This window comes from Paramacrobiotus metropolitanus, unplaced genomic scaffold (genome assembly GCF_019649055.1).
Source record: "Paramacrobiotus metropolitanus isolate TYO unplaced genomic scaffold, Prichtersi_v1.0 Parri_scaffold0000009, whole genome shotgun sequence".
NCBI classification, from domain to species: domain Eukaryota; kingdom Metazoa; phylum Tardigrada; class Eutardigrada; order Parachela; family Macrobiotidae; genus Paramacrobiotus; species Paramacrobiotus metropolitanus.
Genome location: NW_026570229.1, coordinates 1,207,819 through 1,279,907, shown reverse-complemented (window position 1 = coordinate 1,279,907; position 72,089 = coordinate 1,207,819). Strand labels below are relative to the sequence as shown.

Here is a 72,089-nt window from a genome sequence, read left to right as displayed (position 1 = left end):
GAATGTTACTGGTAATGGTAGTGGTAGTGGTAGTGTTACTGGTAGTGGTACAATATAGTGGTACTGGTACTGGTACTGGTAGTAAAAATGGTACTGTTACTGGTAATGGTACTGGTTGTGTTAGTGGTATCACGTAATGGTACTGGTACTGGTAATGGTAGTTATTGCCGATTGTGTTACCGGCAGTCGGCACAACACGACACCTTAACGGATGCTGAACCGCAAGGCTGGTACACAATAACTTTAAAAACGAGTTATTAATAACGAGCGAAATATTACTTCAAGGCAATATCCGGTTTACCTAGAAGTATAACAGCAGAAAAAGTGCAGTGGCGTCAATCACACGAGTGCTTCGATTGCTTCCGCTCTGATGCTGCACACTGTCATAAAAATTACAAATTTTATCCGGCATTTATCCGACGTAACGTCGTGATTTAACAAGTATAAACGCATAAGTGGTCATTTGAGTACTGTTGTATATCGAAATAATAATATTGAAGTACGGCACAACTACAGTAGAAGTAAACATACATGTGGAAGTCGCTAATAATCGTAATATCCATCTGGCATCTGCCTTCAGGACATGACTTCGCATTGGTTTTAACAGTTTCGCTTGATTTCAGTCATTAATTATATTCTCAGTACTTTATGATATGGCCTCTGCATGAGTATTCCAAGGTTTGACGAGGGTTCGACGAACGAATTTTTGATCATGATTTTGTGTCGGATTTTTCCAACTGGGTTCGTTTTTGCCCCCAATCCAGCTGGGTTTCGCAACGAAAGGGGGTGTGGAGGCCGCTGTCCATGCCGCACGCAGTTTTATCGAAAATGCTGCAATTCTGGACAAGCCACAAGTTTTCCTTAAACTAGATGTCATGAACGCCTTCAATTCCCTTGACCGAAACTACATACTTAAATCTGCCGAAGAGTTCATGCCGGAGTACTACACGTTTGTGTGGCAGTGCTACGGTGAACCATCAATACTGTTACACGGCAAGTACAGTGTATCTTCACAGGCGGGCATCCAGCAAGGAGACCCTCTAGGCCCGCTACTGTACTGCCTTGCAACTATTGGACCTCACAAACGCCTGAAGTCGAAGCTGAAAGAGTGTTTTCTTGACGATGATGCGCTCGGCGGAGACCCTGAAGATGTCTCTGACGATCTCTGCTCACTGCAGGTGGCGCTACGAGTGCGCGGGCTAACGCTTAATATAGCAAAATGCGAGCTCATGGTTATCGGAGGCTCCGAGGAAGAACGCCAAACTGTGTACGACGCGTTTCTTCATGCGTACCCAGACCTGCTTTGTCCCCAGCTGAAGGGTCTCCATTACCTCGGTGCGCCAATCCATGATGATGCGGTTGCAGGAGCACTTATCGGTGCTACAGAGGTAATCGCCCGAATGACCGAGCGGCTAAATCTAATACCGGCCCACCAGGCTCTGTACTTGTTAAGATGCAGCATGGGCACAGTAAAGCTGATCTATAAACTGCGCGCCAGCCGATGCTACCAACAGAAAGCCCTGTTAAAACCATTTGACGATATCATTTGCCAAAGCTTGACTAGCATTACCAATGTCAGCATTACTGAAGACATATGGATGCAGGCATCTATTCCGATAAAAGAAGGCGGTCTCGGAATTCGAAGCGTCGAAAAGCTTGCCCTTCCGGCCTTTCTGGCCTCTGCTTATTCGGTGGTTCCATTAACATCGTAAATTATCGAGTTCCAACCACAGATCTACTATCGTGATGCTGCTGCAGAATGGCAAGAAGTAACCCAACAAGACCTCCCACACCATGACGCGCGACCGGTCCAGAAGTTATGGGACAATCCTATTGTCCAAAACACCGTTGAACGATTACGAACGGCAGCTGGGAACGACATCTCCGAACAGGCAAGATTGAACGGTGTTAGCACGAAAGAAAACGGGGCATGGTCGGGTGCACTTCCGGCTGCCTCCCTTGGCAACCTCCTTACAGACTCAGCTGTACGAATCGCCGTTGGTTTACGGCTTGGAGCACCGATCATTATCCCATACCGCTGTGTATGCGGTGAGTGGGCGGATGCCCGCGGCTACCACGGCTTAAGCTGCAAAAAAAACCGCGGACGAATCCCTACGCATAAACGCCTGAACGCCATTGTGAAGCGCAGCCTCGCATCTACCGGCTTTGAAAGCGAGCTAAGCCACAAGGTATCTTCCCTACAGACAGCAAGCGCCCAGACGGCGTTACCTTGACACCATGGAAGAGAGGACGGATGTTGGCATGGGACGCAACGTGCGTCAATACAACGGCCATATCGCGCATCGTCGCGACATCCGCACGAGCGGGAGCAGCAGCAGCACAGGCCGAGCAGAGCAAGATCGAGAAATATCGCGATATCGGCCAGGACTACCTATTCCGTGCTCTGGGCTTTGAGACGCTCGTACCGCCCGGACCGGAAGCTGTCCGAACAATAACGGAATTCGGACAGAAAATACGTCAGGAAACCGGCGAAAAACGAGCCACGGAATATCTTCGCCAACGGATCAGTATCGAAATACAGCGAGGAAATGCGGCATCGATCATGGGGCGGCGCCGATGGGAGCGAATTCAGACCAAATTTTCTCTGTGATTAGGCCGCCGCTGTCGATTGATGTTTAATGAGTGATAGTCTACTTTGTCTGTGTATTGAATGTACGTAATCAGTACAAAGCTAACACACATGAGTTATTATATTCAACCTGATGTGAAAAATTGCACTAAAAGTGCGCCCAGTGGTCATCTAATCAAAATGCTGAATAATTCTTAAGTGGTCATCTCATCAAAATGCCAGACCATAGATAAGTATTATAAGACCATAACAATTTCCTAAGCAAATGCGAGGTGCGTTAAAAAAATTAATAACCACTCTATTCGCAGCGGCACCTCATAGGTCAGTTAGAAAGCGACTGCAGTGCTTTTGCGTTCAAGAGACAACAGGGGTTACAGGCCTGATAACAGTTATTTAAATGCAGTAGCATTAAATGCAATAATAACAACAAAAATTCCGTACATTGGATACGACGACCCATTCCTATTTCCATTGCTTCCACAGCGCCTCTTCGTGTGCCGGCTGCAGCTTGTTCTTAGTAGCCGCAGAAGTGCATTTTTTCGCCGAAGAAAATTCCGCTACTTCCACGCGTCTTGACACTTGTTCGAGACAGCTGGAAACAGCGTGAACATACACATTTCCAGGTTTTCCCTTCTCACTTCCAGACAATGGATATGGGTGACGACCGACTGTTACAAACACTAGATCATTTGGCGGTAATGGTATATCATCAGCCTTTTTGAACTTTCGTGTGCAGCCACAACATTTCGCGGTATTTTTATTACAGTCCTGAAGTAGCCACAGTTCGTATTCTCCTGGATTAGGTTTTCGAACCGCAACCCTGTACCACTTTCCGTTGTTGTCGGAAAGTAAATCGCTTGAATATTCCAACGCATTCGTATTATTCAAAAAAATCCCATTCTTCTGAATTTTAAACGGAATTCGGCTGAGTGCACTCCCGGGAATCTCGTTTTGGCTAGCTTTGAAAATAAAATAAGCGACCTCCGCAGTACTGATGGCTTCAGCAAATCCTGCCTTCACAACCGAATAGCCATCGATTTCTGTCACTTCATCTTCCTGGATGACCACCTCCTGATCCTCCTGATCTTTAAAAACGACACAAACGGCTTATTATGCTTTATTTCGGTGCCACGTCTGCTTTTGTACTTAGGCAGCGATACTAATTTTATTTAGTTCGGTTTAACACAGTGCCGACAGAGTATTACCCATCATTACAAACAAAAACTTCAGCTACATTATTTACGTACTTGTTGTCGGCATTGGATGAATTTTGTGTTGTCACTGTAATATTATGCGCGGAATCTGTAACGGTATCGTCCAGATCTTCCAGCAAGCCATTCTCTTCGGAGTCCTGGAAACAGTCTTCATCCTCAGACAAAACATCAGGTAGTCTGTCCCCGTCCATGTCTTGAAATAGTTATACGATGTAATGGCGAACTAATCAGCTGTGGTGGCTGTGAATGAGCAGCTCCAAAAATCCCAACAATTTAGGTTTAACTGAACTGCGATGAATTCCTAGTGCTTATAATTTGTAATGTCATATTGTCATCGGGCAAACAATTTTTTATTTTCCGGATGCTTTTGCGGATACACTGTATTTGCCCCTTTGCGTGATAATTACATTTCGCTGAAGCTGACCTACAGTTCATTATTGATTCTGTTCATGTCAGGTAACAATAGTGGCACATTAAAACATAAGAACTGCACCAAAACATTAAAAACTGCTTAAAATTGTAATTTTGTAAAAGGTCAACGCGTGTCATGCGGCAGCGATGGTATATGAAGTTTTTCTCCAAAATTTAACAACATATCCTAAAAAATTTTATTTTTCACATTACCATAACAGTACCAGTACCATTACGTGATGCCACTAACACAACCAGGACCACTACCAGTAACAGTACCATTTTTACTACCAGTACCAGTACCAGTACCATTATAATGTACCACTACCAGTAACACTACCAGTACCAGTAACATTCATTAGTATTACCCCTACGTCGCGGCTCACGATGTTTTATGGCTCTAAGGGTAGCATTGACTGTTTTGGTGTTACTTTTGGATGTTAATTTGAAGCTGCAGTAATGTGATTGCCATTTTAGTGGCAACTGTTCTTTGTTTGAAAAACAGGTGTATCTACACGTTTGCTGTAAGTTTAAACCAATCTATTTTTTAAAGTACTCTAATGCTAGATCCAGCTGTGATCTAAGGACAGAGACCTAAACGGGATAGATCCTGTGGAGTGAGCAATGCGATCTGGATTGCGAACTAAGCGAAAACACTAGACGTCGCACCGCTAATTGCTGACTTTAATAATATTGAAAATTCCGACAACCGAAAATCAATACTGATCGGCGCAGCTCGATCGTAAAGCGTAGAGCCAATTCAACAGTGTGCGGCACGTGCTATGCCGCGCCCACTAACAAAACACAAGCCAATCAGAAGCGAGACACAACACAGACACGAAATCCAAAGGCGTAGCGCCTAGCGCCACGGGCGTGAACGCTAGTGAGGCCTCGTCTCACAGTACGGTGGAAGTTACGGCGCTTCATGCTTTGGCTTGAATGGATCATAAAATAAAATAACGGCGGAGTAAAGTGCATAATGCCGTAGCCGTGCCGACTTAATTTCGTTCCGCTGATAGCGGCACGAAAATTCAACTGCAGAGCAGCAAGATGGTGTCGTGGAAATATTTAAGTAGAAATTTAATGGCTTCGGCTTTCTCGTTCCGTCTCCTGATCACCTATGCACAACCGGTGTCACCTACATCGCCCGGGCCACATCGCTTAGCGATGTGGCCGAGCCGCCTCCAGCACCGATTCGCCATGTCCTAAAAGCTTGGGACACTCTGGTCTGCCCGGCTGCGCACAGAAGAGTGTCCGGTTTACGGGTTTTATCGGAAAAATTATCCCATCATGAAGCGATGTCAACCTCGGAGTCTGGTGCGTGACTGCATGCCCCTCAAACTGCTTGTCTAACAACATGTCGGAGCATACCACATTCCAGAGCAGTGTTAGCTTTCCGACCCGCCGGCCTCATCATGACACCATTCCGGTGACTTTGGAACTGACGAACTAGGCAGACAACGGTTTCAGTATAACGCTCAGCTGGACTCCAGTACTTATTATACTATATCTCTATATTTACTCAAACAAATCTTCTTTTTCTTATATGGTCGATTCGTACCTGCACATTTTAACGACTTTTTTTGGCGATTATCGCGTTTGAATGGATGACAGTTTTACTGCAGTGCCAGTTCAGATTTTCAGTTATTAAGACCTCATTAGGCTTGTTACGACTGTCGCCCATTAAGATCTTAGTGTGCTGTTAAGGAACTTACAAAGGCTGTTTGTTTTGTTTTATAATATTTTTGAATCGGTTTCCTCAAACCTAAAAGGTCGGCAAACATTTTTCTTGAAAAGGTGCAATATCGTGACTTGATAACATGCAGGGCAAAATCGTTTTCTGATGGATACTATTCAATCATACAGGTGCACGTACTTACATGGTGTTATAATTACGTTTTGATAAATCAAACTCAAAGAAGCCGCGTTCGAGACGCGATTGTTGCTTTGATCTATTGAAACGAGTAATAACAGGATTAGTTTTATCGTTGCTGCTTGGAAGTTAAAGAGACCGCAGTTTTATCACAAGGCAATAAAACTGGAGATTGCGGGAAAAAGAGAACAGAATGGGTTCAAGACAAAACGCGGGAAACATGTTCGGTCCAGTTAAGAATTACGGAGCACAGTAAAGCCGTAATAAGTTAGGTCTTTTTATTTCCCCGATATGCAGGTAATCACTACTAAATTAAAGTGCACACAGGCGGCATGTAACTGCCGATTAGTAGTCAAATAAACGGCATTACCTGTGGCCACTATTTTCGGCAAAGTTTTTGATTTCATCCAAAGTTAGAATATTCTTTTGGGAATGGAGCGCACCGCAGATCGTAACCTCCAAGCGCCCGTCGATTCTCTTAGCGAACAGGATCAAAAAGAAATCGAGGAAGCATGCCGCTCAGTCGCCCTTTGAATGAGCCCAGTGATCGTGGGAAAAGTGTTCCTTTAAATATCGCAGTCCTCGGTCAGAGTGGAGCTGGAAAATCTGCCTATATTAACAATTGTCGTAATATTACCGCTGAGGACGAAAGCGGTGCACCCGTTGGAATTACGGAAATCACACCAACTATAACAAGCTACCCCCACCCTAAAATTTGTTCGCTCATCTACTGGGAAGTACCGGGCGTCAATACACCAAACTTTCCACGAGAAACCTATCTGGATAAGATCAATTTCAGCCACTACGATTTCTTTTTGATACTCCTATGCGGACGTATTTCAACTGAAATACGTCCGCATAGGAGTATCAAAACTGAACTGAAAATCTGTGGTTAAACAAGGAAATCGAAAGACGTGGCAAAAAGCTTTTCTTTGTTCAAACAAAAAGCGACTCTCTTTTGCGCGACTGGCGGAGATTGCACCCTCAAGAATGCAAGGGCAAGATGGGCAACGAGATTCTTCAGGGCATCAGAAGCGATATGATTGACAACTGCAATCTAGAGCCAGCGCAGAGAGACAATATCTTTCTGATTGACAGTTATGAACAGGACAAATACGATTTCTGGAAACTGCAAGGACAGCTTCTCAGTGCTCTGCCGGACTTTAAAAAAGAAGTATTTCTGACCTCTCTCGGTTCCGTGGGTTTTGCTCGACTTTTGACTGAGAAAAATGACTACTGGAAAAGTGTTCCTCTCAATATCGCCGTTATCGGTCAGAGCGGTGCTGGTAAATCTAGCTTCATTAACTGTAGCCGTAACGTAACCGCCGAGGAAGAAGGAGGCGCGGCCGTAGGGATCACAGAGACCACAGCCACCATACAATCGTACCCTCATCCCGACAACAAACTGTTGCTGTACTGGGATCTACCGGGCGTTGGCACACCAAGCTTCCCACGAGACACTTATCTTGAAAAGATCAATTTCACCCGCTATAATTTCTATTTGATACTATCCAGCACCCGCTTTTCAGAGAGCGACCTTTGGTTAGCCGAGCAAGCTAGGAAGCAGGGCAAGAAATTCTTTTTCGTTCGTACAAAAATTCACACTGCTGTGTGGAACCAGCGCCGGTGCTATCCTAAAAGATCAGAGAGCAAGTCCGATGACGAAATTCTGGAGCAAGTCAGAAGCGACATTATTACACAGCTTGGGTCAGAGCAAATTGAACAGGAGAATATTTTCCTAATACAATTACGAACCGCTCAAGTATGATTTTTCCAAACTGCAACAAAGGCTTCTGAACGCTCTGTCTGATTTAAAACGGGAAATGTTCCTGCATTCCCTAGCCCCCCTGGTTATGCTCCGGAAAAAGATCATCCATGAAAATGTGGACTACCTGAGGAGCCAGTTGTGGAAGGTCTCCCTGTCTTCGGGTGTATCTGGTCTGATTCATTTACCTGGTGAGTGTTAGTTAATTACTGTATATTTTTAGCTGCAAAAGGACTGTATGATATGGTCAGAAAAATCTTTAGTTTGTGCTAGTGGCACTACGGCCACTGCAGATCACGTCGAAGCACTAGAGTAGGGCCACCATATAGCACACTTACTTTAAACTTTATACAGTCAATGCTTACATTATAAGATGTTGCAGACCTTTCTGCCAAAGCTGAGCAATTAAGGATTTCCAAACAATGCACTTTCTATATGCACCAACTGGAACTGGATGCCGCAACACTGGCAGCAACAGCTGCTACTCTTGGAATTGGGGTTAAGCTGTTGGAGAAAGAAGTCGCGGCGCATATTCCAGACTTGTCTTTATCAGGCAACGAGTATAAGTTTTCGCCCGTGCAAGACCCGGCCAATCAAAGACCTCAAGGGGTTCTTGCAACGTTTCGACAGGTGGTGTCGATCACGCCATTATTAGGATCACTTCTGGCTGCGCCGTGTTCCTATGTTGTTACGCAGCAAACTCTTCATAAAATCTTGACAAGCATGGAAACTGCTGCAAATGCAGTCATTGATCTTTGCGTGAGCATCGCGTACCGTTAGGCAATAACCTGCCATGACACTCGCAAAGACTGGAAACTTTAAAACTTCAAACCCGACTGTTAAAAGAACTACTCTAGTGATACCAAATTGCTTTTCGGAGATGTTTTTTGGAACTTAAGAACCGGCCATGCGTCGTTGCATTTATTTGCTTTCGTACACTGCAATTATGGTTGACTCTTTTTCTCTAAAAAATCTCAATTAAAAATCTTTGTTGCTACTTTTTACTGCAAGTGAATTATGAGAGACCAACCCGACATGACAGTTTATAAGCACAAAAACTGCACTTCATTTGGAAAGAAAGCGGTTATTCAAATCGCAACATGTCCATTATTTTGAGCCACTGGCAAGCGCGATTTCCGTAGAGCAAAATATCAAAACAACGCCGACAAGATCCAACAGGGTTGGCGCTACGAGTGTGCTCACTGACAGAAACCGGGATAGCCGGAAACAGGATCAAGGCACGAACCACTACAACAGTGATCGTTAAAAAGACTGCGGCTGCCAACGCGCCGGCGCTCAGTGCCGCTGGCGACCGTCCCGGAGGTGAAGGTATGGACCCATCCGTTGCTGTCGATGTAGACGTTCTCGCCTCGTCCTCCGTGCGCAGTATTGACAACGGACCCGTCAGCGGAAATGTACGTGCTGACCTGTCCCGCAGCAGCCGCAGCGCCGCCTGCCTGACCAGCGATCACCGATGTCCAGGACTGAGCCGACATAAGAGCACATGTAGCCGGCAGGAAGGTTGACAGGTTGACGGTTGACGTTCAATGAAGGTCACCAACCTTTCTGCCATAGCGCATCAACCTTTCCCTAAAGGTCATCAACCTTTCTGCCAGAGCGCATCAACCTTTCTTTAAAGGTCATCAACCTTTCTGCCAGAGCTCATCAACCTTTCTCTAAAGGTCATCAACCTTTCTGCCAAAGATCATCAACCTTTCTGCTGAAGGTCCTACGTCCCGTAAACTGTAAAGGAAGTCGTGCACGTGTTTCGCTGAACACTTAGCTTGTTCTGGCCTAATTGTTATTGTATTTCGTTATAAAAAAATTATTTCGGTTTTTCGTTTCGGTAAATTGATACTTTGTTTGCCTAAATGCAAAATGCATGTAAGGACTATCATGCAGGCTTTTTCACTGCGTACATGGCGCACCAGGATATGGACGGGTTGTGGTTTGATATTTGCAACTTGCAGGAAGGCAGGTTGGAGGATGGTGGATGTACAATGAAATCACAGGCTGGCAGAACGGTGTACGAGACGGCTCATCCACGAATCTGCCGCAACGCGCCCACATTTCTGCCAAATCATTGTCGGCTCCACTGATACAACAAAGACGCCATTATGAGCATTGAGATCCATTGAGAGATCAATACATGCCGCCACTGCTCGGCAGAAAGGTGGCCGCAGGTACGAGTCTGTGTCTCGTATGTCTTTCGTCTGCCTATCGCTCTACCTGTGTAAATACAGTTTATATGCCATCTTAGTCGTCATCCATATCATAATTGAATTTTTTATTTCCGGAATTTAAAATTGACGTTAACCACTTAGATGTGCGAGAAGCGAATTATTTAGGCTTTCCAATCAGCTATTCAGCTAACTAATTGGCTTCTCGCACATCTCAATGATTAAGGTCACTTTGAATTACGGAAATAAAAAACTCAACTGGGATATGGAAAGACGACTAAAATGGCATATACACTGTACAGGCAGCTCGAAAAGACATATCTGCGCCATCTTTCTGCCTGAGAAGTGGCGGCATGCGCCGCAATCACAATGGGCATGAATGCACACAGTGGCCTCGTTGTTAGGTCAGTCAAAGGCAGAGTTGATTCGGCAGAAAGATGTACGCGTTCGGGCAGGTTAGTGGATGGGATTTCATTGTAAGCCCACCATTCTCCAATCTGCCGTGCTGCCGGTTGCGGACGTTCAAGGAGGGTCATCAACCTTTCTGAAAGGTCATCAACCTTTCTGTGAAGGTCATCAACCTTTCTGCCGGCGGTGTCTATTGATCTTATTGTGCAACACAATTATTTCACTTTTCGGTTAAGAGGTAATATTATGTCGACTGTGTTCGTAGTTTGTACTTTGCGTCTGCATGTTTGATCATAGGCAAGTGGTTTAACTAATAAGGGAATTCGGATAGTGAAAACTGTGACAGACAATGCTTACATTGCGCAAAAGTTTGATGTGATGAATGAGCGCCGACACCGGTTCGGCAGAAAGGTGGATGCGTCGATAATTATGCACTTGTCATATTATTTTTTTCGTGCCAGTTTTGCTCATTGTAAGTCACTGTTGTCGTCAGTTCAGGGCGGCTTCAGTGAATCGCTTCGCTTGCTTATTCAACATCCAGGCCAAGCGTTTAAAAAAACCATTAATTAATTTGCTTTTCAACGAGCTAGAGGAACGATGAGCAAAAGGAGCTACAATGGGTGCATTGGCGTCGTTGTTAGGAGTATTGGATACCGTCGGGAGATTCATGGATAACCTCTGGCAGAAAGATGGATGCCCATTCCAGTAAGATGGATGCCCTCTGGCAGAAAACTGGATGTTCTCTCTAGTAAGGCAGATGGCCTCTGGCAGAAAGTAAACAGCCTTTCCAAAAACGTGAATAATCCTCGGCAGAAATGTGGATTACCACTGGTGGGTCACTTCGGCAGAAAGGTTGATAACCTTTAGAGAAAGGTTGATGAGCTCTGGCAGAAAGGTTGATGACCTTTAGAGTGTCAGAGACCGCTCACTCGAGGCGGTAGACACCTCTTGTGGCTTTGCTCTGTCGCCCGCCCGCACATGGCTACTCCATTCGTGCCGCGCTATTACGCTGCTTACTCAGCGTATACTTTGTCTACGCTGACCAATCAGCGCATTTCTCTGCACTCTTGGGGGTGGAGCCCTGCGCCTACGGGCGATTCCATGCTTTGCAGCATCAGCTGTTGCATACCCGCAGCACGCGGAATCATTAATCACGATTCCTCACCAGCGCACTGCAGGCACTTTTTCCAGCTTTTCCCGCATTGGGTTTTCTGTTGGTTTTTGTGTTGTTGTTGTTGCTTTATTGTACCAATAAAGGCGATATTTGCCCCATTTTCCATCTGCCTCTGTGTCATATCTGACATGGTAGCAGACTCGTTCGGTTTTCTTTCCGACGAGGCCTCTGATCCCCAGTGAAGGCATCGGTCGAACTACGCTGATCGCCTATAAGTAGGCCAGCCATCCCGCGACCACATCTCCTGCATCATACAGGTTTCATTGGAAACCTGCTGCGCGACGGATTACATACGGGTCGGCGCCTAAAAGTAGGTCCCCCGCAGCTTTGGCTCCCGGCGCAAAAACTGCGTTCGGTACGTCCCAGTTGTCCAACTAAGCGCCCTACCGGGTTGCGTTGATACGGGTCAGCGCCTAAAAGTAGGTCTCCCGCAGCTTTGGCTCCCGGCGCAAAAACTGCGCTCGGTACGGTCCTGTTACTCCATTACGCCCTATCGGGTGCGCTGCGGCCCTCACGGTAGAAGAGGGTGAAGTGGAACGACGGAGCAGCAGTTTGGACGAGAAAACCTCGGTAAGACCAGACTGTGACGCTTAGGTTTTTCGTAGAACTTTCGAAAATTTCGGGGTTCCCGCGTAGAACTATACTTTAAAAATCCATAACTTTTGATCCTTTCATCCGATTTGCGTAAAACTAGCATTTTCGGATTCCTCGTGAAATTCTGCACTAGAATCGTGTAGTGTTACTCTCGAGAAATTTTTTCCTAATTTTTGACGAATTATCGGCGAAAAACAACCGCCATTTTGTCCAGCCGGAAAATTTTGCGAAAAGTCGCGTGACGTCAGCGTGGTGATTTTCCATAAAATTTCGGCCAATCAGAACGCGTGGGAAACTTCCCCGTGTTATAACAGCCGTAGTGAATCATACTTTTTTGCATTTTTTGCTCACGGCACGCTACTCGTGACGTAGAGCTTTTTGCAAGACCACTTTGTAACTGACGTCACACTGGTCAGTAGCGTAACATAGGGCCATAGGGAGCTAACGCTGATCCTAAGCTCTAGCACACCTGACCAGCACCAACCAGCGACAGCCAACCCACCGTTCCGGTCCGGACCAAGACCAAAGAAACTTTTTAAGTCCCAATACCATGGGCCAAATTGAAAGCGCCTTGGCCAAGGTGATGCCATACACCAGCCATGAGCAACTCCAACGGAGATTGCTCAGTCCAATGGACGGGCGCCAGCCAAATGAATACAAAAAGAAACTGGGGAAGAACTACGCCACACGCGACCCACCGGGAACATACGGTTTCCGCAGGGCCAAACAGAGCGGTTCTGAACCAGACGAGCCAAACTCGGCCGGCTCAACGAGTTCGGTCGAGGCCAAAGCCAGGCGGGACAAACAAATCCTGCCGGCTGACCTGGAAACCAGTGACGAAAGTCTGGACGCCACCCGGGACGACACATTCCAGGAGGCATCCGACGAACTGTCCGGGGCCAACCAGCCTCTGGACAGCCAACCTGGCGCCGATAGGACGGCCCAGGCCAACAGTGTCCCTCGGGACTTGGCGCACCAACCGGCCATACCTGGTCCGGGCCAAGTCCAACCTGCGGCGCCAACGGCAGCCACAGGTGAGGACAAGACACGCACCGACGGACCAGAGCCAAACAACTTGGCCCGGTCCAACCTTGATTTCCAGGATCTGATAACAAGTCCAACCCTACCGGGAGCGGACCAGATCCAACCCGCGGCACCAACGGTGGCCAAAGGTGGACGCAAGGCAAAGGGCCAAGCCATAAAGGCTGGTCCAAAGGCACATGACCAGGGCCAACAGCCCGTGAGTCAGTCGCCCATCATGTTTGAAGTTGATGGCTCAACCCCTGCAACGCCATCGCCAACCAATGACGTCATCGGCGCGTCTGGCCCGTCCAAACCGGACGGAGAGCCAATCGTGGACCTGGCCCAACTTAACAGGGCCACAGCCAGGATGGACCTTAACCAGCCCTCCTGGGACACAAGCCGCGCCAACGTCAGCCCGCCGAAGCTGATCCAGGCAACCCGGCCCGACGAAATCGACGAAGTCGACCAACTTCGGACCACAGTAAGGGACCTGACCAAACAGCTGGCGGACATTGCAGAAGCTTCCCTGCTATCCGAACGTTGGATGCAGGACGAGATCTGCAGGCACAAAAACTTTGCGGTCCAATCGGACGCAGAGGCCAAACGCGTCTCGGCCATACTGGCTCAGACCCAACTTGAGCTAACCCAACTCAAGTTGTCACCATGTCCCAATGCTGAGCGAGACCAGCTCAACAGGACAATCCACAGCCTAGAAACGGCTGTGGCGGGCCTTGAAGCCCTGCTCACCTCTACGAGGACTGAGCTGGCCAAAGCCAAAATGACTTGGCTGCGGCCCGGACCACCATTGACGACACCGACTCTGAGGCGGACCGCCTACAGAGAGAAAACGAGCGTCTCACCGAAGACATGGCCAACCTGCAGGACGAAATCAACCGCCTGCGGAACGGCTACAATCTTCTTTATGAGAGCCACCAGAATCTCATGAAGACTATCCAACAAGGAGGACTGATGAGCCAAACGGTTCAGCAGAAGGAGGCACAGAACGTGCAACTCCAGCAACAGATCGTTGCCCTCCAGAGCCAGCTCAACACCGAAGCAACTATTCGGGTCCAACTTGAGCAAAATAGCGCCATTGGACATCAAAACTTTGTCCAATTGGAGCAGGCCTTCAACCAAGCCAAACAGGTGATCCAGGGCCAACATGACCGGATCATCACCTTGGAGGCCAATAACGCCGGCCTGGTCAAAGACTACCAGGCGGCCACACAACGCATAACCGAAATGAACGAGGAACTGGAAAGGCTAAGCACGGAAAACGCCTGCTTAGACGCGGAGAAATCACACCTCGTAGACATCAACTCCGAGTTGTCCGCTGAACCACCGTCCTACCATACCTTTCCGGACTCGGATACACAACGCCGACAAGAAAAAGTCGACGAGGCTCTGCGGCAAGGCCAACGCTTCTACCGCGAGCCAGTGTATCATCACCAAAATTACCAAGTCAACATGGCTGTGGAAGCACCATTGGTTGGAGATCCGCCAAAGGGGCCAACCATACCTACGCCTCCCAGCCCGGTGGACCGCGGAACATCAACGGCGACAGTAACACTGCCGCCACCACCAGTCCCGGTCACCACAACTGCCACTATTGGTCCAACGACAATAGTGACGCCCGCAACGCAGACTCATCCGTCTACGTCAAGCGGGCTAGGCTTTGACCCGAGCCAGGCAACACCCAGCCACAGTTATTTCGGATCAAAGCCATCGTACCCGTCCTTGTACCCGTCAATATTCCCGAACATGGACTTCAACTTCAGTCCACAACCGGCCACAAGCCAGGCTCACATTAGCAGCATGGATCCAACCAGGACCAGCCAGCCGAGCCTTATGTTCGGGCCATCGGCTACACAAGGACAGACGGGAGGCCAAAGTGGTACACCAATGGTGCAACCACCACTAGTAGGCCAATCAAGCCTATTTGGCCCTCCTATCTCGGCGGCAGCCCTAACGGGCCAAGCTCAGCCACAGATGGGCCAAACCACGCCCACGGGCCAAAACGTGCCCCAACCACCAGGCATACCGCCAACAGCGGCCATGCCACCAGGACCAGCTGCCCAACCAGGCCAGGGCCAAAATGCGCCCATGCTGGTCCAGCTCCCGAATGGAGCATACGCATGGATGGCGTCCAACGGAACTATCCAAGTCGCACCGGGCCAACCAATGTGGGCCCAACCACAACAGGTGCCGCTGATACCACAGCAGCCAACACCTGCCCCATCACCACCGGCCAGTCCAGCTCTCTCAACCAGAGAGCAAATAAAGGAAATGGCCCAAGAGATGGGAAAAGCCAACGCGAGAGCTCAAGTCCGCACCGAGTTGCCAAAATTCGATGGCAACAAAACAATGGTGAAAGGATGGCTTGCACAGGTCCGACGGATCTGTAAGCAGTCGTCTGATCTGAACAAACCAGATCCGGACTTTATGAGCCGCATTTACATGGCCCTATCGGACCCTGTAAAAGAATGGTACACTGGCCAAGCCAATCGCGAAGACGAGGACGGCTGGCCAGTAGAAGAGTGGCTCCAAAAATTTGCCACTCGATATGGCGATGATAATCAGCAGGCCACTGCCATGGGAGAAATTACCCACCGGTATTACCAGCACCTGACCGAAACCCCTGAGCAGTACTATGATGCCATGCTAACTCTCCAGACGCGCGCTGGCTTGGACGACACAATGACCCTCCACTTCCTGAGGGAGAACGTCAAAGAGCCAGAACTGCGCCGCGCTCTGGACATCCGGATACCGAAGTCACCGGCAGAATTCCGGGACTACGTCCGGCAATACACAATGGGAAAGCCGGAGTACGAAGGGAAGGCGGGCCGCGGATACCCAACCATTCGAACGGCCATACAAACGCCACAAGCCCAAGTCGTACCGCAACAACCGGCACTTTATCCCCCGCAGGCTACACAAGCCCAAATAGAGGCAACATACGCCGCCATCGCGGCCTTGAACCTAGCCTCCCCACAACGTGGGTCTACACCGCCCAACGGCGGTAGTGGCGGCTATGGCCAGGCCCGGAACCAGGGCAACTATAGCTACGGCCAGGGCAATAGCGGCGGGGGACCAAAGGGCAAGTTTTCCAAGGGCAATAACGCCAGCTTTAACGGAAACCAAAGCGGCAACAGCCCTGGGGGACAAAACCGAAGCCCAGGAGGCCAGAGCGGCCAACGCCAGACTCTGAGCCCCGAAGAGGCCCGCAGACAAGAAGACATGTATATCGACAGAGTCGAGCGCATGTTCGAACGATGGGCCAAAGACGGGATAATCACCTGCAACCACTGCCTGTGGGGAAACCACCCAACCGAGGGCTGTGGCTACGCAAACAGGCCATATGGCGAAAATCCAAACCGGAAATGGTATTTGGATTGGCGAAATCGCTATCAAAAAGGCTACCCTACTGGGTCAGCCAATCCTAACCGCCTCGGCTTAGTGCCACCCAAACAACCCAGACCACCACGTGGTAGTGGGGGACCGGCAGCCGAAGGCAATCCACCGGCTCAGGAAGTGGGTCAGGTGGTGGCAACCGGCAGAACGGTCCAAAACAGGGATACCAGACGCCAGCCAACGAAAGGGCAGCGCTACCACCCATACCGGACCAGCTGGTGAAGCCAAATGGCAATGGCGGCGGCGGCCCTAGCCAGCCCAACCGCGGGAAACGCCTAAGGTCGGGGAGTATCGGCAACTCACCCGACCTAAGACCGGAACCGAAACCGCCGGACATAACCCATAATCCGTACTTAACTAATCCCTACATGGATCCCAAATTAACCCCTATGGCTCAACAGCCCACCAGTGGATCCAGGCTCAGCGGCAAACCAGCGCTTGAGCCACCTGGCTCTAAAAGTGATGCCAGGCCGACAGTCGTCCAGCTGGCGACCAAGTCGATTTTCGGAGCCTCAACTAACCCTAAGGCCAACCGATCACCAAAACTCGGAGCCTCAACCAACCCAAAGGCCAACCGAATACGTGGCAAAGCGAGACGTCGCACCACGAACATGACGTATCCACAATCGGCGTCAGACACATCCTCCGACAGCGCAACGGAAGGATGGTCCGTACAAGATACGGACAGCGAGGTCGGATCCCTAAAAGATTGGACAACCGAACCTCTTGAGGCGTTAAGTCCCCGTACCTGCTGGCCCCAGATCGGTGGACAACCCCTCGGCACCACACCAACGGTGCGAACCATAAACAACTCACGGACCTTCCTTAATACCAAAAGCATGTTTTCCACCCTACGGGTTGCGGAAACACCACCACAGGAAGAGTCTGTCCAGAAGGAGCCTCCATCACCACAGTACGCTCCTGACGATCCAGGACCAGTGTCGCTAATCCCCATTGTACCGGTGATGCGGGAAGTGACAGTTGGCCTTGACGAAAATCGCAAACCGAAGACCGTCAGAGCATGGACACACAAAGTCCAAATTGGACCAGTCCACACGCTCGCCATGCTGGACACTGGAGCGGAGACATCCCTCATCAGCCAGCAATTCTGCACCGCCAATGGCATCAAAACGGAGCCATTAGGACGGAACACCAAAATCCTTGGTGTTGGCGGACAAACCGCCTTCGTGGTCTCCCACTGCTGCACCGTACCGGTGACACTGCAGGGATACAAGAGCCACCACACGTTCTTCGTCCAACCGACGTTAACGGACGTGCACGTACTACTTGGATGTGACTATCTCCACTCCAAGTTCACCTTCATTCTTAAGCCAAACGAAGAAATCGTTTGGGACGCGGTAAAGTCTATCCCGATACCAGAGGCACCGGGACCCGATGATGAAGTGAGAGTTAATCGGCTTGATCACCCGAAAGGTTCTCCTTCTACCTGCTGGGAATGCCTGGATACCATTGAAAGCCTCATATGGGAGCTGCGCGTCCATAACGCAATCGAGCGTTATATGACTCAATTCCGTGCAGGCATACTCAAGCCAAATCACGGGATAGTAAAGACTATCCCGATACCAGAGGCACCAGGCCAACGGCCGGTGCCTGACAGGGAAATTAAGGAGAACCTGGTCCAGCGCTATAAAACTTGGTTCACAGGAGTAAGAAATTTCCTGGAATACCGCGTTAACCAACTCCTTGCTCTAGAAGAGAGCTGGCTTGAAGAAAAAGGCGAACCACTAACGTGGCCGCAAATTGCCGAACAATACGGACCATTCGCCCAAGAATTGGACGATTTGGTTCAAGAAGGAGCATTATGGGAGGACGAACGTCTAGCCCTAGTGTGGGAATACAGGGAGTACCACATGGAAATGCCGAAAGCCCTTCAAAAGATGTGCACGGATCTCTTCGATGACATCATAAAACTTCGAAGACAAGTGGCCCAACACCCTGGCTTAACCGTCAGCATATGGCCAAAGTACGACCTGAGCCTGACTAACGTTAGGACCATACCGGAACCATTGCCGGAAGCTGCACCGCATATAGCGACAAAGGTGCGCTTCAATGATGGCCCACACCCAGAACAGGGAGGCCATCGAAGGGACACCAGCCAGAACGAGCAGGACCCTTCATCAGAGGAAGTCCAATTGACTTGTCCTCTATGTGGAGACGGCGTTGAAGCAGTAATACGGGCCATACAAACCCGTTCGACTCAACGTTGGGCAAAGGCCGACCAGCCTCGCCACTCCCTAACGGGAGCCGTCCAACCACTTTGGCGGAACTGGACGAACCTGAGAAACAGGAAATCGCAACCGGGACGCCAGAGATCCAACCAAAGGATCTCATAACAGAACCGGTACCAACGGTGACCGGCGGGCCGCCAGCCTCTAACGAGGATAAAGGCGAGCCAAAACAAGTGCAGGACGACAAACCCGAGTCTACCGATTCGGACGTCCAAAGCTCAAGCGACTCACCGGACACGGACTCCGATAACCAATCATCGGAGGAGTCGAGTGATGACGAAGAGGACACAGAAATTCTTCAACTCCGAGCCGAAGCACCGGTAATCCGCAAACTGCGGACCGAACGTCCAACCGACGTTTTAAAGGAGGAGAAAGAAGTCGTTTTCGTTCATCAGCGGTACACCTTACCAGCTTACTCAACCTGCTGGATTAAGGTCCGGTCCTATCGGACTATGGACCCGGGACGGCCAATCCACTTTAAATCGCTGAGACGACCACACCGCTTGGTCATACCGATCGAAGCGGAGGTCCAAACTCGAAACAGCGAACATGCGTGGATCCAGGTCCAAAACAAGTCCCGACGCGACCAAATCCTCCGCAAAGGTGCAAAAGTTGGCCATATGTACTATAGCGACATATATGAGCCAGACATCAAGGAGGACGGCGTAGATTGGTCAATTCCCAACGCCGACGCCTTACCATGGCCAAAAGCGGCGGGGAACAATCCAAATCGGTACCGCACCATTAACGACCATGCTATGGTCCGGGCAACTGTAAAAGTGGAACTCCCACCGGAGTCCATTACCCCGGTCCAAGTCAGCATTGATTATCCTGTCGATCCGAGACAGAAACTTATGTACCTCGGAAGCCAAGACACCAAACGGAGTCTGGCCATGCTCGACGGACCAGTCCAGCATAATGGCAACAGTTTCACCATATTGGTGTCAAACTACTCCAAAGAGCCCCATATACTCCGGAAAGGAGTTAACATGGGCCAAGTGGAGCCATACGAGGAAATCTCGGATGAAGATTATGCCAAGATCAATTCCCTCCAAACCGGAGAGGAAGATCCTGAAGTGGAACGCGAAATCCGCGCTCACATCGCTAATGCACACTTCGGCGATCACCTGACCGAAGAGCAGACCGCTCTACTCCGTCAGGACTTATGGGAACTCCGGGCCATATTCCCGACGTCCAAAAAGCCTTACGGCGACGTTAAAGGAGTGACCCACGTCATAGAAGTTGGCGACGCTGCACCGATTAAAATGAACCCAACCCGAACGAGTTGGAAGGGACGAGAGTTCATCAACAAGCACGTCCAAGAAATGTTGGACCAAGGCGTGATTGAACCGTCCATGGCAGCGTGGAGTTTCCCAGTGGTCCTCGCCTCGAAGAAAAACGGCGACGGGACCATGGGCACCCGGTTCTGCATAAATTACATAAAGCTGAACTCGGTGACCAAAAAGAACAACTACCCATTGCCCAATCCAGACGAACTTCTGGATCAATGTGCAGGCAACGCCTATTACGGCAAGGTAGATTGTCAGTCCGGATTCTGGCAAATCCCCATGGATCCAGCGTCGATGGACTACACTACCTTCGTGACTCCCAGAAGGGATGTTCCGGTTCAAACGAATGCCGTTTGGCGTCTGCAACGGGCCAGCCACATTCCAAATGACAATGGACAAGATTATGGCGCCAGCACGCAAACAAGGCGGCGTCTTCGCATACATCGACGACGTGATATTCTTCGGCAAGACATTCGAGGAATTCAGGAAGGCGTTCAGAAACACGCTCCTCTGCCTCAGAGACGCCGGATTCACAATAAAACCGTCGAAATGCGAATTTGGAATGGAAAAACTCCAATTCCTTGGACACATCCTCAGCAAGGACGGTGTCCATACCGATCCCGAGAAGGTAGCGGCCATCGCCGAGAAACTACCGCCCAAGACCGAGCGTCAACTTCGCTCGTTCCTTGGACTCGCTAACTACTACCGGAAGTTCATTCTGGGCTACGCCCAGAAGACTTCCCAAGATGTATGAACTCCTGCGGAAGGAAAGTTCAGTGAAAAACGACTGGACCGACGCCCACACCGCTGAGTTCAACGAAATCAAAAAGGCCCTAACGGAAGCCCCAATATTGGCCAAATTCGATGCGACCAAACAGACCACCATCGAATGTGATGCAAGTGGCGCTGGCATCGGAGCCATACTCAGCCAGGACTCGAGGCCAATTGCCTACGCAAGCCGCGTCCTACATGGAGCTGAGAAGAACTACGGCGTAACCGAATGGGAATGCTTAGCCGTAGTGTGGGCCGTCCAAAAATTCAAACACTACATCGACCATGGACCATTTACCGTAAGGACGGACCACAGAGCCCTAACCAATCTGCTCAGATGCGAGTCTAACCGGCCCGGCATCAATCCTCGTCTTACTCGATGGGCCCTCGCCTTACAGGGAAGGGACATCACCATTGAGTACAAGCCAGGCACATTCTGTGACAACGCTGACGCATTGTCCAGATGGCCACTCGAACGGGACGACGACAAAGGTCCACATGAAGAGTTGGACCAAGTCCCAAACTTCGAGGATTACAAGGACGAGATCCCAGCACGCATCATAAAGGTGCGCAGGCTGCAAGTCACGGACGAGGACCCCGCAACCGAATGGGATAAGCCTCTCCTTCCCGATTGCAACGCAATTACAGATTGGGATCAATTCAGCACGGCGGACATACGGGTCATCAATGTACCGGCGCCCGCACTGGGAGAGCCAGAGCCCGAAGTCCCACCGTGTCCAGAAAAAGTCACGGACCGCACCGCGCAAGAACTGCGACGGGTGCAACACCGTGATCCAACTCTGGCCAAGAAAATCTATGAGTTGGAACATCAAAGCGAACTGGACAAGAGGTCCAAGCTACCTGAACATTACCAGATGGACAAAGGTGTGCTCTACCGACTCACCGACATCAATGCGAAACTCGAAAGGAGGTTCGTTGTCCCTCTGTTCATGCGGAAAAACATTATCCAGTCCCTCCATGACGGAAAAACAGGGAACCATTTTGGATACCGCAAGACCATTGAAGCAGCCAAACTCCGGTACTACTGGGACCGCATGAGCTGCGACATACACGACTACATCGACCGATGTCAGACGTGCATTTTCGGCAAAGTACCGCGGCGAGCTACCTACGGTATGCTGCAGCCGACTGAAGCTGTTGCGCCATGGTACCGCGTCTTCGCCGACTTCAAAGGACCTCTACCGGTAACACAAACAAAGAAATACCGGTACATTGCTGTGGTGGTCGATCAAATGACGAAGTTCACCATAGCTCGGCCGACCAAGACAAACTCGGCCAAGGAATTTGAGAAGTTCTTTGTCGAAGAAGTCGTACTAAAGTACGGCATGCCACATACAATGCACTCCGACCGGGGCACGCATTTCACGGCAAAATCTTTCGCCAAAGTGGCGAAAATCTTCGGCATTGAGCAGACCTTCGGATCCGCTTATCATCCGGAGGGCCAAGGCCAAGTCGAACGCCAGATGCAAACCATCTGGGACGGAATCCGAAACTTTGGCGGCGCCGGCGACGAACATCGTTGGCACCGGGCCCTACCGTACGTGATCTCGGGCATGAACCGTGCCGTCCACGCAACCACTGGATTCTCGCCATACCACATGCTGTTTGGACGAGAAATGACGATACCGCAAGACGTCCTCGCTGGGACCAACGTCCCAGAAACTTTTACGACTAACGAACGTTACGTCAAGAGGATGCAGCAGCGCCTGAACCGGGCGCATGAAATTGCCAAAACGCGGATCGAAGAAGGGTTCCTAAGGGATGCGGCCATCTACAACAAAAGAAGTCGCAGGCCGAGTTCAAGAAACGGGACTTGGTCACCCTAAAGAACATGGTGGACGACCCGACTAATCCAAACAAGTTCGAAGGCGTCTACACCGTCATCGGCATACCTAAGCCGAACACTTACTGGATCCGAGAGCGGGACACCGGTGTAGAACACACTGTATGTGTCGATCGCCTTAAGCCTTAACCCGGACGGCCCGAGTCGCAGAATAACACGCTCATCCAAGAAGAAGGCGGCGACGAACCGGAAGGTACAGAGTCAGGAAGGTGCAACAATAAGGCAGAGCGGGGACAAGATGTAGAGCTCCCACATGCCCAGAGCAAACTTGAGACGCTGCTCAAAAAGCAGAAGCCCGGAAAGGGCCCGTCCAAGAAACTTGTGGCGGAGCAACAAAAGACTTTGCGAATCCCTGGCTATGGCCCACCTGACTCAAAGACATCAGACCCAGAGCCACCAGTAAAGCGTGGCCCAGGCCGACCTCGAAAGGCCAAACCGGATTTCGAGACACCGGCGCTTCAAAAACTTCAAAACCAGCCATTGGCCGCTATTGACCCGACTTTGGCCCCGGCGGAACCAGAAAAAGGAACATCCGCTACGGACAAGCCAGCGGCGACCGAAGGGCCAAAGGTGGCTCCGGCGCCCAAGGAAAAGCCCAAGAAACCAAAGACGCCCAAGAAGCCTAAGGCAACCCTTACGGCCCAGCAAGTCCTGGAAGAGGACGTAGTTGCTGAAGATGAGGCGGAAAAAGACTTGCTCACCCGCATAACTACAGGACGGGAAAAATCAGAGAAAGTCTCAAAGGGCAAAAAGCAGAAGTCCAATACGGTCCTACCGGACGTATCGGACAAGTCCAGTACAGTCCCACCGGATGTACTGGACAAGGCGGTTGATAAGGCTGGACAGAATGACGCATAATTAATTCAGACTTAGAATTAGTCTAACTAACCTAAAGTCCCACGATCATCTTCGTGAGCTGCTACCGAAATTAACTAACCTAAAATTAACTAACCTTAACGACCAGTAGCCTAGAAGCAGCTACTTGGTCCAATATCGTAACTATCTGACATGGTAGCTTAAGAATTAGCTAGCCGTACTTTGAACTAACATAGTAGGTAGGAGTCTAACACCGCGTGATTCGTCTCGTGACAGCGCCCCATTCAACGATGGACGGACGCCGACGCACTGATCGCTCTGATGACTCCGACCGCAGTAACCGCACACATCCATACTCACGACCGGAATCCCGGTCGGGCGGATCTTCCACTCGGTCGTCTAACCGGCCTCCGAGTGTACAGGTACCTAACATTAGGGCCAACCTAACCGCCGAGCAGCTGGCAACTATGTCAGTCGGCCCCAGTTCACGGGCCGACACACCGCTACCGCGGTCACAGCCTCTGCCACCTCGAGCCATACCGCCACAACTTTGGCCGCCAGGGACATTCTCTGACGTGACTGGACTCCTGGTGAATGCAGCAGTAGCCGGCAGCCAGCCAAGCTCTACGTCGGGCCAAACGGTCCGACGCTATCCTCACGGCCGTACCGGCTCACATCAGCCAATTCGGTATGGTGGCCTACCGACCACTTCGGCGAGTCAGCCAGTTTTCACCACTGCGGCAGTCGGGCCAACGGTCACGACTACACCGGTCCATACTGGACCGCGGCCACAGTACACTCCGCCTCCATACCATAACCCTTACTATGGATATCCACCATACCCTGCGCCTGGACCTTCAAACCAGCCGCAGCCGGATCCGAATCAGTGGCGATACCCACCACCGTGGATGTATCCGCCTACACCTTATGGATATCCACCGCCTTATGGCGGATATGGAGCATACGGCCAACCGCCGTATAGCCCACCTTCAGCGGCACAACCTGACCCACAACGGGCCAGGCGCCGTCTGATTCATCCATTGAGCCTCCACGAGCGGGACCGGGACGCGTACCAAACTCCAGCGCCGCCGAAACCCAGCCAAGCACATCACAGCTCAACGAGCCTAGTGATTACCCATTACGGGTATTTGTGAATGGACGGCTCACCATTTACAACCGGCCAGAAGAGGTTCCACCGGAATTAGCGGCCCAACTTGGCCTAACTGAACCGGCACCGGCAGCACAACCACCACTGAACCCAGTGTGTGTGATAAGGCGTGACCAGACTGTCCCACCGACAGAATCTGTGTCTTCGCCAGAGCCGGAAGACGAAGGGGACGTCCAATGGGACCCAACTACCCCACCATTGCGGATTGAATCCCCCACAGAACCTCTGGCCGACGGCCGGACTCCACTCTACCAACTTCAGGACAATCTGAAGGAAGTAGAGAACGCCATCCAGGAATTGGAGGCCATGATTCGAGAATTGGACAGGCACAGCCCTCACTACCGTGAGATGGCTCAGCGCATCATTCTCGATCAAGACGAGTTCCGGCGCCTCGCTCATGAACTTAGTGAGGAAATAGCGACCCGCCAAGCTCAAAACGAGATATTTCCTTTGCATGACCAAACTGGTCAGGCACTGTTGGCGGCATCTCGCAGGCTGAGAGACCAGCTGGAACAGTATCGGACGGAAAGACAGCTGAGGACCGAAGGATCCGCAGCACCAACACGTCCGCCACCAGCACCATCAGCACCACCTCCACCATTGAACCCAACAGTCGTAGTTACCGCTACGACAGCGGAATCTTCCGCGCCACCAGTGGCCCAGCCTACGTCTACCGACGAGGCAATGCTGACGGCCACTGGATTGGAACCGCGAGAACCAGCATCATCTCCGTATGACCTAAGGGCTTACCCAGACATACCTCCCTTGGAGCGTGAACTCCACGCCGCGGAACGCCTCGAAGAGGAAATCCGTAAGGTTATCAGTAGCCTGAAGGGAGTGGATATTGCCACCTTACGGAGAAAAGTCGCGTTGGACCTGGAATTCCAACGCGTCCTGGAATACATAACCAGGATTAGACGGGCCATGCTTCGGTTTATGGATAAGCCGTTGGATACGGCCAACGACGCACCATCATTGCGCGATTTCCGTAACCGGCAGTATCAGCTTGGCCTGATCGACGAAGCACTTAGGCGCGTGTTACCCAAACCCCGACCGGGGCAGCCAACACGCGTCGGACAAACCGGACTTCTCATACCGACACGGTCCTCAACACGCCAACCGGCAGAAGAATTGAGGATGCGAGTCTCGAGAATTATGCGGATCTCGGCTGAACGATTTGCAGCCGGACCAGCACTTAGTCGGCCAGCCAGCGCGTCGGACACAGAAACCGACAGCGACATTGAGTGGTTCGACATGCCAGACCCAATCCCTGTACCAGGACTTACAGCTCCGCCTGATCACCTGGTCGCGCCAGAACGACAGGTCCACCCGAGGCCAACTTCATTGGCGCCGCCACCAGCCATAGCGGAACGCCTGGAATCGATCATGCGGGGCAACGTTACGCGAGGCAGAACGGCCTACGCGGACGACTTCCCGCTACTAAACCAGCCGGATGACGACAATCGACCGGCCCCTCGGACTTTACGTCAGCAATGGGATGATGAACAGGCAGCAGCGAACCAACGGTTACGCGAAGCTGACACTGGGCCCATGCAAATGACGGTTGTCCAAGCACTGAGCATTCGGCACCTTATCAGCGATGCTGGAGATGTCGAACGCCGCATAACCAACCGGATCCAAGAACTCAGCCCGTTCGACCCAGAAGCGGTCAGGCTGACGGAACAGCAACAGAGCTTGGCCCAACGGGTGGCTCTGCTTAAAGGTCTTACCTCTAACCATACGATACCTACCGGTCCATCGTTAACGGTTATGGACCACACCACAAAATGGATCCGAGAATTTATCGAAGATTACTGGAAAGTCCCACGTCCGCCAACGGCGGCACGCTCGAGTAACTTCGATCCAGTAAACGAATGGCGACCATCACCGGTGTCTGCGCCAACACCTCTGGCCCTGACATATGTACCGGCCGCCTCAACATCAGTTGGACAACCAACTCCAGCTGAATTGGCCCAGGCCCTAACGGTGCCTGGTCCAACATCCGACCAACTTATGGACACCGCTGGAACCGCTATAGCGGGCAACAGTACAGAAGTCCAACAGCAGGACGTCGAAATGGACGTAGCCCTGCAAGACAAAACTCTGGAACTCTCGCCAGAGAAGTCGGCCGAAACGGAGCCAACACCAGTCCAACCGGCTGGTGAACCTACAAGTCCAATGGTTGTAGATGCGCCAACGGCGTCATCACAGCCTACACCGAAGCCAATCGAAGGCGACACATCAAGTGGCACCCTCGTTGTCCGGCCAACGCCTAGGAAATCGACAGGAGGACGGCCAGAACCGGCCACTCCTGCCACAACAAGTGGCCCACGGTCGCCTAGATTCGAGAAGAAGAAGAGGACTCCTCCGGAAGCGGAAGAGCCTCCTTCACAGCGGTCACTCCCACCTTGGCGAGGACCAAGGGAGAACTTGGAGTTGAACCGACCACCCAGGTCCACTCCACCAGCGTTGAGTGACCCAGTAAGGGACTCAGACACTTCTGGCCCTACCAGGCCAGGTCGGTCCATACTCAAGCCAAAGAAGGCGGAACCACCGACTTTGGTACTTCGTGGCCTACCGACCAAGAAGAGAAGTCGCCGCCGAAGAACTTTCCTGGCAAGGGACACGTGCTCTCCCCACCGGAAGCACCAAAGATTCCGTCAGGAACGACACAGCCATTGCGGGACGAACCTCCAACGAGGCATCGTATCCGATTGACTCAAACGGAGTCATGGGATGACCCGCACAACCGGCTTGTAAGCGAGATCATAGAACTTGATCTACGCTTAAATCTGACTGAGGAAGATATGCGCCAGCGACTACGCGCCGGCGATCCTACACTAACGGACCGAGAGATTGACCGCATCAACCGCGGCTGTCAACAGATGGTCCAAGGACGTACAATCCTCATCAGAAAACTGATGGCCATGCGAAGTAAAAGCCAGGCCCTTCGCCAACGCAAGCTGCCTAGCGAAATCATCGAGCATGCCATCTACATCCGTGGCCTCACATTAACCCAAGGGCATGGACAGTTGAACCCCGCCCACGACCAGGCCAGCCAGTGGAAGACGAACTTCCACCGGAAGAAGCAGAAAGTGAGGACGAACGTCCTCAACTGCCAGCGGCCTTCTGGGGCGTCTCCTCCAGCGAGGAGTCGGAGATCGAGGAAGACTTGGACGAAAACGTCCAAAGGGCGTTATATGAGACCAGTCAGGTCCGGCTACCTTCAACGAAGGAATCGCCACGCCGAAGCCGATCTCCATCAAAACGGACTTCTCCTGGACGCGCCACATCAACTCCGGCGCGAATGCCCAGCATGCCGGCCATCGAACCGGCGCCTGCCAGGTTCACACCGAGCCGGCCAGGCAAGTCTCCAACCAAAGAGAGGACGGATACAATACCTCCTCCAGAGCCAACTATGACCATCACTGTGGAAAGAGTCGCAGCACCTACGGTGTCTGCAGATTCAACACTTGAACCAGTAACGGTCACGGTTAGGACTCCTGCACCAGTGGTCGCACAATCGGCCAGAATGACGGTGCGGATAACTCCGGCTGTCTCGGCCCAAGAAATGGAAGCCGACGCGGCCTTGATGCCCATGAGTGCTCTCACTCCTATCGAGCAGAGACACTTACTGATCCATGCTGACCATAATGAGCGCCGGCAATATCCGTTCCTGCTCACAAAGAGACAGGAGGCCAAGGAGCAGAATCGTATGGAAGAATACGACATGATAACCGAAATGCTCCGATCCTTGGTCCTACGGATGATAGATGATTACCGGCGCCGTCGCAACCAGAAAGCCTTTCCCCCACCGGAGGAAGACTTTAGAATGGCTGAAACCCTGTCGTCAAATGCGCCACCAACCGTGGTACCGCCAAAGACGCAGGCACAACCACCAGCGGCTTCAGAGCCAATGGACACTTCTCCGTCTGGACCTGTGGCCACAGCACCACAGCCAGAACCAGCCCAACCGGAGGAGCCACCGAAGGCCATTTCGTCGGCACAAGAATCGGCAGGCCAAAGTCAGTCCGGAACAGGGCCAACGGCCGCTGCTCCGATAAACTTGACGAACATGCCCGCCAGCATCGACGACATACCTTTTGGCCGTCCAGTTACTTTCCTGCAACAGGGACAATGGAGAATTTGCACTCGGCCTGGGTGTGATTCACTCAGCTAACTCCCAACGGAGTAAGCAGCCGAGAAAAGCCAAAAATCCAGAGAGGGCCAAACCGGACTCTCGTCCAACTTCCCCACAATCGAGGGCCAAACCGGCCACTCGTCCAAACTCCCCTCAACCGAGCGGGAGTCAGGCGGCCACATCTCGGCCAACATCAAACCCGGAGGCCGAACGGAACCGCCAGAAGAAACAAGCGGCCAAAGACAAGAAAAGTCAAGAGGCCAAGATCGCCCAGCTCGAAAAACGGCTGTCAGGCGATGAAGATGTCCAAGTCCTATCGGACAGTATGGACAAGTCACAAGAGCCACCACAATATCGTCCATGGCAAGAAGAGGAATTCGAGCCAGTTCCCGAAGGTGAACCGCCTTCGGAGGAAACAATGCTCCCCGCGCCGGCGGACGACGAAGCTGAGCTCCCGGACCCTGGACCGGAGGCCACGCACATTGAGATCCCAACGGGTCCATATGTGCGCCAATGGGTGGCAGCGGCCAGGATCATGAGACGTACAACAGGAAGAGACATGTACCAATGTCTCGTCCGAGTTCTCCGAGCCAGAATGGCACATGGAGAAGAATTCAGAGGGCTACCGCCAGCGGACCGTGTACTAACGGCACCCTTCATGCGGCGTGTAGTAACTCTCATCCTGGACATGGGACTTCTGGTCCGCACGCACCGTGACTGGACCAGCATGATGGAGCTTCATGTGCCTCATCGGCCAGCAGGGCTTTCCCGTAGCCGGGATTACGCCTTTCACCAGATATGCAGGACCATCGCTTACCTGCACAACCCAAGAGGCTCCAACTTGGTCGACATAGTCAGGACCATTAACGCTCTCTACTACAAAGGAGAGGCGGACCAGAGAACTGGAAAAGGTCATACTTGACGAGTTGTTAGCATTGGTCAAGGATGGAACTTTGGAAACAACTAACGCCTACCGGGCGGAGCCGATCCGCTTCACTATTCCTGGGTTCATCCCGCAGAAGACCCAACGGTCTCTGTATGTGTCACACGATGTGGGCACAAAATGGGATCCAGACAGAAAGAAAGCGGCTGGACCGCCGAAGACAAGTTGACCGGCAGAGCCAAGGAGGCATACTTGATCTCCCAAGTGGCCAAACTGCCTGGTCCAAAGAAGTTGCCGGTAGAAAGCCTCCTCGACCATCCGTCACAAGACGAGAGCTGGCTGCACGCCAAGAAGCGGAAGACGAGATGCGCGCAGCCGGAATTCGGCCTGTGCCCAGGGACACTGTGTCACTGCCTAACGCAGCTGGCCGGTCCAGACCTCCTTCGCCAGCCTTATCGGTCACATCCACAAAGAGCCGAAAGGCCACGGCCACAAAGAAAAGAGGGAAAAAGATCCTCACCGCAGCCAAGCGACTCGGACTCTGAGGACTCACAACCGGAGGACTCAGAGGATGACGAACAAGAAGAGCCGGACCAGGACCAAACCATGGAGTCCCAAAAGTCCGACTCTGACGACGATGATGACCAAAGCCCTGGTAAACTTACCATGGACCTCCCACCGGACCATGACATGGAAATACCACCCGGTGATGAGAACCAGCCACCTAGCGGTGATCAGGACATGGAGGACCAGGGTGGCGCAGAAAGTGCCAACCAGGAACACGACAGCGCGGAAGGCGCTAGCCAAGAAAGTCCGGCCAGCGTAGATAACGCCGAGCCAAGTGGAAACGCTGCATCGCCCGAACGGGAAAGGATGCGCGACTCGACCTCACCAGAATCAGATGATGGCGAGATTCCATGGACTTTACCTGACCCGTGCCCGGCCATACCGCGGATTGATTACGTCTCGCCACCAACACCAAAGGTGGCCAGGAAATGGCCTGGCGGAGACCCTTCTAAAAAGCCAAGGATCTCCAATTCTGACAAGCGATGGGCATACATTAAGGCGGCCCTAAAGGCGTTGTCCCAAACGGGTACAACCCTTGCTACAGGGGCTTGGCCTTCCAACTCATCAAGAAATGGAATGGCCCACCGCTGTCCAAGTCCAAAGTGATGAAGTACATACAGATGGCCTACAATGAAGGAGCTATACTACGGACCCATCTGCCTAACACGCAGATTTTCTACACATTCCCACCGGAAAAAGTGGATAAGGCTCCTCAAGGCTACTGGGAATGGCGTAACGCCGTCCTCACAGTGCTGACCACCACTCAGCACCCATTAGGCCTCACACGAGGCGAAATAGCCAACCAGCTCCTGGGCCGATACGATCTGAACGTCATCTCGCACCATCCACAACTCATCGATGGGATAGCATATGTGCCGAACCAGGGCCGCCCTAGCGGGTTGTACCCTATCTGCGAGGACGTCAGATACGTCGTAAGGAAGATGTTAAACGAAGGATGGCTCGAGCAAACTGTTGACGAGCCTGAGGCCCAGCAGCGGTACAGACAACATAACGTCCCACCGGATCGTTACGGCCCTCGTCCCACCGAATCCGACTCTTGGCCTCAACCAAGTCCAAGAAGAAGCGGCGTACTCACCATCAGTTAACAAATCTAGGGACGTAAACCATAGGGCGTAATTATTATAGGGACCCGTCATAGAAAGCGGACTTAACCTCATTCTGCAAGTTTCATTTCTGTTACCACAGAGAATGGGACTTACACCGCAGCAGAAATACGAACCGCGATGCTCGGACTGCAGACGCAACAGCGGCGATAGCATGACACATCCTCACCGCCGGGACAATTCCTCACGGGAGTTGTTCCCCTGCGCATACCACCTGCGGCCGGGCTTCCGCGACGAGAGCGAACGAGCCTACTGCTTCTACCTGGAGGTGGTGAGAGGCAATTTTGATGCATACTGCCATATGACCAGCCGCGATGGAAGCCACCTGTTTCCCCTACTGAGGGACTATGAGCAGATAGAGATCTACGATCTCTACATGCAACGCAGTGGCGCCCGACAACCTGGTTGGAGCAGTACCGGAACTCAGATTCCTCCACTCAGCCAATCGGCTCGAGAACGGAAAGAGGAACGAGACCGGGAACGTCGAGCCCGTAACACGGGTTCTGACCAGTCCTCAGGGCGCGGCCCAACGGCCGCCCCGAAAACATATGGACACCAGCAGCAGCCATCGTCAGGCTCTCAATCCTACGGATATGAGATGGCCACACCGACGACATATAACCAGATCCTGGAAAACATCAACAAAGCTATGGTTGACCAGGTGGCCAAACAGCTGATGGAAGGAGGACTGTTGGACGCCTTGAAAGGCCAGTATCAGCCAGCGCGTACGGAACAGCGCACGCCACTGGCACCGCTACCGCGGAACCCAGATGACTTACGTCATCAGATCCACAGCCGCAACCAGGACCAAACTGGCCGCCGTAGCCAGCCCGAGGAGCGCCAACCGCGCACATCACCCGGGAAGCGAAACGAGACGGAGTCCAGCCTGGTTGTCGCGCAGTCCACCAAGCGACCAGAACGAAGTGTCAGCTCGGTGGCCCACAATATCAGCATCCAGATACCGATGGAAACGGAGCCTGCACCGCCGTCGTCGGACCCACCGGCCCGACAAGACGCGAGCATCAGTGCCACGGGCTTCGATCCATATAAGCATGCGGAGGACCAAGGCATCAATATCCGACCACTTCCCCACCGGGAGGTGACGGATTACATTATGAGGGCCATCCCATACCCCAGGGACAGATGGGCCCAAGTTGACGCCATGGTCCAAAATCTGCAAACCTTCGTCACCCGGTCCGGACTTGAAATGGAGATGCAGCGGAAAGATTGGCCTCGTGATTTCAGCATGGCCGAGCACATACAAAACCGCGAGGGCTACCCAATGGTCCGTGACAATGCTCTATCGAGCATCACGGACGTGAATTTACTTGGACAGCCCATCACCAGACCGGACTGGAATGACTTGTGCCAATTGCACATTAAGGACGACCAACTTGACGTCGTCAAATATCTGGCCCAGTTTGTCCTACCGGACGCGAACGCCAGTTTTATCATTGCAGCTTGCAGAGCGGCCATAGAAATCCCATGCAAGCCAGCCGATCACAAGGATGACCCAGAAACGCAAAAATACTCCTATAACGGCACGATGATACGCATCTTTGCCTCCAGACTTGGTCATCTACACTGCCATTGGGAACTGGAAGTTGCCTACCGGCAAGGGAAAATCGTCCCTCGGCTGTTGACCCAAGTGGCTCTCCTGGGAAACCAGATCCACGAGATTGAAGCGGGAGTCAAAATTCAAAGCGCCCTGAACATTTACAGGAACCGCTCTAAAGATTACCGCTATAAACAGCCATCGGACTTCGATGACGGTGCGGAAGCGTTCGTTAACCGAACGGCGACCAGGAAACTTCCAACGAAGTTCCGTACCCAACGATCCTCAACAGGATCGTCTGCACACGTCCAAACCCAGGCCACACAACCTGGCCAAGAAGCTCAGCCGACCAGCACCTCCAGCCAACAACAAGTAAACCAGACCGAACAGGAGTTGGCGGACATGGAAGAAAGCGTCATCGACCCACTCAATCCCGGATTGGGTGATGGCGACCAAGCCGGACAAGGAGGGCAGGGATAGGCCAACGGCCATTCCTGCATGTTGGCCCTAAACAGGGACCAACATCAGCTGGACCGGACTTGAACACCATGATGGGTGCAATCTAACGGTTGTTACCCTCGCCCAACAAACGTGGCTTACGGCCATGTACCGTCTACCTCACCGGACCTAAATCCCTGGATCTTAACCGGATTCCCCGGATAGGCTCTGGCTTAGCGGCTGGGACCATGAATTTGGCTCGGCCATCCCAGACCATCCGACGGAGTCCACCGGACCGAACTTGGCACAACGCCTAAGTTCACCGGCATGGAAAGGATCCAGCGCCCAGAAGGTGGCGACGGCCCGCAAATAAGTTGCGACAAGCCGTGGATCAGCCTGGCCCGCATACAAGTTGCGACAAGCCAAGGCCAAGTCCTGGCCCATAGAAATTGGACCAGGCCCACTATGCGTCTAACCGACCATAGTTGGCTCACGAGTCTAGTTGCCACACCAGGCGACTGGGACAAGTGAGTTCGGGAGCCACATAGAAGTTGTGGTATACCCATTTTGCATGCCATGTCCATCATCCTCACCACGGACCGCCCAGAGGCCCATCTAAAAGATGCACCGCCCCGAGGCCAAACGAGGATGCTTCTAGTCAGCAGACCGACTCCTTTGTGGAAAACGCCTACCGGCGTCCACAACTTAATTTTTTGGAGTTTGGCCCGGCCAACCTGATGTTTTCGTCAGACGCCACTTAATTTTGTTATGGCCACGGTCTCAGCGAAACCTACCTGACTCATCGGACATGGTAGCCAACTCATGGCCCACGGCCAGTGAGACGGACCAACTTTGGCCCGCCATCAACCTTGGACCGTCGAAAAAACGACTAAGTCCTTTTGGCCCGCCATACACCTTGGACCGTCGAAAAATCGACTAAGTCTTTTGGCCCGTCCAATGACGTGGCCCACCGAAAATTTTCTAAGTCTTTTGGCCCGTCCAACGACGCGGCCACTGGAAAATCGACTAAGTTTTTTGGCCCGTCCAATGACGTGGCGCATCAAAAAACGACTAAGTCCACATCGGAGAGCCAAAACCGGTTATACAGGACCCATACCCCTCCAAAGGCTGGAAGCAAGGCCATACCATTCCGGAACCCTGTATCCCGGTCCAGAGCATGTCAGAGACCAAGTTTGGACCGCCCCAACGGGTTTGGTCCATTACACCACTTGGTCCTCGGACTTAGAAATTTTTCCATTATGGCCCTCCTGGACTTAGAAGATTTTTGGACCTAGGTGCATGACCAAACCGGCATGCAAGGCCAAAACCGGTCCAAGTTAGAGACCCATATGGGCCATCCAAACGGAATTGGTCCAAGCATACCATTTTGGATAGCAGGAGCACCCCTCCCGCTCAGAGGCATCATTTAAAAGCCTTTATGACCACCCTAACGGGTTTGGTCCATTTCACTACAGGAGCACCTCTCCTGTCCAGAGACATCACTCTGGCCCACCATGGACCGCCCAACCGGGCTTGGTCCACCACAATCAGGAAGGGGACAACTTGTCCTTGCGCATGCAACTGTGCCTTCCTCATACAACTCCGCTGGAATTACTTCACTGGACCCTTGTGGACATCTCTGGGAACCGTCGCCCCGGATTCACAGGACCAGACATATCCTACCGGATAAAGCGGACCGTTGACTAGGACCCCTGTGGACAAAAGCGGCCCTGTGGTATACCTAGTCGGAATAAGCCTTTTGTTTCGTCTAGTTTTTAACCAAACCTGGTTTTTCTAGACTTTATTAACCAAAGATGATGTTTTTATTTAGCCATTTAACCAAAGGAATTGGCTTTGGGATCTCTAACTATGATCTTACTTTCTTTAATTCTCACCGGAATTGTGATCTTTTTTATTTCGATGTTTAACATATGAGCCTTATAAACTTTATTCTTTTTACTTGTTCGACCAACCAAGCCTTCAAACCCCACTGGAACCCCCAGCAACCAGAGTGCACTCCAGATTTCGGCCGTTCGGTGCACTGCACCGCGGGTCTGGAGGAAGCGACCCTACCGGGTTTAGAGACAAAGTGGCATCCGGCCCTACCGGGTATCGGATCCTGGCACCCTACCGGGTCGGCCAGGGGCAGAGTCGGAAGGTGCTCGCAGGAGCTCCCACTCCCGCCCAGAGGCATGTCAGAGACCGCTCACTCGAGGCGGTAGACACCTCTTGTGGCTTTGCTCTGTCGCCCGCCCGCACATGGCTACTCCATTCGTGCCGCGCTATTACGCTGCTTACTCAGCGTACACTTTGTCTACGCTGACCAATCAGCGCATTTCTCTGCACTCTTGGGGGTGGAGCCCTGCGCCTACGGGCGATTCCATGCTTTGCAGCATCAGCTGTTGCATACCCGCAGCACGCGGAATCATTAATCACGATTCCTCACCAGCGCACTGCAGGCACTTTTTCCAGCTTTTCCCGCATTGGGTTTTCTGTTGGTTTTTGTGTTGTTGCTTTATTGTTATCACAATAAAGGCTGTATTTGCCCCATTTCTTCCTGCTTCTGTGTCTGATCTGACAGAATAATATTGCAATCCAACTTTCGAAATGCAACACAGTTTTAAACAAACACGGCAGTCGCGTATAATTTGGCACAGTGCTAGAACCGAAATACTAATCTCGGAAAGAGGATTAATTTAAACCAGAATGATAGTTCAACTGGTTAAGTTATTTTCGGTCTCCATAGAATTCTTTATACGGACGATCGAGCCGCAATCAAAACGAAAATAAATAGATTGTAGTCGCCATAAGGCTACGATAGACGGTAAACGATGTACGGTGAGTGCCGACCGCATCAGAAGTGCACCGGCAAGTGCTTTGTGTTGTCGCAGGCGTCTGCGGTCGTACGGTATACGATCACCTTTCAAGATGTTTTTATTTTTTTCCATCTCAGTTTTTAAATGATTTTGCAACACGCTTTTCAGCTCAAACGCATGCAAATCTTCTCAGGTTAAAATGCGATTTTTTATTATTGCTAACTTACTGAGGACAGGAAGAATAGATAGAAAACAGTTTGCGGCGTTAAGACTCCTAAAAAACAGACAGGATGATGCCTATTTTCGTGAGAAACAAGAGAATTGGGTCGAAGAGCCATTTGATCTCGACCGATTTTCGGACGTGGACTGTTGGCGGATGTTTCGAACGAGAAAAGACGACATAGACCGCCTGCGAATTGCTTTACGTATTCCCGATGTCGTTCGAACTTCGTACCGAGATAAATGCAGTGGAATCGAAGCGCTGTGTGTTCTGTTACGGAGGATGTCGTATCCTAATCGGTGGTGTGATCTTCGGGGGATTTTTGGACGATCTAGTGGATCGTTGAACCGAATTTTTTATCACACTTTGAAAATAGTTGACTCGTGCTGGTCATGGCTCTTATCTGATCTTGACCAGCCTTGGCTTACTCAGGGTGATTTCGATGAGTTCTCTCGTGCTATCACAAGTAAAGGCGGAGTTTATCCAGGAGTCATTGGATTCATTGACGGAACAGCAAGAGAGATATGCCGGCCGAAAAGACACCAGAGAATTATGTACAGCGGCCATAAGAGATTTCATTGTACGAAATGGCAGTCTGTTCTTTTTCCAAACGGTAAGTAAATACTTCACATTTTTGTTGAAATACATTTTACATTTGCATATCAGTAGCACACAAACACTACCGCGGATCTTTTAAACATTCGTTCGCTTTAATATAGGTATGATCGGAAATTTATTTGGAGGAAAGGAAGGTTCGATGCACGACAGCAAAATGTTTGCTGAAAGTAATCTCTTGCAGCATTTTCGCGAGAAACAGGCAAATTTTAACCAGAAATACTATCTCTACGGCGATTCGGGTTATGGGCGTAAGGATTTACTAATCAAGCCATTCTCTCAAACGGAAGCATCTAATAACCCACTGAAAAACGAACTAAATGAAGCGATGTCCAGAGTGAGAGAGTCGGTGGAGTGGGGATTTAAAGAAGTTGTAAAAGAATTTGCCTTTGTTGATTACAGGAAACAAATGAAAATTTTTGAGAAGCCGGTTAATAAGATTTTTCGAGTAGCCGTATTGCTGGTTAACTGCCGAAATTGTTTGTATCCGAATCAAGCGAGTCAGTACTTTGATTTAGAGCCACCCATTTTAGAAGAATATTTGCGAGAATAAAGTAAGAGTATTTTTAATTTTGTTATTGTTTCGCATTTGAAAAAGTATTTATAGCCCAAAATTTTTGTCCGACAATTTATCGTTCTCCAGTTTTTTAAGTTCTACTTGAAGACGCAGTTTTTCCACTTCCAGTTCTTTAAGGCGAATCTCTTTGGCATCTTCCGCAGTTTTTGTTTTGATCGCGAGTTCGTCAGCAGCCCTTTTCTTTTCAAATTCTAGTCGTTCTGCGTCAGAATTCTTAAAATAATCCAGCCATTTGTCGTCAGATTCGGCGTGTTGCGAACGAGCAGCGTTCGAGCGGGAGGTTCGAAGCTTTTTATCCTCCGCTTTCTTGGGAGATTTACCCAGCCGGAACTTGCGTGGCGACATTTTCCGCTTTTTCGAAAAACTAATTTGTGAATTTTCGCGGGATTTCACCTCGTCTTCCCAGTCTCGCTCATCGCCACCTGTTTCTTTCATCCAGTCGTCTTTATTCAATGTTGCCGACGAAGTCGCTGCACCTGATGATCAAGGTAAATAAAATACAGCAAGCAAAACAATTGCGAGTGGTTATAATGATATGGAGAATAAATCTGCCGATAATTAAAAAAAATAATTTATTTGGAAATGAATAAGATAAAAATCATAAAATGGCAAAAAATATCCGCACTTAAAATCTTTAATGTACGCAAGATTAATATTTTTAAATACTGAAGTTATTGCAGTTTACCAGTAGCTAGTTGGAGGTGATCTTCTTCGTCCGTGGGAATGTTGCGACCGTGTTCACCTGCAGCTTTCATAACCTTCGATATCTCCTGGCGTTCTTTCTGAGCTTCCGTGGCTGCGCGCTTTTTCTCCGCTTCTGCTTCTTCACATCCTTTGATGAGCTCGCACAACTCTGTGAGAAGAGCTTCCATTTTTCCGTACTGTTCTTCTGTTCCGCTACGGCTTTTGTTGCGTAAGTCTTGTGCCTTAAACCAGGCTACCAGGTTCGCAAAGCGCTCCTTCACGCCTCTGTCAGTAACAGGCTTCACGAAAATCTGCAATGTTGTAAACGTAGCTTTACGCAGTGATACACAGATGAACGCTTGCACGTCATGGCAATCAAGGCTAAAATTACCTTCGTTTCATTAAGCGCACGCACAACATCTTTCCATGCAGCAGTTTTGTTGTCGGAAACGTAGGGATTGTAGTGTTTAATCAAATCCAGAAGTGCCAAATCGGATGTTGCGTTAAATCGACATTTCACAGGTCGCACATTGGGGATCTCTGCAGCTGATTCACCCGTAACAGCATCCATCGCGAAGGCTCCACAGACACAATTAATTACCGAAAATATATTTTCGAAGGCCGCTAGTTCAGCAGATTTCTTGAACATACAACGAAAAAAACATAAAACACTATTATCAGGAACTTCAACGAAGTAGAGAACTTCCACAAAAATTCAGAAAATGCTTTGTTCACATTACACAGCAAAGTATGGGAATCTATAAACAACCAATTAGAATTCTTGATTTCGTTGGATCGAGCAGAACGCACATTCACGTACATATCGCCGAAGGCGGCTGCAGTTTCGCAGGTTCAGACGTTACGCCCACAGAAACGATACGATAGGATCACCACTTACCGTCTTACTTATCGTCAAACGGTCCGATAAGGGTACGCCGTTATGACGTGCAAGAGCCTACCGTATATCGTACCGTCTATCGTAGGCTCTTTTTTGCGTGCGACTACAATCTAATAAACAAAAGAAAGCGGTCGCTCAAACCCGCTGTACTCTGTATTGCTTACACGAGGCAACAAACAATAATCGCAGCACTGCGGTATTTCAGTTAAAAAGCAGAACAACAAAAACTTCGATTGAAAACGGGACTTGTTTACACAGATGAGGCGTCTGTTTTAGAAGGGAACAACTGTTCCCGCGACCGTTGCTGACGATGCAACGGATACTGCCAGCGTAACTCAATGGTCGTCCTTTCAATCTGTTTCATCTATCTGAAGGTATTGGCTTTCTGCTCGCATACAGTGGCGGCAGGAGTGCGGCTTCCGGATCGCCTGCACAAGTAAACGGCATGCCAACAACAAGATGCCGGTCAGCAGCAGCAACAAGCCGGGCAGTTGGAGGGGTACCGGCAGGAAAACCTCTACCAGCATTGTCGGCAGATATGAGCACCACAAGTAGGGACTAAGGGCAATTAGCGGGTACAGCACGCATTCGCCCCACGATGCGCACACACAAAAGTGCAATTCCCGGCTGATCGCTCGGGCTCCAAGAAATATGCTATCCACCGCCGACATGTAATCTTCTTCGGACATGGTCGAACGCTCCTTACTGAGGTTCTTTAGTTGGGTCATCGTCCATTTCATGGCTTCTGGAAAGACGCCCCCGCAAAAGGCATGGAATTTCGCCATATTGAATACGTGCATCGGCCGTGGGTACGCGTCATCTCTGAATTTATCAGTGCACTCGTTGCGTTACATTATTCTTATGTACAGTAGCTCCTGCCTTTCTCAATACTCAACCCACAAATTGTAGATAAATTCAAGCACAGAAATAGAAGCATCTGTATAAATTCAGGTACCGAAATTCAGGCATGTAATTCAGATTCAGCTGCAATACCGATTAATAAATCGTATGTAAGTAAGTGGTTTAATCGATTAGCCATGTTAACTGTTCTGACCAGCTCGTCATAAGCACAAATTTACTGGGTAGTTCCATCAGAAACTGGTCACGCGATTTCTAATCTTAATCTAATTGTTAGCTGTGGTTATTTCTTTCTAGCTTACGCAGCGATTTTAAAATTTAACGTCCAACAAACTGAATCTGTTTCGGTAATTAAACCGTAATTTCCGGGTCTGGTACATGCAAGTTATCGCTGTTTGAGCAACCTTACATATTTTCTTTTCAACCTGCACAGGTATAAGCCGGACATTCTAATTTGCCGATTAAAGATGCTCTAAAAGCATCGTTTTAAACCTTTAATAACATCACGGTAAACCGAAGCTGTATTCGTAAATTTTGCAGTACTTAGTAAACAAACCGATACAAACTGTATACCTTGCTTCCTCTTCTTCCGCATTCCTATTTGATCGGCTGACGGTCGGGGTTAAAGTTCTTTTCCAGCCGTCAAAAAATGTGCTTCCAGGAACATGATAGCGATGAATCCGCCAAATGTGCACATGATAACCCAAGGTACGCCACTAAGGACCAGTACTGTCCCGCTCCAGACCAACGGCCATCCAACTATGCGTACAGCAACCAACAGAGACCAGGGGAGGAAGAAGTGGAGCTGGTATCATTGCCGGAGACGAGTTGTTCGGATGCTTGGCATGCCCAGTACGACAGCATAGCGGCTCCTGGGTTATACATCTTAAACATGAGGGCCACCTTAATTGCATCAGTTTAACTACTTTTTCGGGTTTCATATGTATTGTTTTAGAGATATCCGAAGTCGGCTAAACTGAATTTCTTATGTTATTGAATTTCTTATGGTAAATTGGTAATATGTTTCTCAAGTAATATGTTAGACTTTTTAGGCTTTCTTAAGTTTGTGTATTCCTGCTTATTTTATCGTAATACCTTTTATAAGTAAGAGTGACCTTCAAAGTTCAAAGGTACCTGAAAGTTCTTCGGGCTTTGCCATCTTTTTAAACTTGATACTTTTATCATGCCAATTTTTATAAAGTGCTGTGCTCTGTTTCTTACTGTGGAGACTTCGCAGCTGCACCCACAGCATTCAGCTTCCGGTTTCTCCGTAACAGTAAAAACGTTGGCCCAGTTCTCGAATCGATCCGCTGTTCCAGTGGCCGACATGGAGAAACTTTGCGCATATCGGCCACACCTACATTGTAACGATTATAAAGAGGAAAAACGCTGCTCCCAACTGCATCAGCGATATCATACTCCGTTCTTGCAAACGCGGACTGCGAAGTTTCTTCTGGAACGATGACGGTAGTGGAGGGGATTCGGCTTCTTTCATGCGTTCGGCGCGAAAGATCGTCCAGCCGCAGGCCTCGCTGCAACGTACGTGCATTAATCTAACTGATCGTGAGCTATCCAATTTTATACAAATATCTCCATAAATGTGATTATTATGTATTTTGGCTTAAGAAAAATTCCACCATTTAACTGACAAAATCGACCTTCAAATTGGTAAAAAGTCTTGCTTTTATTTACCATCAGTATTGAGTACTTCACCTGATGTCGTCATTAATGCACGATAAATAGGTTTTCTGTGTCCACAATCCCCAAATTCTGCCCGTCGAATGGACGCAGAAAAAGCAGGCGGCATACATACGATACGGAAATACACTTCCTGAGCCGAAAACACTGATAATCAGCTGGCTCAAAAGTAACTCTGACAACAATATCGGCATCTTCGCCATGAAGTAATGTAACAGCACCAAACAGAACCAAATGCCACTGCCGATTGACCATTAGCGAGCAGGCCAAGGAAGTGGCCAATATGGTCGCCAGACCGGAAGTGATGCAGGCGGCGATGAAGCCCATTGACGTTGCTGCCGGTTTTACACGAGCTGTGCGCATCAACTCGTCCGCCGGCTCCCGGGAAATGTTGATTGATTGTGTTTCCGTCGAATTAAGCCGATCCCGACGGATTTATTGAACGTTTTATTGGACAATTCTAAACCATGGTCCCTTGAAATCTTAAAAGAGTACACTTTCTAGATTGCAATATTTTATCACCAAGTTCATATGTTCGAAAGGGAATCTCCAGAAATTCTAGTGATAGGGACTGATGCGCTAAATGTAGCTTGCCCCATATAACATACGTATTTTATCAATTTTCAAGACATAATTTTTTCTCGAAAGTTGCACAATTCTTAAGAGTGAAACCAAATAATATTCATCCAAAATTGTATTATTTAGCATCAACATCTATCAAAATTAAGAGCACGGCTTGGGCATAGCACACGTCAACGTGGTCTAATCATACTGTATAATGATAATACTATTAAAAAAGTAAAATCTGAAATTACTACTCTATAGTACCTACTAAGTCGGATTGCTGAGACGTTGTATTCAATGTCGTGAGCTCGCTTACTTCCATGCAACTGGACTGTCGTTCCGGGAAGACCCGAAAACCGGAACTAAGGCATACGAAGTAAGCAAAGAAGATGCGAAAAAAACACGATTCCATCAAGGTTTCCTGATATACCCAGTCCACATCTCGACGGAGGTAACGATGGATGGTTTTGCAGAACTTCACCATGATCGCAACAGTTTGTGAGAAAATTAATACAAGAATGGTTAGCGCAATTTAAGCAAACTTCGCTACTGAGTAACGTGAAAAACAGCAGCGTCTAATCTAGAGCAGCTACGGATACCTGCGTTCCCCATTAACAGTTCCGATATTCGACCGAGAGGCTAGGCTGTCCATGCCATCGATCGAAGCAGTAATCGACCGCCAACTGCTGTATTTAAGTAGGTACAGTATAACCGTATATGCGCAGTTGCCGGATGCATTCCAACAATACTGAATAGCAATATCACTGCGATTGCGGAAAACTCATGTGTCTATAGGTGACCCGCCATTTCGTCGACAAAAATTCGTCGATCATCAATAATCGAAGCAGTAATCGACCGCCAACTGCTGTACTTCAAGTAGGTATATGCACAGTTGCCGGATGCATTCCGACAATACTGAATAGCAATATCACTGCGATTGCGGAAAACTCATATGTGTCTATAGGTGACCCGCCATTTCGTCGACAAAAATTCGTCGACCGTCACTTCGTCGAACACGCACAATGTCGACCCGTCACGACGTCGAACTAACGTTTAACCAAATCATCTCAGTTTTCTTAGGTTTCTTTGGTTTCTTAGGTTTTTCAGGTTTTTTAGGTATTTTAGGCTTTTAAGTTTCATAGTTTTCTTAGGGTTTCTTAGGTTTTCTGGTCGTCGCCCTCGTGACGGTCGACGAAATGCGGTCGACATTATGTCGGTCGACATTGGTATAGGTCAATTGCATTTGGGTAACCGATGCGCGTCGGGTAACGGAGAAACGGGTAAAAATCTGTCCATGACTCAGCGAAAAAAATATCGTCCAATCGTAAGGCGAGTACGCTTCCGTGCCAAGAAAGAAATTGAACAACGGAAAAACTGAAGTGGAACTGAAAAATCTGTTTTTGATGCTTTAATGCGGCAAAACGTCAAAAAAGTTGATTCTGAGTTTGGAAGTGTCAATCTGGGTCGCTGGATGCACTTTTGGTTCAAAAAACAAAAATTTTGTTGATCTGGGCAGGAGAGTTACGAGTTACTCGTAGTTTGGGTAACGGTTGCGCTTCGACGTCGAAGCGCAACGGTTACGCGGACGGGTAAGCTGAAAACCCATCCCAGAATTCTGGTTTACCAATCAAATCGTTTACCTGCTTACGCGCCGTGACGTCATGTTTTTTTACCCGACTGCCGCTTGCGCGTCGCGTAATGCTTACCCAGAGCAATTGACCTATGCCATTATACGTAGAATGTCTTTGGTATAGAAGACGGAGATTACTGAGCAAATTCTCCTCCCGTCCGCAATTTTGCAAAAAATATTTTTTACGACCCGTTAATAAAAAAAGTTTGTTGCAGCAATAGCGAAAATAGTTAAACCCAATACAGGTAACATTATTATTACATGCATTTTAGGATTCGTATCCAGAAATCTGTGTACAACGTGTACGATTTCGGTCGCTAACATTTGGGCCCGGCTGGAGTGTTAACCTTAACATTCTCGCCTGGCACACAGGTTAATGCGTTAACCGTCAACATACGTATTGACTGTTATGCCGGCTACATACGAGCGACTGATTTCACGTGTTCAGGAGGAAGATACCGTTCTCCAGCAACCTTGCTTACGAGGTGCTCGTGTTGTACGAGTACCGGTGCATCAATCAGGCAGGATTTTATATTATGGAGAGCGAAAACTCGTACATTCCAGCAGTTGCGTTGCCGCTCGACTGCCGCTGGGATCGATGGCATAGACAGCCTAGCCTCTCGGTCGAATACCGGAATTTATCGAAAACGCAGGAGTCGCGCAAACCTCGCTATTCCAGATTAGACCCCAAATTTTTTCACATTATTCAGTGGTTTCATCACTTTGAACTGCTCAAACAATTCTTATTTTAATTTTTAGCTTATTCTTGAGAACGCAGGAACCTGTTGCTACTCTAGATTGGACCCTGAAGTTTTTCACTTTAACCACTGCATTTATTTTTTTCGAACTGCGCTCACCAGTTTTGTTTTAATTTTCTCAAGAACTGTCGCGATCATGGTGAAGTTCTACAAGACCATCCAACCTTTCATCCGTCAAGATCTGACTGAGCCTGGAGCAGCGATTGCATTAGGCGAGATGTTAATGCTTAAACATTAAGGAAGGGACCGTGAGAAAGTCATGCTGTTATCTGGTACTTCTGGACTTTTCATAGTTTGCGTGAAATACTGCCGAATGAACATGAATGTATGTTGGTAAGGTAAACATTACGTTTTTCGAAGAAAACAACATTAAATTTCGCACCCGTTCCTTGCAGTGATTTGCACCGCAGCGTCTTGCTTTGAAACATTATTACGTAAGCAACTACAGTCTATAGACAACAGACTATCACGCAAAAAGATGATAAGCATTTACACCTGATTCGTAGATTCATTTGTGGAGGCGAATGATTTGTGATGCAATGGCGTGGAAACCGTTTTTGCGCGAACCATCCGGTTGAGAAGTTCTGGCTGCAAGAAAATTCTAACAGTGCATGAACGCATTCAAGTGTTCCAGCAACAAAAGTTTCATTACGTACCGGTCTATACCGGTAGAACGGCTCAAGCATTACTTTCTAATTCTAAAATGAATAATTGGTATTTTTTACAATTCATTTTAATTAATTCATTTTAATTTCGAAAATTCAGACTTTCGAAATTCATTTAAACTTGGAAAGTATTGTGTTAGAGCTGTGATTCACTGTAAGAATAATATTCATACTAATGGGCGCTTACATGCAAAATTTGCAGACCGATACATAAGGGGACTCTAGCGGCGTGAGTACAGCTTAGGACAAAATGGTCGCATACCCAAGACATCCACATTCAGTACGTATGCAGCGCAGTGTGCTGTACGACTGAGTTTAAAATATCCGGTTCGTACAAGTGCATTGCGCCGCATGCGCACAGAATGCTGGGTGTGGGGTTATGCGACCATTTAGTCCTACATTGTATTGTGAGCGGGGGTTCACTAGCGTTCACGTCCGCAACGCTGCGCCACATGGATTACGTGTCTGTGTTGTGTCTCGCTTCTGATTGGCTTGAGTTGTGTCAGTGGGCGCGGCATAGCACGTGCTGCACACTGTAGAATTGGCTCTACGATTGACAATCGAGCTGCGCCGATTAGTGTTGATTTTCTGTTGTCGGAATTTTTCAATATTAATAAAGTTAGCAATTAGCGGTGCGACGTCTTGCGTTTCCGCATAGCTCGCAATACATATCGCATTGCTCGCTCCACGGGATCTATTCCGTTTAGGTCGCCGTATCTGGATCACAGTCGGATCTAGCATTAGATGGTAGCAGAGCGTGGTTCGAAAAATTGATTGGTGCCATTTTTGCTCGCTCCACGGGATCTATTCCGTTTAGGTCGCCGTATCTGGATCACAGTCGGATCTAGCATTAGATGGTAGCAGAGCCGACAGCGGTTCTCTGATTTGAATTGATCTGATTTGATTTGACTGGTGTCAGGCAAAGTTGGCCTGTTATTTGACGTGTTCACCGTGACCAGTAAGGCACAGGTCTGTTTAACAGCAAAGCGCAACACCACAAGCGGTGCAATTCCCAATCGGACGCGGATTTCCAGCTTCGGTTTTCGGTACGGTATCTTCAGCGAAGAACCGTGCTGTTTCCTTAGCTGTGCAAGAGTTCAAGAGTTCAGTCGTCAGTGTTCCTCGGTGTAGAGTCTTCAGCGAAGACCTACACTGGTGTCACTGATACTCGGCAAGGATTTGCAAACAATTGACAGGAGCGTCTAAGTTATCCGATCATCATGGACAAAGATAATGTGGAACCGACATCTAACAGCAGCCAGGGAAGCAGGAGCTCCCGCGGATCAAAGCAATTTGCAATCGATCCCTATAAGAAGGAATATAAATCGCTCGCGCGCCCAGTCGGACATGACCGACAGACTCGAGCGGCTATGACCTTTGCAAGGAAAGACAGCAAAGGCAGCGAGGGCACATATCAGGTGGCGCTCGGAGCAACACAGAGTGAAGAAAGCTCCAGCGGTGACAGGAAGAGAACTCCCGCGTCTGCGGCGGGAGGTGAACCGATGAACCAGACAAAGGTCACCGGGGAGGATGAAACCACAGAAAAGACAGCGGAAGCAGTGGGAGCATCCCAATTGGATGCTACCATCAGCGGAATCAATGAGCAGGATAAAAATGCGAACCCGGCTCAGATGGAAGTTGAAAAGACAAAGGTCACCGAAGAGGAACTTGCTGAACTGGGATTGGATGACCCTTCATTGAATGACAAAACGGCAGACGATGACCTTTGGGCAACTCCAATGGTCTCAGACGAATCCAATGAATCGTATTTCACGGATGATGAAACAACGATGAATATGTCCTTCCAGTCCGCGATGAGACAAGCCGACTGTGCTGAAGGGATGAAACCTTTCAAGGAAATACCTGAACACCTCATCGAGCGGATACAGACTGGAAAGGTCATAAACGTACGGCCACCTTCACCGACCAGTCCTACGGTGACACTGAGGAGACGTGTTCAAGATTTAGAAGGCGAACTCGGTGCTAAAGAAGACCAGATGACCAAAAGAAAGCAGGAATACCAAGAGAGACTAGTATCACTCGAGACCCGCTTATTTGAGATGGAACAACAACGGGGTTATCTGGAGAGCGCGGCAGAGGAATGGAAAGTGAAATATGAAAAACAAAGGGAAATGGCAGAAGAATATTTGAAAATGGTAGATGACAGAGAAATGGAAGGTCATCTTGCGGTCAGTGAGTTGAACGAGAGCATGTCCGAGGAGTCAGCCGAAAGGTCACGGCACATAACAGAATTGAAGGACGAATGTGACTCACTGAAACAAAAGGTCACTGAAGCGGAAGCTAAAAGAGACGAATATGCGAATAAACTGGCGGAGGCTACCCAGCGACTGTTAACAAACACCACTGAAGTGTTCAAGCTCAGGACTGACCTGAAGCTTCGAGACGAGAATATTGGAACCCTCCAGAAAGAATCACAGGAGCATCAGAGAAGAGCCGATGACGCCGTTAAAGTGGCTAAAGATCTGAGAGACCTCACAGCTACCGAAGGCGCACGGCTGAGCAACGAAATTAAACAGGTGAAGGAAGAGAACCAGATGTTGAAAGAAGATAACAGAAAGGTCACCGCAGAGAACATTGAATTGAAAGAAGCCGCTAAGATAATCGCCGAACAAGGCATGAGGTGGGAGCACGAGGCACACCTCCTAGACACAAAGGTCACAGCGCTTGAACTGAAAGACAAAGAATGGCAACAGATTGTCCACCAGAAGACACAAGAAATCATCAAACTCAACGCCGAGTTGATCGATATGACCCAAACGGTAATGACGGGAGAAGATGAGGTCACCCAAACAAAACACCAGCTCAAAGTAGCAGCTGAAGAATATACGAAATTGGAAAGAGATGTGACCCAGTTGGTGGAGCATATAAAAAAAGTGGAAAACGACACTGAAAAGGTCATTCAGGAGAAAACGTTCCAATTACACCAGCACATGATGAAGGTCAAGGAAGAGAACCAGAACTTGAAAACCGAGAAGGAAGAATTCCAGCTGAAAGTCAGACGCCTCGAAGATGAGAATAAGGCGCTCAACATGTCCAATAAGCATAAAGATGAACAGCTCCTGCAATATGGAGTTCGGACGGCAACGGTGGAGTCACCACCGCCCAGTTACAGTAAAGCACATGAAACGGGCACGGGCAAAAGCTTCCACTTTGAGATGCCGTTGCGAACTGGCACCGGCAGAGGAAGTGTCAAAAACGAAAAGGACGGCGAAAAGGTCAAAGACGACAAAGAGCCACCATCAGGAGGTTACCCGCATACGAGTCACGGCAAACCCCCCAATTTCCCCCGCATATTGAAACAAATGTGTATATTGACGAAGGGATCAGAGACAGACCATCCAGCCGGCAACAACGCCCACGGAAATCTCGTTATGCGAAGCCGAAGCGGAATCAAAGTGACGACGAAAGTGGCGAAGAGGAAGAGGACCAGAAAGCGCAATCGGGATTTGCATTAGCAAAGGCGCTCAACTCCATGGCTCGGAAAACGCCACTCGTGACCTTTGATGGCAGTCGCGACACTGTGAATGGTTGGACAAGACTGGTAAAAGATACACAGAGAACTTACCAGCTCACCGACGATCAAATCATGATCGAAATAGCCAGCGCGGTGAAAGGTCCTGCCAAAACCTGGTTCGAAAGCGAAAAAGACATTGCATCAGAAGATGGAATTGAATATTCAGTGACAGAATGGATGGAAAAGTTTAAAGATGAGTATGGGGACCGAGATGAAGAAGTCTTAGGCTTACGTGAGGCCTACGCAAGGAAATTCAAACTTGGAAAAGAATCGCTCGACCAGTATTATCAGGCAATGATGCGGTTTAAAGCAAAACGGATCATCACGGAAAAACAAGCAGTGGGCTTCTTAATCGAAGGATGCAGAGTGGATAACGAACTTTACAAGGCATTGCCTACACAAAAGTGCAGGACGCCAACAGACGTTAAGGACTTTTTCCGCCATTGGGCAACGGGAGAAGATAAATACAAGGCGCCTAAAGGTCAACGTAACCAAGATTACGCGACGATTCGATCAGGCCAAGTCGAAAACGTGCCGCAACAGAGAATGGCAGCTGTACCAGTCCAACAGCCGGTTGAATACCGTGTGGAGACTCCGGTCAGAGAGGTCACAGAAAAGTTGACCTTTATCGACGGTCAGACGGGACAACCGATAACGTACGCAATGGTAGCGGCAATACAAGCGGCGGCTCAAGCGAGACCGGCACCCCAGAATGTGACTCAACCGATACCACAGAACGTGGCCCCTTTGAATACTGGGTTACCACAACAAGGAATGGGTAACGGAAACTTGGGCGGAAACGGATACGGAAACGGAAATTGGAATGGAGGTCAGGGGAACTTCCAGAATCAGGGACAAGGTCAAGGTTACTTTCAACCAAACAGAGGGAACCAGAATAACTTTCAGCAGAATCAAGGGTCACGGACGGAATTTAAGTTTCAAATGATCGACGGATGGGTTGCAAATGGCGCGCAGATGTGCCAATACTGTATGTATGGCAACCATCAGACCCAGGGATGCAAGTTTGCGAACACGCCGCCGGATCAGAACCCGAATTTGTTCGCCTTTAGAGAGTGGCAACGGCTGCGCAATGCGGGCGGTTGGCGACAAGCAGTGGCAAACGGATATGACCTGATCGCTCAATGGTATCAGGCCAAAGCGAACTTTCAGCAAGGAAACGGAAATTATGGAAATGGAAACGGAAATGGCGGCCAAGGCGGTGGCAATCGTGGCGGCTACCGCGGCGGCTTCAGAGGAAGGAACAGAGGAAGGAACAGAGTCCTCATTCAGATGATGAAGCACGTGGTGTCCAAAAGGTGCGGTCGAAGAAAACGCATGGATCCGCATTAAAGTGGGCACAAATGATGACCACCTGGCATACACATACTCAGTGGACGGGAAATTGCTGACGAAAGAGAGAATTCGGCCGAAACCGACAGCAGACCCAGACCCGAATAAACGAACATTAGACGATTACGAGTCGACCCTGAAATATACCGATGGAACGTGCAGAAAAGTGACACTGACACTCCACTTCGGCGATGGAACAACGGATTGCTTAACCGCAGTAATTGTCGACCCGATCACAGGAGATCCGATTCCATACGCCCCATGGGATATGTCAGAAGAGAGCGCCGAGCACGCCAATCGGACAGCACTAGAACAGCTGGGGAACTTGATACCAGTAAGTGAACGTCAGGATCCTTTAGTTCAAGCGAACACGCTGATCAGCATGATGCGACATGGAGCGGAGATAGACGAAGCTCATTTCCGACTCACAAGAAAAATGGAAAACGGAGCGTACAAGACGGTGTTCTATGACGCGAAGAATAACCCTCTGTGGGAGATCGTCACACAGGCACCGGCTAAAGAAACACCACATTTGGAAATCCAGGCCCAAGACCCGGCACAAGAAAGTGGAGCCGGAGAGATGGCAGAGGCCTCCGTAGCCGAAGCGGCATCAACGGAGAGTACCCGGCGACCATCGAAACAGGATGATTCAGAAGAGGAGGAAGCTGGTGACGATTCGGCAGAAGAACCGGCCGATGAAGATAAGGAACTGGATGAGGAAGATAATCAGCCTCCAAAAGTGGTCATTAAACCGAGGAAAACGGCTAAATTGGATGAAGCTATGAACCGTGAGAAGGCCAAGAAAGGTGACTTCCTAAAGAAACGAAAGGAAGAAGAAGATAAGAAGAGAAAGAGCGGTGATGAAAGTGAGAGCTCAAGCATCGGGAAAAAGAAGGAGGAGAGACGGAAGAAAGATAAACCGCCGTCCCACGATGTCGAAATACTGGAGGAATCAGTCGCCGAAGTTGAAGAAAGGTCATCCACACCTATAATCCCAAAGAAATTTGTCATCGAATCGGCTACATCGAAGTTAAAGGTCACCGAACCTGAGCCGTCAACATCTAAAGGAAAGGTCATAGCTGTGAAACAGATTGTTCCAATCGTCATCTCGGCATCTACTACGAAAGAGCGTAGGGAGAAAGGAACGCGCGAGAAGGCAAAACGAGAGACGTCTCGCGAATCGGAAGCGTCGGAAGTGAGCTTACCAAGCACCTCAACGGTTAGCACGAGATCACATACGGACCCAAAAACGACTCGATCGAGAACTACAGAACCGAGAAGCCTAGCGGAGGCTCTGGAAAGAGGGAAAAAAGCAAAGAGCGAACCCACAAAGCCGAAAAAGAAAGGAAAAGAGGCCAGGAAAATCGATGCATTGGCGATGGCTAATTACACCGAACCGGATGGAGAAAGTGAACTTGATTATTCAGGAGATGAAGCAGAATTTGAAGATCCAGACAGTGATAATATGACCACGATTGACGAAATTATTGATGCGTTCAACGGAGCTGAGAAGAACTTTACACGAATAAGAACCACATCAGTAACGTCGAAATTCAGAACGGGCTTAAAGAAATATCTGAGGAAGGAAATGCACCGTAGTTTTACCAAACAGAAGTTCGACGTGGTATTGGAATACGCTCGGAATGCGGGAAAACTTCTCCAGAAACACCCGAATTTCGCGTATAAGGCTAAGTTATTCAGACCGTCCAGTTCGGATAAGGCGCTGACGACTCCAAATGAAGATACCTCAATGCGAGTAGAAAGGGCAATCGCGGAAATGACAAGCCCGATGGGGTCAACGAGTCACCGGATCAGCCAATACATCAACGCTGTTTGGAATGACGGAAAAGGATTGATAAAGGAAATCGACACAGCCACTGAACGCGCGTTGCCAAGGATGATAAAACAGAATATCCTTTCCACAACGAACGCACATAAAGGATATCCGATCCGATACACGAGAGTGGGCCTGATACCGCCGGAAAAACAAGGCCACTGTAATATGTCCGACAGTCAGGAGACGGAAAAGGTGCCACTGAGTGGAGACCCGACAACTCCCATACTGAATCGGATCGCACAGTTAACAGCTGAAGAAGAAGCCGCCCAGGCTTCTTCTAAGAAAGCAACGAAAAAGAAAGGACCGATGGACGTGGAATCGGAGGAGAGTGATGACCACACCTCTGCTGTCCTAACGCCTCTGGAACCGGTGACAGAAAAGTCTAAAGGTCAAGAGACACCTGTAACTGCGACGGAAGAAACTCAACCGAAAGGTCACGGGACTTCAGAAAAAGGGGAGAAAGAAAAGGTCATGCTCCCAATGGACAAGGCAGCGACAGAAGCAGAAGCTGCATCTGCGCGACAGGTGTACCAGAAATCATTGTTCGCACCATTGAAGGAGGCTTTTGAGAAAGAGCGGTCGAAGTCAGCAGGTGAAGTGGGAGGTCACGAGACTTTGCCACAGAAAGAGAAAACCGATGAACCGAAATCCGCTCAGTCATCATCTAGTTCGTTGGCAAAACTGAGGATCGATGAAACGGAGACAACTGACCCAACGGACTCGGCACTATCCCCCCAGAAAACGGAGACTAGCGGTATAAAAACAAAAGAGCCGACAAATTACACGCTAGGCGCACCGTTGGATGTAACTAACCGGACATGGAGCGAAGTTCAAGCGGCGCTTCAGTACATCAGAGAAGGCCAAATGCTCGGCCCAGACTTGAAGAGACGAGTCGCTGAAAATTCGAACGGGAGGTCATCACTCAGTATGACCGAGCGAGTCCTGAAACGAGCATATAAGGAAGGGAAACTGGGATGTAAATACGACAAAGACAACAAGATCATCTACTACCTTCCGAAACAGGGCCAGGATCGCACGCCCAGACTGAAAATGGAGCTAGACGTCTGGAAGATAGCCATCACAGATGTGGCTTTAGACGCCATTGGCGGTACCAATGGAGCGTCATGGAATGACCTTTCGAACTTCATGGCCGTCCATTATGAATTGGGAGAACTGAATATTGAGAACGATAAAGAATGGATTAAGAATGCCGTTGAAGCGTTGATCGCAGACGAAGTGCTTCATATTAACCAGGATGGCTGAGTTGACTTCAAGCCGTATAAACCGCCGGCAAAGGAGTCTGAGTGAATGGGACGAGTGTAATAGGCAGCGAGTAATGAACCCTGCTTATTACAGAAAAGCATAAAATAGTTAAAAACGAATGAGAAAAGTTTTGCGGAAAAATGAAAGTGAAAAGGTCAACCCGAGAAGTAGCGGCGATAAGGCTAATAGAAAGGTCACAGTAGTCAGAAAGCGCTGATAACATGAGAAAGGTCAACACGTTATAGCGATAGAGAGGGATGCAGGAGCTAGGAAAGTCTCAGCTCAGTAACGGAGCAGGCGTAAAAACGATAGAAAAGCCTTGATAATGGATAAGAATGGAAAACGATTTACGCGGAAAGGTTACTATGACGGATTGTTTTAATTGCAGATATAAAACGGAAAGATGGCACAGAAAGGTCAAGCCAATCGACGAAGTCAGGGAACACATCCAACGGACGTCGATCAGTCTACGGGCTATAACGCAAGGTGTCCGGACTGCTTACGCAACAACAGAAAAGTCGATAAGAAGTTCCCGTGCTACACATGTGTTCACAAGTTGAGAGACCCACACATCGTTTCACTCGTGGGACTTATGGAAGCTAAACGGGGGAACATGGATGTTTTTCGAAACCTCATCAGCGCGAGGAATTACGGCAGTATCCCAGTAGAAGAGCGAATGCTACTTGAGGATCGTTACCGAGAAACAATCCAGAACAATGAAAGCGGTTGGGACGAGACTTTGGAGCCGCTGAAATGCCCGCAAACGGACGCATACCGTAAGAAGTTTGAGGAGGAACAAGAGAAGATGCGACGTCAGAAAATGGAAGATGAACTCCGGGCGAAGATCAATGCGGCGAATCAAAAGGCGAGCGAACAGGCTGCACGAGAGGCGATACCCAGCCCATCAAACTCAGCCGTACCCTCAGCGAGTTTCAAGGAAGATGAAGCCCAGTTGATACGTCAGTCCCTTATAATCCAGATTGATACGCTGACAAGCGATCCGGCCGCTATGCAACAGGAATTATTTGATGCGCTGCTGCGGGAAAAGTTGAGACTGCAGAAGGGTTTTGCTCCAGCACCATACATAAAGAAGGCAGTTGAAGAACGCATGGAGGAGCTGCGTAAATCCCGTCAGAACGAGAGCAATGTCCTACAGGCGCTCAGAGGACTCAGACGAGATGATGGGTTCACACGACCTCGCTCGCCTCCGCATAGAGAAAGGTCACGCGGACATTCACGGGAACATGAACGAACCTCTGAAAGACGAACCGAAAGGTCACGTGAACACTCCCGGAAAAGGACACGGGATTACCGCAGCGAAAGGTCACGCGAACGTTCTCATGACAGAGATTACCGTGGCGGAAGAGGATGGGTGCGCCATGGAAACGAGATAACCGAAACGAGTATTCAGCGGAAAATCGATACAGCAAAGATTTTAGCAGCGACCAGAGAACGAGAAGAACAACGGCGTGCGGAGGCATTCCGCACTGAGCCTGAAAAGGAAGGTCATCAGGTGCCGTTGGGAGTTGCGTTCCGTAATCGTAATGTCAGAATGTCAACACCCGAAAGGTCATGGGACAAGAGACGTGAGCGTACGCGGAATCGCACGCCAGACCCACAGGAAAAAAGATGGCAGGAGAGAGCCAAGTACTATGCGAGTTTCGAATCTGGCGCAAGCAAAAGGTCATCGAGCGCGGAACGGGAAGATTCACCTCCAAAGTATCAGAGGATGGAATCGACAGTTCACGTAGTAGATCCCATCGCGAGTGTGGTACAGGAAGATGACCCGATGGAAGGAGCCAGTTCAGTCGCAGAAGCGTCCCAGGAGAACGTGATACACCGAAGAAACGTGGTCCTTGACAGTGACCTCCAACCGTCCACATCGACGGGTAACGAACACCACAGAGCGGACGTCGTGAACAAGAGGGTCAGCGCGAACCGGATGAACGCGACCGGCGAACAACTTCCCGATTCGATAACCGACACCCTGATACTATCGACATGGAATACCATATGAACGACACTGATGAACAAAAGACGGAAATCTGTCGATACATGGGGATCGAAGATGACTCAGCGGAGGCGAATAAGATTCACACGATTCTGAATCAGCTTCGCCAATTTTTACTCGATTCTGGGTACGCTAGAGAGATTAAGAGGGGAGTGGAAGAAGGAACCTTCCGTCGGCTATACATTCCTCGTGACTCTGCGCGAGATTGTTATCTCCCCATCCGACGAAATGGCTTACACAGTTTGCTGGATTTGAGCCTATTGGATGTGCCATTGGACACGACTGACCCAGTCGGGATGACACAATTTTATTACACAGACTATGATGAACGACAGGAATATGTGGCTCAGTTCGTTTTACGGCATGTGAATCCGGCCTTCAAGTTGCTTGCAGCTAGAGCATCGATCGGATTACAGGTGGATCCGAAAGACTATGCCGCAAAAAGGATGGGGCAAAAGGTATTTGCTGCGAGACTGGCACATTATAAGACACAGAACCAATTGGTGTCTAATACAATGAAGGACGACAGCCCGCCATTTTTCCGACCTCATGTAGTTAACCCACCAACGCCGGGTACCAGAAGGAGTGGGAATACTGATTCGAAAATTGGTATTCCTCGATCAAATAATTCAATTAAGAAAAATAATTTTTTGTGGAATTTTTGTGACCATAGGTCAAGCAGAGAACCACGATGCCAAAATGGCACGCATGGGAACTGTGCCAAAAGGCACAGTACAGTTTAATGTAAATAGCAATTAACAGAAAAATCGCATCGAAACTTGGTGTAACTTAAATAAAAGACCTCAAAAAGCGTTATGCAACTGAATGAGACGAATGGTCAGCAAGATGACCAGTGGTCAGCACAAATAAAAAATGACCTAAACCACCTATCTGAGCTGGCATACCGTGAACACGACATAAAATGCTGCGCATACTGCCAAAAACCAATTTGACACCCAGGTATCTAGGAAAACAGCATCAGGCACAGTATGCAAGCGGTAGAACAAGTTAAGTCGAAGGGAGCACGTACTACAACAAACTTTGTGGTGCTTCAGCCGGTCTCAATGTTGCAGAAATGCTTGCAGTACAATGCGCTATTTTCGACTACGACTGCCATAAACTCGGTCGGAAGCTATCGACAACGTGCAAGAACTTATTAACGTACCCTGCGACCGGCAACCAGGCCACAAACTGGACAGCACTCAGTACTGTATAGGGACGTGTCCACTCCAAGTAGCAGTTTTGGCAGACTAGATTTACAATTAGGTTTTATTATTATTAACCCGGATCAACAATCTGCACACAATCCACTAATACTGTGACAGCAAAACCGGTTGCAGAAATTGACAATAATCGTGAACTGACCGGACGTCTTCGTATATGCGGTGTTGAACGCTTTTGAGTTTTCTGCTAGCGTTTACCTGTTTTGTACACTTCCTGTTCAAGCTCTGCAATTTTTTTTAATTATATAAGCAGGCCGGATTACAGTAAGCGGCATGCTCCTAATAAACGTTAAGAGTAACAAAACTTTTTCACAAATTCACGTAAGTTCATGAGAAGCTGAAAACACAAGCGAGTTACACAGCAACATCTACAAACACAGGCGGGCGAATAACAGAAAAGATTTCGTCTAGCTCTGCAAAGTATGCTCACTATGCAGTACAGATAAAACGCGCCATAATTCAATATCTGCGAGCAACAGACATCATATAAGCGGTTTAAAGGCTCAAGCTGTCTGCCTACCGGTCATGCTCGCGCCATATCCGATACGACATTAGAAACCATCTAAGAAAAGTTTGATTTTATATCTTTACTGCACATTTTTGGATATCAAAGCTGAGCGCTGAAAAATCTAGGAAACAGCTTTTATAAGCAATGTTTTTGTCGAATACAGCATCATTTTCAGTACTGATATACAAATACTACTTAATAGTAAGTAATTTTTCCGATTTTTTTACCCTGGGTGACCAGTGGTCACTTCGATGACACTTCGATGACCACTAAGTCATCTTCGTTAAAACGAGCTGATTTAGTGTGGTTTTTTGATTGTTCGTGACAATCTTTACCTTACTGCAGTAATTTTATGCAGAATTTTAAAATTTCGGCATACAATAGCATCAAACCCATGCGTGTCAAATCTGGCACAGATTTTTTTAAGGACCGTAGACGGACGGTGTCCACCCATGCATGTATGACTTGCTCATTTTTTGACGAGGTTCTACGCAAACTTGCCGTGTGTTTTTTTGCATAATTTTCTGATGCAAGAGTCTTTGGGCCGGGAGCTGAGACCTCGGCGAACCCTTTCGGCTCGGTTTTGGTGAACTTCAGGCGCCCACTGGTCTCTACCAGTACTGGATTGTTTGGTGTTTAACTTTTTAAAATGTTTCTCAACATCTCTGGTTTACAATAAAATCGTGCAGACGTCTCATATTGCATGTTCTTCGGCTACAGAAAGCGAAGCTCGCCACTGTGCCAATTGGCATGCATGGTGTCGACCGGGTTAAGTTGGGAGAGCCTATGGAACATGTCGGAATAGCCCACACGGCTCGGAAGGCGTTGAAGAAGTGTAGGACACGAATGGAAAAGGGCAATCTTACACGGCGCCATACCTCCCAAGTGGAAGAGAGGATCAATCGGATCAAAGATACTATGGGGAGCGACTACGTTGAACCAGTGGACGGAGTAGACGTCTACGTTAACGAATTTCTGGTCAACAAAGGCGACCGACGCCCAGAACGCGCTCCTAACCAAATAGGACGGCGTGGCTTGCGAAATCAGCAGCTCCGCGATAATCTCGCTGATGTGCAACGGCGATTGGCGGACGACCCTAATAACCGCAGACTGCAGTTAGAAGAGAACGATGCACGCCATAAAGTTGAGGCGATTAAGCGCAGCCGTCAAGGAAAAGGTCGTGGTCAGCGCGAAGTAGACCCAGAAAAGGTCATGGCAGTTGATTCAACGGAACCAATTGACCGAACGTCTGACCGTAATCAACCGGAAAGTACCAAAAAGCGCCCGCCTAAAGACGGCGAGGAGGATTCAAATGAGACGGAATAGTGGTGGTCGTTAGGATCACACTATTAAAAGGGCGTCTACGGCATATGTCGGTACGTCACAAAAATGAAGCATGGTGTTGTATATAAGGGCGGCATGACATATTACTATAAACTGTATTTGTGTATTTGCTGTTTTCAGCGTTTATAGCACAGAACCGCAAAGGATAAAAAAATCATGTGGAGCAGCGATTGGGGTTGAATTAGATTCGGTCCATTAGCCGGCCCCAAAGGAGTTGCTACGGCAGTCAGCCGGCTCTCCTCCTTAAGCGACTCAGTGTTACAAATTGGCAAGAGAAACTACGGTAATCAAGCCGGATCTCTTGAAGACGAAAGGGGCCACAAGCGGCGAAAAAGAGAAAGACAACAGGTGGAAATATTAATGGGGTTGAATTTGATTCGGTCCATTAGCCGGCCCCATCGGAGACGTTACGGTACACTATGCCGGCCACTCTCTCCAAGCGATTCAGTGTCAAAACTTAACGAGAGAAATAACGGTAATCAAGCCGGATCTCTCGTACCGAAGATGGGCCACAAGCGGCGAACAAGAGTAAAAGATTTAATGTGGAAGCGTCATGGGGTAAATTTAATGCGCTAGTTAGCCGGCCCCATCAGAGATGCTACGGTAAACTCTGCCGGCACTCTGGCCGCCCGAGGCATGTTGAAGTTGGATGTGCGACGGAAAGGTCAACTGAAGATTCTACCAGGGGGGCAAGCAAAGAAGTGCTTGAAGGCTGCAGAAAATCGGCTAAGTTCCTCCATGACCTTTAATGGAAGTTTGAAAAGAAGTTGGATGACCTTTGGGATCACCAATTGCCCAACAGAGTCATTGTGTTGGAATTCAAGTCGCATGACCTTTTTGGGACCATTAACCCAAAACAAGTCGCACATCTCAACGGATCATCTCAGTAAATGACGACCTTTACCAGGGAGGAAGCGACCTACGCTTGTCTACATGACGTCCCTCCATGACCTTTATTGGATCTCATTTGAAAGTCGTACGATTGATACGCACCATATTCCAAAGATTGAAGCAGTATTTCCTAAGTCGTACTTGATACGCACCTGATTCTCAAGCGGATTGTGATGAAAGTCGCACGAAGGATGCGCAAATTTGCTCAACGGAGCGGAATGGGCCAAAGTGCGGAAAACGGTCGACAGGACCTGTGACCTTTACGAGTCAGAAATGGAGGATCCTAGTCTACATTGATTAATTGCTTCTGTTGATCTGTTTAACTGTTGATCTGTTTTGTATTAGAATTGATATGGAATAGTATTTTGATACAGATCTCTTTATTTCACATTGTGCATTTGGAATTGATGTGATAAAATGGAATAAGAGAATTTGATGTTTTTGAGCACGCACAGACACCGGCGACCGCCGTCTTTTCGAGGATTCGGGAGTGTGTCCAGCCTCAACGGAGCTCGGCATCCCCCCAGAGGCATGTGAGCGGGGGTTCACTAGCGTTCACGTCCGCAACGCTGCGCCACATGGATTACGTGTCTGTGTTGTGTCTCGCTTCTGATTGGCTTGAGTTGTGTCAGTGGGCGCGGCATAGCACGTGCTGCACACTGTAGAATTGGCTCTACGATTGACAATCGAGCTGCGCCGATTAGTGTTGATTTTCTGTTGTCGGAATTTTTCAATATTAATAAAGTTAGCAATTAGCGGTGCGACGTCTTGCGTTTCCGCATAGCTCGCAATACATATCGCATTGCTCGCTCCACGGGATCTATTCCGTTTAGGTCGCCGTATCTGGATCACAGTCGGATCTAGCATTAGAGTATGTTCCATTCGACCCGATATTTTTACCTCGATCACGAACGAAGCTGATCTGAGTCGCACAAACTCTAAGGAATTTTCCACCGTTTCCGTCGACGTTTTGATGCCGGAAATGCCGCTAGGTTCTTGGATCTGGCTGCCTTATCCATCGATGGTTCTCGGAGGCGATGGTGTGCATCGACGTTGCGGAGGAGCCGGGGTCCATAGGCGTCGTCACGACAGCCTAGAAGAGTGTACGGAATTCGTCGCCATGGAACGCATCCGCTGGCCAAATTACGGCTTTCGGTGAAAGTGTTCCACGAAGTGTTTTCACACTGGAAAACGTTCATCCAGATGGACCTGCGCGCCGTATCCACCGCGTGGGACGCGATGCTCGATACGCCGATCCCGCGTTCCTGCACGATGGTCTTACACTACACTTCAAATGGCGATTTGGTTCTTACCCATGGCAACGCTGCACCAGCGTTGGCAGCCGGGCCCGCAGCACGTTGTCATCAAGCACTGCGGCTCGCGAGACCATCGACGCGGAACTCCGTCATCGCTGGCCTGATGCTGATGTGCGACATGATCCGTGCGACCGCACCAGGGTATGGTTGCGTGTGCTGTGCGTTTTCCGGCTCAGTTTTGGAGTGCAGATCCACTTCGCTATCCGAATGTGTCCAGCATCCGACTACTGACTAGTCTGTCGACGGCCACGGGCTTCGGTACTATTGATTTTTATCGGCTGCCGGATGTCAGTTTGCGGCAGTTTTCCCTGTAATACACTCTTCATGACCCACTGCCATATTTATTCGAGCTGCTCGTATGGTTTTCTCCACCCATGTGAGGATCAACCCGGCAACTAAAGACTTTAGTTGTTGGTATATCCCTCATGTGGACGAAGAACACCTTCCTGAACGGACACCTTCTTGGGATTTCCATTTGAAAAATTTGTCTTTTAACTCGAGATTTCCGGGAAAGTGTTCAATTCCTCCTTTGAAGATCTTGCTAAAAAAAGCGCACATCAGAAAAGAGCTAATGCGGATTGGCTAGCCAGAAACGACCACAATGCAACACGCATCGCCATTAGCGTCATAAGTGCTGACCGTCGAAGATGAGCAGTCGTCAGAGTTGGCTCGAAGAGAACCATGATTGGACGCCTTATCCAGTCGTGGTTCTTCTCGAGCCTCCGAATTTCGGATTTGGAGTAGACGGTGGACTATGTTGGCGGTCGATGTGTATAACCGGTCTCATGCGAAGCAGATCACCCGTACCCGGCTCTGACACGCGGTGTGTTAGCACACGAAGATTACGGCGCCAGGCTGAAACCTGGCAGGCATCGCAATGTCCAAGCCGTCTGCTGTCCCAAACGGCAAAGTTCCCGGCAAGCACGTTTGACAATATGCGGTTGTTGTAATCCACGCGATCATTTCTCACAGCGTTCTGTCTATAAGCGATAATTTCTCGTACCCAACTACCAACGTAGAGTACTTCCGGTGCGCGTTTGCAACTTTCTGTCGCACTGAAGGCCAGTACGACAGAAAGCTACAGAGTATCTAGAATTATGGGCCAGTGACTGGCCCTTATTTCCAGATTTTTTATAGCTTCCCTGGTTGATACTGGAGCCTTCAAACACAGGAGCCTCGAGCGACACCGAATTTCCTTAACAAACAGGTATCTGTACTAGTGCCATGATTCACCCCGTCAGAACTATAGGTGTGTAGTTGAGCCGGCCAAATCACAAGATAACACGACTGTGGCGTTTGTTAACGTTAAACGCGGAAGCTTTTGTGGAATTTTTATTACTCTCTACGTCGGCTACTGCGTTTTATATAATAAATGTGCCACAAGAATAGACCAAGATTTTGATAATCTAATTACTACAATATTTAAGGGTATCGATTCAATTCCCCGCGTCCAGCTGGAACCAGTGCGGTATCCGTCGGGCGTCTGCATCAAAGTGAGAGAAGCAGAGGGTGAGCTCCATGTTAATATTGTAACACTTGTGCCAAAAGAAATACAGGTTAATAATAGCTTCCGGCATTACTTTTTATATATGGAAATGTTTCTGACTCGTGATTCTTTTCTAAATTTTGTTTAATGGGAGAAAATTCGTTGCACAATCATACATACGGCTTGTTTGTAAAATCGAACAATGACGCACGCCCCCCCCCCCTCCCTTCCGAAAACGAACTGGCGCAACTGGCGTCGAACCTTACATGTTAAAAAAAGGAAATTCGGAACTGGCGCAACTGGCGCCATCGTTCTTTTTTTGAGGAGAACAATGGTACGCCCCCCCCCAAGAAAAAACCTAAAGACGGGCCTGATGACATGGATTTTGTGCAGTTTTATTTTTTCGATATAGGAAGGAAATTTGGATAACGCCGTGGAGCAATACGGAAAGATACAGAAGATCCTGGATTACTACACCGGCATCGAAGGGGAGGCGGAAGTTAAGCGCCGACAACTGCTAGTAGCATCGTACGTTAATCTTGCGGCGGCACACCTGGAACGCAATAATCTGGCCGCGGCGAAGCAGTTAACGACCAAGGCACTGACCAGGGCATTATTTCCGCCTCCAAATTCAAAAAAATTTCGTTTTTTGTGGAAAAGGTAACATACTACTGTGGTATGATTAAAAAAATATTTTCATCTGCATAGGTCAAATGGGCGTGGCCAAACAGAAATTTAATGAGTACAAATACACATACTATTAGAATGTACAGAGGGTTATTCAGCCAAGTGTGGTCAGCGCATTAAAAAAATTCCTATAATTCAGCCGTTGCGCAGAGTCAGATTCTAATAATTGTTTTATTATGGCAAATTAGTTTTGATGCTTTTTGCAAGTTTTTGTGACAATCGGGTTTAAACAGCCCGCAATATTGGCTACTGACCTAAAGACTCCGACTCTAAACCTTTGACCAGGCAAAATTTGGCTTTCGATGATCTGGTGTAGGGTTTTTCCCTACAGACGTGTATGTGCACCCGATCGATAGCACGCCGGGGATGCATGATCCCGGCGTGCACATTGTACGATCATCGATTTCCCCACTGACGTCCATAGACGTCAGCGGGATCTTTCCCAGCCGTATGTGTATTTGCCGGCTCGCCGCTATATAAGGGCGGCCGGCTGTGTTGTTCAGGGAGCAGTAGTACGTGTATAAAGTTTCCCCCCACTGGTTGTGTGAGAGTCCATGTATATAGGCGGGCGGGCGCTGCCCTACATACTGGTAGCAGATCGTGGTTTTTGTGTAAAGGTCCCGTGACCTTTCGTAGGCAACTGTGCCCACCCGCCCACCCTATCTGATCTGCTACTAAAATTTTTCTACTGTTATAAATTCTCTTCTACTGATCTCGAAGTGACCTTTAAAATGTATCTCCAACCTGGATCCGTCGCAGGTTACCTAGATGACCTTTTATGTATTACCAGCTACAGTCTAATGACCTTTATACACCTGGCCCCTTCCGGACGGATGGCCCGGGGTAAGTGTATTCATCCTTATTATATATTAAAATATCAAAAGTTCAAAAATAATTGCATAACATTTTGCAAAAATAATATTAGGAACAGAGTGACCTTTCTGGTCTTTAAACATGTTTTAGTATAAGATATAGTTATAGGTACCACATATGCTATTACTGCGTTAGTCGATAAAAATTGAAAAAAATCCGATAAAAAATTATAACCGAAATAACGGCTGTTGGTGTCAAATAGATAAATTTACATTTGCGTTTTACAATCTTATATATTAAATGTTAAATCGTGTGATTGTCCAAAAAATCCAAACTCACACCTTGGTTATGCACATGTTGATTATCAACACACAATACAAAATGGTAATCGAGTTGAAACAAACACTTTGGTTTTACAAACGTTAAAACAAAAATGTTAAAATACAAAATTAGAAAAGGAAGCACAAACACGAAACAAACACCTTGGTTTCTATATATTTATCTGTACAGTACATATACAAAATTCATATTGTAAAAGGTCACCAACCTTTTGGTTGACCAACACCTTGTACAAATGTTAAATTTTTGTATAGGAATAATTACTATAAAACCTTTAAAAATATGTGCTTAACATCATTTAATAACCCTGTGTTAATAAGCCTGAAATAATATTACTTAATGAAGTGTAGCTGACACCAACAGTCCGTTTGAAAATGTTTATGATAAACAGAAGAAGTTGATAATTTCCGAATTGCCTCAGCAGTATAAAATAGTCTGAACACCAAAATTGTGCTTACAAGTACATTTTATATTTAAAAATTAAAACTTGAAATCCAATAATATTCTGCATATAATTACCCTTATGAGTACACAAATTACAGATTTGTAATATCCTCAATACGAAGCGAAGTAATTATCTAAAAGATTCTGGCATCTGCCAAGCAAATTATAATTACTTGAAAATGGCACTAATCTGTGAAATGCTTCTTGAGAACCAACATTTAAAATAATTTATCGTAACGGTTCTTAACAACATAATTATGCGATAAAATGCATAATCGAAAACAGACCGTACAATGTATAGATTTAAAATTTTTCAAAAATGGTTACTAACTGATATACAGTATACCTTCATAAAAACCTACAGATCTAATTCCAAATAATCAGTTTTCATCTGCGACATATATTATAATGACCGACAATGTCGAAAAATTTATAATAAACCTAATTATAAGAAATATCCGGTACATCTATAATCATCAGAATTTCCTAAAAAACCTAATAGGCACTATTTTATCAAAGTAATAATATTTACAAGTGCAACATCAGCCCGCAAAAATTAGCTAAAAATTTTGACATCAAAAATATTTTTGTACCGCGATTAATACCGAAGCAAGCACGATAAAGGTCACAGAGGAAATTTTTCAAAAAATATGTCAAATCGTGGTTAACTATTCATAAAATGAATGATAAAATAAAACTGGTAACTGATAAAATAAAATTTTTTTTTTTTTCTCAAAACTGCCACAATAACAGCATTCGAGTTACACTGAATAGGTAGTCATTTTTCTCTCAGGTAGAATAAAAGACACCAGCATTAAAATTTCTTTATTTGTGACATACACATTTTAGTGGTCACTTATTGAAAAAGTAAATAAATGTTTTACTGAAAAATATTATATATAAAATGGCTTTTCAAGGATGGCTTATAATATCCGTCTTGACGTACATTGGTTGCCAAGGCAACCATTGACGTCAGTGTCAATGCCAGTAATGTCAATTTCCCATGATTACTGACGTCAACGAAAAATTGGTCTTCACTCTGACAATCGCAATTTAATTCTCAGAGGACTGTCAAACCCTTAGATGTTTCTCTGAATTCTCTCTATTCCTAATATCCTGCGGACGTCAATTGACGTCAGCGGAATTCCCATTAACTCCCATTTCCATGATGAACTTAACCATTCTTAGTGCGTCACAGTAATTGCACTGCAGTAAAAGTGCTTTGCATAGCTACTGCAATTGTTGTGATGTACTAGGAATGGTTTTGAGGACTACTCTCACAGAGTCGTATGACTGCCTAGGTTAAAGTACATTTTCAGGCACTTCCATTAGGCCTGAGTATCGATTTTAATACTACCATGATGTATCGTGCGACGCAATCTAACAAATTTTGCATGCGGATAAAAATGCAAGCCACTATACACATTTTATCTGTACCGCTGAAGCACTGTACTAATCCAACCGCTTGCTCTTTACGATCTGCAATATTATAAAATCATAATGACGGTACAACGGTAGTAATTCAACAATTGTGTAATTACTGTACCTAAAGTGTTTCATATTATCCGCCAAAGCACTACAACAGAAAGTACGACAATTATAAAAAAAAAAAAAAAAAAATTTTTTTTTATTTCAACGATGAAAATTTAATTAGAAACAATTAAATTATTTTCTGCAAATTGGCACCAAAATTGCAACTGAATACTAACAATAAAGAAGGAACACGAATTACACAGAACATGTTTAATTATATACTTAAAGAATTGCGCGCGAATTAAGGGAGTAATTTGAAATTTTTGAAGTGCACTGTTTTTGAAGAAGCTTTAATGCGATTTTCCTGAATTTGTTAAATCCTTTAAATTTAAAAATGGTAAGATTGAGACCGTCCCACTGTGACTGCCTGGAGGTGGTGGGACACTACCAGGTTTATCACAGGTTTTAATATTACTGAAAAATATTTACACAGAAAGGAACAAATCTGAATCATGGCCATATGGATTTTAAAATTGAAATTTGAAATTTTCGACATTTCATTATTTTAAAAAATGATTTTATTCTATTGTTATTCTTTACAGATAACATAGAATTGTTTAAACGGATCCGAATGTTCTCCCTCTTTGAATTAATAATAATAATGCAAGCAAACCAATTATTTAACACGAAAATAACTGCTGTATAAATCCTGAGGTTCTTGAGAAGTTGCAGACAAAAATTTAAATTTATTTAAATTTCATTGTATATGTAACTTTAATAAGTGTCATGGTACGAGTACGAACTATGCAACAGAACTAAGCCGCATTTATAAAAGAAACACTTCCTCCATGCTATTAAAGTTGATTAGCACCAGCCAATAACATTGATTATTGATTAACATTTAACTGGCACATGAGGTAATATAGAGCCTCCTTAATAAACCCTAGTTCTAAAAGAAAGTATACATGCGCGAACATAATTTCAACATAATAAAAATTTCCCATCAAATCTACCAATAAATTAAAAAGCAAAATGCTACAAACTGAAAATCTATCTCAAAAAAAAACTGCGCTAATTATTCAACACCGGAAAGCGACTGATAACTAATATTTTCACATTGGTCAAGAGAAGTAAATCAACATGACAAATTCTTCAATATCATAAAATAAATTTTACCAATTCGAAAAACATGTAGAAAATTTCTGCGTAAAAATCACAAGAACATTTAATCGTCTAATTAATTTTAAAAGAAATACAATCTCGTGCACAAATACTAACACAAATATAAATCGCGGCACTGAAATTATAATCTAAAATATCTAAAAGTTCTGCTTAACGACAAAATTCCTGAATATTCTTTTTTCATCACGAAAGATGAAACTTATTAAATGAAACTTTAATTTACTGTTTTCCACTCAAACAAACTGCTTTAAATGGAATATCTAAAATTTGTGTATTAAAATTCAAATCGTGGCGCACCATGAGTCGTTGGTATTCTTTTTTATTTATTAACGATCGCATAAAATGACACTTTGCGTTCTTTTCCTTTCTAAGACAAGATCGCAAGAAAAATCAATTTTTTAAAAAAATTTCTTTTGAAATACCAAAAAAAGAGAAAGCTTCTCTCCACAATACAATTTTTACTAAATTAAACGAACATTGCTCATGCATTTTTGGAATTTTAAATCGCATATTATCTAAAAGATTGTAGGAGCCGTCTTTTACAATTGAAATTTATTCGAAAAATCACTTAAAACGACTTTAATAAAAAGGTCGTTTGAAAAACGCGACAATCTCACTTAATGATAATGAAACGATGGCGAAAACTGCCATATTTTACTCTTTTATTTTTTCGAATTAAAAGATTGGTAAGAACGTTACTTTTAAGAATGTGCTTTCAACATTACAAACCGCTAACGCGCCAGAATTTTACACTAACAACAAATGGAAAGATCGCTGATAGCGACATTTACATTATTTTCAACAAAAAATTAACAGTTTCTTTATTAAATTACCAGTTTCTTTATTACTTCAAAAAGATCGCGAAAAGTGGCATGTTACTGTTTTTATCCCTGATCATAAAAGATCTCCACACCAAAGGCATTTAAATTTCATTAGCAAAAAATCGCTAATGAAAAGCACCGTAAATTTCCTTTAATTATTTCCGAAAAAGACCGCCACTGGATGCGACATCGTTTATTCTTCCTATTCAAAAAACATTGCAAAAGAACGACAACTAGAATTTGTTTAATTAGTAACCAAAAGATCGCAAAGGCACGTGACTAAATTTTTAATGATACGAAGACGACTTAAAGGTCACAAAAATTTTATTATTATATCAAACTCGCCACACTTCTGGAATATTATCACTAAAAAGATTGATAACTTCTGAAATTACTAAAGGACCACTGATATTGAAATTTAAATTCTGTCATCGTTAGTGAAAAGATCGCTAATAAGCGACAATTTATTACATTTATTATTCTCACCAAAAACATCGTTGATTTGCGATAATTAAAATTTTTATTTTACCGAAAAATCCCTATCAAACGCTCAATAATGATCTTTTAACATCAGAAATATCGCATTAAGCGACATTTTTATTTTCGCGAGAGATTGCAAAAGCGACATTGCCCGACAAATCGCATTTCGATGTACATGGCTCACGCCATTTTTTTAACGAAGGTTACGACTTTGCTAAATTAACAAAAGGTCGCTAATGTTATGACATTTAATTTTTAATTCCTAGCAAAAGATCGCAAATTCGGCGACAATTTAAATTGTTTTTCATATAAGCAAAACATCGATCATATACAAAATTTCCAAATTGATTGCAACCAAAAGATCGCAAAGAAAACGACATTTAAAATGCTTTATTTATTCCCTATAAAAGATCGTTCATATGTGACAATAATTTTTATGACCAAAAAAAGATCGTTATCAAGCGACAACTCTTAATTTTAAAATTAATGAAAGAACTTCTTCGAATTGAAATTTTTTTTTTTAGCAAAACAGATCACTAATAAAAAGCGGCAATAAACTTTCTTTTCTACAAAAGATCGCAAAAGCGATAGTAATTTGTCGAGTCAAAAGATCGCAAAAGCGACAATTATTTTCTTATTTAAAATATCTAACCAGCGCGATAATAAAATTGTTTGTTTTGGCATATTCATTAACGCGCTAATTATGTTGCAATTACTTCTTCATTTTGCAATTCCTTTCCCATTCTTTAATAACTTCTTCATTTAACAAAGAAGATGATTAAACGCAACAAAATCAGCCTCTACCCACCATTTGATGTCAAATGGCTCACGCCATAAAAATCATTACGATGTTGATGAAATTTTGTCAAATGGCTCACGCCATATTAATTGTCATACTGTTTTTTTTTTTAAAAAAAGTTCGCGCCACTAAAGTCATTTCTTTGATTACAAAAAAAAAAAAAAAGAGCGACACTAAAGTGATTTCTTTGATTACCAAAAAAATCGCATATAAAGTAACATAATTTTCTTTAATGAAAAACGTCTTAACAGCGACTGATTGACATTTTTTTTCAAAAGAAACAAACGATCGCCATGATTGCGACACATTACAAGATTCCTAACATTGCCGGAATTTAAATATTCTATTCAAAAAGATCGCAAAAAACGACATAAATCTTTTTTGTTGTTAACAAATTGCTTAAACGTGATCTAATTTTTATTAACAAGGTCTCTAACGCACGATTTAATTTACAATATTTTCATCCATTAACTTCATCTAATGAGAATTTGTCCAAAAAGATCGCTATGAAAGCGACATTTTAAAACGATCAATAATATTGTATTTAAATTATCATAACGAATGCATCGAATTTCAACTATCACCGAAACCGGTTTGTATAAACGGCTATCACCCAATAGATCGCGAAAGATGCGACAGAAAATTTAAATGCAACCGAGCGAACTAAAATCTGTCAAATTGTAAATTAATTCTAATCATCTCGATGGAAATGACTCACGACTCACGTCATAAACTTATGTTCTAATATCTTCTATAAAAGATCGCTCAAAGCGACAATATAATTATTCCTTTCATTACCAAAAGATCGCGAACATGCGACAACTGTGTTAAAAAGATCGGCGACGATTACAAACCGTTTTTTAAATTTTATTACTGCCGAATAGTTCTAGAAAAGATCGCAATCGCGACACTCAGGCATCTTCTCAAAAAGATCGCAAAAGCGACCGTTAAATTATTTTTCCTAAGATCGGTTTTTTTTTTTTTTTTTTTTTTTTTTAGTGATCTCAGTGTTATTTCAAATCTCGATGGGTCTAGAAATCGTGATAAAAAGAATTTTGACGGAACCGGCTAACGCCACCTAAACGTTTTTTCTGACAATCAAATTTCCACCTGAGAAAACAAGGTCGCTCCAAGCGACAGATATAATTTCTCACATTAAGAAAGCGACATTTATAAATTCATTAATAAAAGATCGATGGAAATGGCTCACGCCATATAACCTAAATTTTTATGTACCAACAATATAATGTTGCTATGAAGTCGCTTCCATATAATTTTAAAATTTTAAGACCAATGACGTCATTTGATAGTTCTCATATACGCTCCTCCAATAATACTGCGCTACATATGAGTGACTTTATTCACGGATCCTTCATCCGCTGCACTGGACTAAAGAATCAACGCGATAAAAATTGGAAAACGACCGTGGAAATGTATCGTTCACTAGTACCATTTTTATCACCCCAGCCTGCTATCGATCTCTCTTCATCCAATTGCCAACTGAACATGCTTCACAGACAAAACTGTTTCCACCATTCTCATTTTATAAGGTTCGCCTAAACATGCCCAAAAAGACAGCTTTATAATGCCATTGTCAGAGTCACCATTTACGGCACCACCAACAATCCAATACCCCGATGACGATAACATTATCGAGATTTGTTTTTCCATTGATAATCAAGAACTATATTTTGGGATCACTATTGACAGTTTGAATATTACCGGAGAGCGCATTGACGACCAATATTTCTGCCTCTGCGGATATCGTGATTGTTGCCGTGAAAGGGTAAGAGCCCATGCATTCGTTCGGCATTTTCTACAACATATGCTAAATGAAGAAACGATAGCTTATTTGGAACAATCACTAATTTTTTGATGGACGATACTGGTATGGATTGCACAAAGCCCTCACCGACGTCTACTCCTCAATTTGAAATAGACACAACCTCTCAAGTGATTAATTTAAAAATACCGCATGGAAATCGATGGATTAGTATCCTATATTCCATCACTGATCTCTCAGTACAGAGGAACGCATATGGATCTCGTTGCCACTGCGGCATTATGTATGGATCATCCGCCACAGCGTATAAACATGCCCTCATCGATCATGTTCTCAAAGGAATTATTAATGCAGAATTATATGTTCAACTTAAAGAGACAACTCCAACAGCACGGAAACAAATTACTACATTACCACGAAAAGTTTCTGGAAGTCCCTTAAAGCGAATACGTACACCTTCGGGATCATCCTCTTCCAGTGAAGAAGCAGCTCATAATTTTCATTATGAAACTGCCTCTACCTCGGAACAACAAACTGCACCATTATCAACAGAACTAATATCTGAACAGCGTACAGAAGAGCCCTATGTCACAGCACAAGATGACGATATCAATATATCCGATGAAGAGGACACCTCCTCACAAAACCACCAGCATTTGGATGGATTTCAACCGGAACCATCAACAGGAACCTCTTCCACAGTGGATCTTGATTTCGACCGTATCCAGGATGGATACGATTAAACTAATTTAAAATTCAACAAATTTTCTTGTACTTTTTATTTACGTGAATTTGTCTATTGTCTTCACCAAGACGGTTTTGGAAGTTTTTACGGCTTGGACTGTATCTTCGTCTTCTCTCCTATTCTGTCTTTTACTGTCTTTTCTTTTTCTCCTTATACAAACAAGTTTGTCTTTTTCCTTTCTTATGTGTACTTTATGTCTCGAAAAAGGGCAGTCTGTAGGGTTTTTCCCTACAGACGTGTATGTGCACCCGATCGATAGCACGCCGGG

At 47.2% G+C, this 72,089-nt stretch overlaps 3 protein-coding genes across 3 annotated transcripts; 1 reads left to right on the top strand and 2 right to left on the bottom strand.

The window, feature by feature from the left end:
• Positions 1-37,760: 37,760 nt before the first annotated feature.
• Positions 37,761-39,084, bottom strand: LOC129582922 (uncharacterized). The gene is made up of 3 exons (XM_055474553.1): positions 38,812-39,084; positions 38,422-38,731; positions 37,761-38,212 (listed from the first exon to the last, which is right to left on the bottom strand). Exons 1-3 carry the CDS (start codon positions 39,067-39,069, stop codon positions 37,761-37,763), a joined length of 1,020 nt encoding a protein of 339 aa, XP_055330528.1. The 5' UTR covers positions 39,070-39,084.
• A 1,808-nt stretch (positions 39,085-40,892) lies between these two features.
• LOC129582921 (uncharacterized) lies at positions 40,893-42,201 on the bottom strand. Its single transcript, XM_055474552.1, has 5 exons — positions 42,096-42,201; positions 41,890-42,007; positions 41,596-41,708; positions 41,398-41,533; positions 40,893-41,061 (listed from the first exon to the last, which is right to left on the bottom strand). The coding sequence occupies exons 1-5, from the start codon at positions 42,199-42,201 to the stop codon at positions 40,893-40,895; spliced, it is 642 nt and encodes a 213-aa protein (XP_055330527.1).
• A 4,660-nt stretch (positions 42,202-46,861) lies between these two features.
• On the top strand, positions 46,862-53,476 carry LOC129582920 (uncharacterized). The gene is made up of 4 exons (XM_055474551.1): positions 46,862-47,647; positions 47,777-48,271; positions 48,416-48,623; positions 50,343-53,476. Exons 1-4 carry the CDS (start codon positions 46,862-46,864, stop codon positions 53,474-53,476), a joined length of 4,623 nt encoding a protein of 1,540 aa, XP_055330526.1.
• The last annotated feature ends 18,613 nt before the right edge of the window (positions 53,477-72,089 follow it).

Bases quoted from the DNA above. Each gene is read 5' to 3' on its own strand.
- LOC129582921 (XM_055474552.1), bottom strand. From the start codon at position 42,201: ATGGGCTTCATCGCCGCCTGCATCACTTCCGGTCTGGCGACCATATTG. The intron at 41,534-41,595 runs GTATGATATCGC...GTTACAATGTAG, and splicing joins TCCGCGTTTGCAAGAACGGA to GTGTGGCCGATATGCGCAAA. The intron at 41,062-41,397 runs GTAAGAAACAGA...CTCATGTTTAAG, and splicing joins GCAGCTGCGAAGTCTCCACA to ATGTATAACCCAGGAGCCGC.
- LOC129582920 (XM_055474551.1), top strand. From the start codon at position 46,862: ATGACCTTTGCAAGGAAAGACAGCAAAGGCAGCGAGGGCACATATCAG. The intron at 48,272-48,415 runs GTAATGACGGGA...AAGGTCATTCAG, and splicing joins TGATCGATATGACCCAAACG to GAGAAAACGTTCCAATTACA. The intron at 48,624-50,342 runs GTAAAGCACATG...GGTGTCCAAAAG, and splicing joins GTCACCACCGCCCAGTTACA to GTGCGGTCGAAGAAAACGCA.
- LOC129582922 (XM_055474553.1), bottom strand. From the start codon at position 39,069: ATGTTCAAGAAATCTGCTGAACTAGCGGCCTTCGAAAATATATTTTCG. The intron at 38,732-38,811 runs GTAATTTTAGCC...ACAACATTGCAG, and splicing joins GTGCGCTTAATGAAACGAAG to ATTTTCGTGAAGCCTGTTAC. The intron at 38,213-38,421 runs GTAAACTGCAAT...CTTGATCATCAG, and splicing joins TCACCTCCAACTAGCTACTG to GTGCAGCGACTTCGTCGGCA.